Source organism: Schistocerca nitens, chromosome 4, assembly GCF_023898315.1.
Source record: "Schistocerca nitens isolate TAMUIC-IGC-003100 chromosome 4, iqSchNite1.1, whole genome shotgun sequence".
Classification (NCBI taxonomy): domain Eukaryota; kingdom Metazoa; phylum Arthropoda; class Insecta; order Orthoptera; family Acrididae; genus Schistocerca; species Schistocerca nitens.
This window is the reverse complement of record NC_064617.1, coordinates 698,202,905-698,274,993: the sequence shown is the minus strand read 5'-3', so window position 1 is coordinate 698,274,993 and position 72,089 is coordinate 698,202,905. Positions and strand designations below refer to the sequence as shown.

General features: G+C 42.6%; 1 protein-coding gene and 2 non-coding genes across 3 annotated transcripts; all 3 read left to right on the top strand.

The window, feature by feature from the left end:
• The first annotated feature begins 14,126 nt into the window (after positions 1 to 14,126).
• Trnat-ugu (transfer RNA threonine (anticodon UGU)) lies at positions 14,127 to 14,201 on the top strand. The gene has a single exon. It is a non-coding gene; the product is annotated as a tRNA-Thr (tRNA).
• A 407-nt stretch (positions 14,202 to 14,608) lies between these two features.
• Positions 14,609 to 14,683, top strand: Trnat-ugu (transfer RNA threonine (anticodon UGU)). Its single transcript has one exon. It is a non-coding gene; the product is annotated as a tRNA-Thr (tRNA).
• An 8,835-nt stretch (positions 14,684 to 23,518) lies between these two features.
• Positions 23,519 to 69,678, top strand: LOC126252509 (UDP-glycosyltransferase UGT5-like). Its single transcript, XM_049953404.1, has 7 exons — positions 23,519 to 23,653; positions 39,768 to 39,971; positions 47,874 to 48,055; positions 48,157 to 48,616; positions 62,424 to 62,646; positions 62,730 to 62,949; positions 69,186 to 69,678. Exons 2-7 carry the CDS (start codon positions 39,789 to 39,791, stop codon positions 69,460 to 69,462), a joined length of 1,545 nt encoding a protein of 514 aa, XP_049809361.1. The 5' UTR covers positions 23,519 to 23,653; positions 39,768 to 39,788; the 3' UTR covers positions 69,463 to 69,678.
• Positions 69,679 to 72,089: the final 2,411 nt, after the last annotated feature.

Below are 72,089 nucleotides of genomic sequence, written 5' to 3'. Positions count from 1 at the left end.
TTATCAAGGGAGACAGAATAACTTTAGACGCAACAGACCAGCGCGCAGTTACGATTCAGGGAGAAGTTCTAAACCACGTGACCAACAAGAAAGAACTATATAATCTACCGACATAACGACAGACGATATGATCTTAACAACAGACCTGAATTGCATCAAAACTGGCGAGATTCAAACAGAGCAGGGCACTCTCGATAAGGTGAATTTGTAGAAGTTAGGTCTCCTAATCCCAATAACGACGCGCGCCAACAAAGAGACAGACAGTGACTCGCACGGCAGGCAGCCACGTGCGCCGGCTGGCTCAGAGAAAAATAACATAGACGCTAACCTTGAGAAAAATTCCAGTATTTTTTACCGACGTATACCGCATGATAATTGCGTTCAAGTTGAAACTCTGAGTATTGTGAAGAGTAAAGGATTGCACCACATTTCACATGTAAAACCGTTTATTGAGAGATAATCTGCTTTTTAACTTAGTCTTTGCCATAAAATCTTTCACTTTACATTACTAGTATGCTTTGCCAGACTTAGAATCTGTTAATGTGCAACAATGTTTGAAGTTAATTATCCAGTCGAGAACCAAGAGAACTTATTTAAACAGAAATTACGAATGCATTGTTATTGTGAACAGACGACACAGTGTTATTGTGTGTGTACATTCTTGCTTGTTAGTTGCACGATTACATAACGACAATAAGGCTTACATACTTAGAACATATACTGGTACTGCTAATGAGATTTAAATGCAACATTTTGGTTTACTTGAAAATACATTCTGGATTTAAGGTACTTTCTGTGAGATACCAGATGACACAGTGGTTAGTTTATGTGACAGCTACACAATTTTATCATGATGCTACTAATGAGTGACAATTTGCAGTGTTGCTTTTGCGGTGTTTCTTTTTTATATCTGCACAGTTTTTCAGCATTATTCTGGAAAGTAAAAGTTGTTTTAGTAGTCACTTTTGTGGTATAGCTACAATGAGACAGCCTTTTCCGTAGCACAACAATAGGTTACAGCACAGTACTTTCTTCATCACGGCAATAAGCGTAATAACTAAGATATCTATATGCAAATCATTTCACTTGTGTTTATCATGAGGTAAGTACATTGACTTTTGCAGAACTTAGCTTTTGGAGGACGATAACTACGATACTTCCACAGAGATTATCTTACAGCAAGACGCACATCTAGCGCTGCAGGACACGCATTTAAGTGATTCATTTTTATTAAAACATTTATTTTTCAAGATTTTTTAATTACAAAGAAAGTTTTCCATGATGTATTTCATTCCATTGCTGTAATCTGTAACACCTGAGGATAGAATTACATTTATCCTCAGGGGGGTACACGCTTACTTTGTGTACGATGTTTTTGGCAAGCACAAGGAGCCCTAGCTGATATGGTATTTGCTTATACAACTTTACACATCAGTACCATATTTCTCTAACACACAAATTACACAGCTATCTGATCATTTAACTGAGAGACAGACATTTTTTTTACTGCGTCAGTGACACATGTTTACGCAATTACACAGTTGGATAATTTCATACTTATGAAATTGTTTGTTGTCTGTACTTTGTGAACTGTTCACATTTTTTCAGAACCATTGTGATACTATGAGAGCTTTGAATGATATATTTGATATGGGAACATGATTTTTAAAGTACGTTTGAGGTAGATGACACTATTGAAATGAGCAGAGAATGTTTTTTTAGGTTTTGAAATTATTGCAGAGAGCTACGACGTTTTTGAGATTGACTGAGGTGTTATGATGTTATTATTACGATGACGATGTGTATTATGCTGTTGAGGTATGTTTATGATCAATAAGCTGATGCTATATGATGAATTTGATTATGCTACGTATTTATTAAGATGAAATATTGAAGAAGTGTTGACGAATATTTATATGTGTAATAAGGTAAGGAATAATGAGTAGTGGTTAGGGGTCCACATCTGGTGGTCGTGCGGTAGCGTTCTCGCTTCCCACGCCCAGGTTCCCGGGTTCGATTCCCAGTGGGGTCAGGGATTTTCTCTACCTCGTGATGACTGGGTGTTGTGTGACGTCCTTAGGTTAGTTAGGTTTAAGTAGTTCTAAGTTCTAGGGTACTGATGGCCATAGATGTTAAGTCCCATAGTGCTCAGAGCCAGTAGTGGTTAGGGACTCTGGTTTGTGAAAAAATGATGTTGGAAACCAAGAATCGTACTTTAAGAGACATGAAATGTGTGTAAATGCGTGAATGTATCACAATGCCACCGAAAATTTTTTGGACACTGTTATATTTATAGGATTTTGTTTCTACAGCTTTGCAACGCAAATTCTCGACCTGTGAAATTTTTATATGAGACTGTCACTGTAGTGCAAACTGATGTCGTAAATATTTCGGTAAGAAAGTTAAGTGACCACCTTCACGTAATGCATCATGGGCACCCAGCTGCGCGATAGTCGCCTGGGAAAAGTCATTAGTGTGTGCCTTTCAGAGACACAGGTAGAAAATAAAAGGGGCCATTATCTTTGCTATTTTTATTTTTTTTATTTATTTATGCATTTATTTTACCTGGCAAGATTAGGGCCTTCAGGCCCTCTCTTACACCTAACCAGGCATACTCAGATTCAACAAATTTCAGTTTCTACAGAACATTAAGGACATATTACATGTTATACAGTATTAATGTTAAGAAAAAAATAGAGATTATAAACGTAGTACAATGATAATTATAACAATCAAAAATTAATTATAACAATCAAGAATAATAATAATAGTAATAATAATAATAATAATGACTATGTATATGAAAGTATCGCAAATACGATACGCTCATTACTTGAAAACATATGATTACTCGTACTTTGTGCTACTTACTGAAATGTTTATGAACTGATGGGAAATATTCTTACATCTGCACACCTGATTACGACAAGTGTCTTTCTACGAGAGTTGAGAGAATTTCTACTAACTTATGAAATGCCACATTACTATTGAATGATATTTTTATGCTTTACTTTGTACATAGTTGCTTATTTCATTTGATATCTGGTGTCCAGCTGTGTTGCAACAATGGTTTTATTTAATAAAAATAAACGCATTTGCTAATGTGAACACTTTCTGCCAACAGATCTATTAAATAATAATTTTATAATCCGCATTCTTCGAAATAGGAGCTCTTGGAATGGAAAGAACAATAAGAAGCGATTAATAACAGTAACTACATACATAATTTTCTTTTCAACTTCTTGGTAATTTTTTTGGTAGAGTAAGTTATCGTGATGCATCACTCTAGTGTTAAGATGTGATGTAGGTATTAAACATGGCCATTTTTACTGTAATATTTTTTCTGCTTGAGCTTTGTCATGTTTAGATATAAGTTATTACATTTGCTGCTGCTGTTTGCTAGCAATAGTGCTACTAAATTTCACTTTGTATTATTCTGTTAAGCTAGTTGTACTACTGATTTATTTTTCTTGTTGCTGCACATTGGCTCGTATTAGTTGTAATGTTGCATTGCTTGGTAATTTAGATTTACTGTAGCTTGCTTTGACAATTTCCATTTTTTTCATTACTTTTTGTATTTTTTTATGCTGCTGCATTGCCTCGTCCCTTAGTTTAGCATCTGAGCTCAGTAGATTTAAGTTAGCTTAAGAAGGGGTAGACTATATAAGAGAATGAGTTGCGATGAATTGAAAGAAATGCATTGAGAAGTTATACGAAAAAGGTACAGAAAGCAGGTATACATAGGACTTTTTGGGAATAATGATGAACGAAGGGAGATCTCCAAGAAAAAAAAGGTTTTGTTTGCAAAATACTGCAGTACCAAATGTTTCACTGAAAATAAACACTGTCCTTTCCACCTATGTTATTCTGCTATGTGTTTGTGTACTCTTGTATATTTGTGTTTTTCCTGTCTTTATGTGTTTAGCTAATAAGATTTATTTTGTAGAATTTTTCAAATACTATGTTATTTTCTTCGTAAAGATGTTTAGACATTATTTATTCTGTTTTGTTTTAATGCTCATGTTGATGTTTCGAAAGTTATTCTGATCTTTTATGTATGTACTTATGTCATAATTCCTGTAACACTGATATATATGTTATTTCGGTTCTTTTGTAAAGCCTGTACTACAAATGTTATCTGTATTGTTATGTTCTTTAATGATGTATTTGCACCTTTGTTATTTTATTCTTGTGTTACAAAATTATAATTGACACCAGTTCATCAAATTAAGTAACTTGTAAGTTACATTTCACTGCACACGTTTCTGTTAGTCATAGTATATGGACAATATGTGAGAAGTAGGGACTGTTAGTGTTTGCATGTGTGTTAATAATTCAGCAAGGGACTGATTAACAGCATTGCTGCTTCTAAGAGCAGTTCCAAAAACTTTGTGATTGCACAAGTGGTGGTTTATGGACTTGCTATATTCTCTGCAAGACTCTTCGATGGTGATTGTGCACCTGCACAGTCGCAACAGATGGCTGCTGACCGTCTCTACAAGGACTATAGTGGGTCTGAATCTTTGATGGCCCACCAATACCATTATTTATACAAGGACTACAGTGGGTCTGCACCTCTGGTGGCCCACCAATACCATACTCTCTACCAGGACTACAGTGGGTCTGCTCTTTGATGACCTACCTACCAATATTCTTCAAGACTTCGACTGACTCTGCTGTGGGTTTGCTCTGTTGTGACCCATTACCTGTCTGCATGTCAAGAGTCAGCACTGTCTTTCCGTTGGAAGGACAACACTACTTCTTCAAGACTGCATGGAAATCCACTACTTCCGTGTGCATTTTCTTTTACTGCTCAGACTTTGAGAAAAAAAAACAGTGCAATTTTACTGTGATGAATGATCAGGACTGTCTTTATGGACTGTGAGAAAATTTTAGCTTTTGACCAACATTGTATCAATAAGTGTGTGCCAGGATAAGCACAGTCATGTATAATTGTTCTAAGGGGATGTTTCACCTTAAACGTCGATCCGCTCTATACAATCTGTAACGAGACTCGTCCGACCAGGAAACATGTTTCCAGTCAACAGCAGTCCAATGTCGGTGCTGAAGGACCCAGGCGAGGCGTAAAACTTTGTATCGTGCAGTTGTCAAGATTACACGAGTGGGCCTTCGGCTGCGAAAGCTGATATCGATGATGTTTTCTTGGACGTTTCGCACGCTGTCACTTGTTGATGGCCCAGCATTGAAACTTGCAGCAATTTCGGAAGGGTTGCACTTCTGTCACGTTCAATGATTCTCTTCAGTTGCCGCTGGTCCCATTCTTGCAGGATCTTTTTCTGGTCTCAGCGATGTCGGAGATTTGCTGTTTTACCGCATTCCTGATATTGTCGGTACACTCGTGAAATGATCGTACGGAAAAATCCCCACTTCATCGCTAGATGCCGTGTCTCATCGCTCGTGTGCCGACTGTAACACCACGTTCAAACTCACCTGACTCTTGATAACCTGCCATTGTAGTAGCAGTAACCGATCTGACAACTGTGCCAAACGTCTCATATAGGCGTTGCCGACCGCAGCGCCGTATTCTGCCTGTTTACATATCTTTATATGTCAATACGCATGCCTATAACACTTTCTTTGGCGCTTCAGTGTATTTGAGCTCCATCAATAATTTTATTGCAATCAAATGTTTACAACAGCGCGTCTAAATAACAGAGAATGATAGCAGCTGTGACGCTTTTTTGAACAAATTGTAAATGTTCTACGTCTGTAATGAGTTGTAATTTCACATTAATAGTTTTCAGGAAACCATCATGTCTTAAACCAGGCGAAGTTGCTTAATGAGTAATATCTACATTGACTGACTGTTCACTCAGTTCTTGTTAGAATATTTTGTACATTATGAATGGAATCACCCAGTACGCTGATATAATATTCTATAATTATTATTTATTCGTCAAACCGGTTTTCGACTATTACCATCATCAGGTACCTTGCGGAAGCTTGTTTGTGAAATAAATAATAGATATTATAGAATATTACACCAGTGTTGTGTGTGTTTTCCCCGTAATGTGTTATACCTAGTTGGTGATGAACACGCCAGTTATTGAAGGAACCTACATATCGAAATTTAATGGCGCACTTCTTCTGTGCATGTATTACTGCAATAGCTCTAGTAAACATTGTTCGCCGGAATCACACAAAAATTATCTTTATGTATTTTCCCATCTTTATCATTCTCTGTTTTAATTTTTTACATACGTTCATAATTACAATATAAGCATTTTAATTTGTTACATTTTAAAATACTGCTGCTACTGTAAATTAGGTCATTATTTAAGTTACAACTGCCACGTATAGGTCTTCAAAACGCCAATGAAATATCGATGTTATGTGTGTTTCACAGCAGGTCCCTCGAAACGTTCGTTCCAGATGTAAGTAATCTCGGCACCTCGAAGTGCTATTTCCACTTTGAGGTCGTTTTTTAGCTGCAGAAGTTACACACGAGGTTGAAATCGGATATTACAGAGTAGGATTAAAAGAAGCGTGACGATTACGCATAACTTATTAAAATCCATGCGATTCATTCAACACATGACTTTACAAATGAATTAATGACAGTAGTATAAAAAAAAGGCGAGAAGTTAGTTGCCACGAAGCATGAGGGATTGTGATGAGAATACAGGGTGTTTATAAATGAATATCGGGATTTTAACGGTTTGTAATATTTATTACACTAAACTTATAGTTACAAATGATATTGCTTGAACAGTCCACGGGTATACTGCCGGTTGATAGCGTCCAACGGGCACCATATTTCGGCGATCAGACATGTCGCCATCGTCAGGTGCGCTGACGAACTGAGCTCCTGAGGGCGGGCGGCCGATTTAAATCCCCTCCCCCCGCGGGCCACTGTCTTAGCCGCCCGCGCCCACGCGCTGGCGGTTGCGAAGACGTGGGCGTCGGAATGTGTCGTAGCGTCGATGTGCTTGCTACGTCCGCCCTGGTCGCCAGTTCGTACTTCTTGCTGACAGTCTTCTTAATTACATTCAATGCCGGGTTCCAAGCCTTGCTGAGATTGTAGCCGCAATCTCGGTTGATAACATCTTCCCTGGTGCGAATTTCGATAGCCTCCCTTAGAACGCTGTCCCAATATTTAGAGGCCTGAGCCAGAATCTTGGTACGCTCATAATCCATCTCGTGTTTCTCGGACAAACAGTGCTCTGCTACCGCCGACTTATTTGGGTATTTCAGTCGAGTGTGCCTTTGATATTCTCAGCAACGATCTTCAATGGTACGTACTGTTTGTCCGATATAAGTCTACCCACACTCACATGGAGTTTGGTATATGCCGGCCTTCCTCAAACCGAGGTCATCTTTCACACTTCCCAGTAATGCCCGTGTTTTATTGGGCGGGCAAAAGACGGTTTTAACTCGGTGTTTCTTTAATATACGGCCGATTTTCCCCGATAGTGCGCCATTGTACGGAATAAAGGCAGTGGCTACTTCTTCTTCCGTGACTTCATCCGTCTCCACAGGTTGTGCTGTGGTGGTGGGACGGAGAGCGCGTCTAATCTGCCATTCCGAGTACCCGTTTTTTCGGAACACGGTTTTGAGGTGTTCCAATTCCTGGGGCAGATTCTCTGCGTCTGAGATACTGCGCGCCCTGTGTACTAGTGTTTTTAGTACTCCATTCCTCTGAGAAGTGTGGTGGCAGCTGTCTGCATGCAGGTACAGGTCAGTGTGCGTTTTCTTCCTGTACACACCGTGGCTCAGGGTACCATCAGCTCTTCTCTTGACCATGACGTCCAGGAATGGTAAACTTCCTTCTGCTTCGGTCTCCATAGTGAATTTGATGTTTGGATGTATGGAGTTCAGGTGTGTAAGGAAATCCAGGTGCTTGTCCCTACCATAGGGCTACATGACGAACGTGTCATCGACATAACGGAAGAAACAAGTAGGTTTCCAATTGGATGACGCCAAGGTTTCCTCCTCCAAGTACTCCATGTACAAATTCGCGACCACCGGCGAGAGTGGGTTGCCCACTGCGACCCCATCCGTTTTCTCATGGTATTCCCCATTAAACAGAAAATACGTTGAGGTGAAGACATGCCTAAAGAGTTCGGTGGTCTTCTCGTCAAATTTCTGCCCAATAAACTCGACTGACTCTCGTAGAGGCACGCTGGTGAATAGTGAAACCACGTCGAAGCTCACTAGGATATCAATGTCTTTCAGTCTGAAGTTGTCGAGACGTTTCACGAAATCCACGGAATTATGGAAATGGTGAGGGCATTTACCTATATAGGGGCTAAGTAATTCAGCCAGATATTTTGCCAGCAAGTAAGCAGGTGCCCTAATGTTGCTGACAATCGGGCGCGTAGGCACCCCCTCTTTGTGGACCTTAGGGAGTCCATAAAGTCTTGATGGTACAGGTCCTTGAGGTGACAATTTCTTGGCGTCCCCCTCTGGTAGATCCGCGTCCTTGAGTAGAGCCCTGGTCTTCTTCTCCACCTTCTTCGTGGGGTCTGCGTTGATGTTCCTATAGGAGTCGTCATCTAGCAGGCGCTGCATCTTCTCAATGTAGTCCTTACGGGAAAGAACAACAGTGGCATTGCCTTTGTTAGCAGGTAAGATAACAACCTCAGAGCACTCTCTTAGGTCCCGAATGGCCGCCCTCTCTCTACTGGTAATGTTAGTCTTCGCAGGTTTAGTTCTGGTCAGAGCCCGGCAGGTTTCCCGACGCACTTCTTCTGCTGCTTCAGGTGGTAATCGCGCTGCAACCTGTTCCACTGCACTGACGATATCCGCGACCGGTGTGAACCCAGGGGTGGGAGCAAAGTTGAGTCCCTTCTCCAGAACCGAAACCGCCTCATGAGAGAGCTCCATGTCAGTGAGATTGATGATCGTCTTGCATGGTGCCTCCAGCGATGGTTTATCCGAGAGACGTGAAAATTTTGAAATCTGACGTCCAGTGGCCTTTTTATGTGCAGAATCGGCTGTCGTCCAGGTAACACCATCCACCCAGTCCCAGGTCCACGAATTAAAATGATTTAGTCAGTTTAAGATGAAGTTGTATTCAAGGCTGCGGCGAGTAAAGTGCACCCTCTCACGTACCAAGGCAAGGCTGGCCCGTCTCTTAATTCTCTTGGCTGCTGCAGAATCGCTGTGATGCGTGACCTTAGCAAAGTTTGGCACAGTCTGCTCGGTACGACATCTCTTCAGGAATGCAGGAGCACTCAGCAAACAGCTTCTTCGGTGGCACAGCTTGTCGAGTTTCTTCATGCTGCGATACATCTCCTCCCCGTAAAGGTATATGATGTGATTCTTCAGTTTCTCCCGGCGTATTTGTTGCTCGAACCGTCCACGGGTATACTGCCGGTTCATAGTGTCCAACGGGCACAATTTTTCGGCGATCAGACATGTCGCCAGGAGCTCAGTTCATCAGCGCACCTGACGATGGCGACATGACTGATCTCCGAAATATTATGCCCGTTGGACACTATGAACCGGCAGTATACCCGTGGACTGTTCGAGCAACAAATACGCCGGGAGAAACTGAAGAATCACATAAATGATATGTCAAATGAAAGATCAACTCAGTTTTACCAAGAACCTTATAAATGTTCAATGTGAGCACCATTTGTCACACGGTACACATCGAGTCTATAGCCGAGTTCTTCCCAAACGTTGATAAGCTGCTTTGCATGGCCTCCACGTTCATCCGACCTAACGCCATGCGATGTTTTCCTTCACCGAGGATCGCGTGGACGTGCTTCCGCTACCAGCAGACCTCCCACAATTAAGAAACCGGATTGAAGCAGCTGTTTCTACAATCACTGAAGACACACTTATCAACATTTGATGTGTTCCGTGTGACAATTGGTGCTCACATTGAATATTTATAAGGTTCTTGGTAAAACTGTTTGAGTTACTCTTTCATTTCACATATCATTTATAACTGCAAGTTTAATGTAATAAATATTATAAAGCGTTAAAACCCCGATATTCATTTATACACACTGTATTACAAACCTGTTGTTGCTCCGTTGCTTATTTGCGATCACTCAAGGAACACATGTAAGAAATAAAACTGAAAAATTTCAAAACTGCACAATTTGTGTCGAGTTCATCAGATCAGTGGTAAAGCACTTCATATCTGCTCAACAAACGTCAATGGGACTTTCGAAAAGAGAGTGTGATAACAGCATGGAGAAAACAGTTTTTTATGGTGGAAATCTTTAGTCCAAATGATCAAAAATCTGTCATCACTCAAGTCGGTAAAACATGTAACACTAGTTCATTTTCATACCTCACCCTATGTACTGGCCAAGCAGCGACGAATTAATTTTATAATAACAGGCTCATAAAGCAAGCGAGCTTGCAGTGACTTCAGATACTTACTCCTTCCTACTAACCCATTCTAATCCCCCACTTTCTTCATACAGGTCAGGGTAATGCCATACAGGTACATTTCTCGGTATTTCCTCCCCACAGCTACCCCAGTTGTGGAAATGAAGATAGCCGAAATGGTTAATGTTGTGCCATGGCAACTATGGCTGTAGGAAATAATTAGTTGAAAGGCATTTAAGTTCAACAACCTTAAGTGTCCAGATGTAGCATTCGTTACTGAAATAGGAATGAGCCAATGAATGCTATTACGAAATATGCCACACACGGATGTACTTAACTTATCGCGTGAAATCAGGCGCTGTATTCTAATCGGTATGAAGCAGATGATGATTGTTAGATTTTATTATCTGCCAAGATAACAGTTCGCAGACAGACGTGTGATGCTCAAGGAAGTTCGTAGAAGCAAGGACGGGCGACGTAGCACATCAACTGCCCTTCGCCTCTTTTATGTACGGCGGAAAATCCGGCGGGTACATTCGGTCTTTTCTCGCTGCTGCGCTTGATCATGTGGATTCGGTGACATGATGAATGTGGGATACTCTCAACGTTTTCGTCACCTTGCTACTTCGGATAAACAGAATTGTCGGCACCTCATGTTTTGCATACGCATTTAACGCTCAATAAGACAGAGTTTAGTTTTCTTGACTTGATAGCTGTTACGAAAAGTGTACTTCAGTTCTGCGATGTTCTGAGACAGTGAGGTTGAATACACTACCAGTACAGACGTCACACAATACACGCATTCCCTCCTGCTATTCTTGCTTCTTTTAACACCGTAAGAGTTTGTGGTGTAAATTCAAGCTGCCGATGATATTACTGTTAACAAAGTGTTCCACGAAAGACAGAACATGCTCATTTAACGTGGTTATGTGAAGTGCACTTTGAATCGTGTGTAGGACACTGGGATGGCACGCTACATTGCCAGCCCCTATACTCGAAAAAAGATCTGCACTAGAACAACGCCGCTTCTCGAATTTGTTCACAATGACAGCTATCAAAAAATGGCTCTGAGCACTATGGGACTCAACTGCTGAGGTCATTAGTCCCCTAGAACTTAGAACTAGTTAAACCTAACTAACCTAAGGACATCACAAACATCCATGCCCGAGGCAGGATTCGAACCTGCGACCGGAGCGGTCTTGCGGTTCCAGACTGCAGCGCCTTTAACCGCACGGCCACTTCGGCCGGCGACAGCTATCAGTAAATATTTTCGTTAGTTACTCATTTTTGTTCCTTGCAGTGTTAAGAGTCTTATTTTCTGTAAGCTTCCATATAAGTTTTGTCTGTTCCCGAGTAATGATCCCCTGATCGGAAAAGCGTGAATCACAGATCAGTTCCATAACGAAACTCACCTCTTATTTCTTGCATTTCAACTGGGAAATAGTGAAATTCTTTACTGCCTTCTGGCATCTGAAAATAAAGGCCCATCAAAAGCGACGTCGTCGCCAAGGGCCCAGTTCCCACGAATGCCACTGTCTTAAGGAGTCGATTTTGTAGTCAAGAATAACGTTGCTTCCCCAACGCTTTCGGTATCTCTAGAGCTCAGCCCAAGACCTGTGGACTCGTTGTGCACTTTGAATCGTGTGTAGGGCACTGGGATGGCACGCTACATCGCCAGCCCCTATACTCTAAAAAAGATCTGCACTAGAATAACGCCGCTTCTCGAATTTGTTCACATTGACCATTTTTAGGACTGAATTCACATTAACCTAAAAGTGATTATTTTTGTAGGGTACAAGGTAGAGTGCACATTGATGACAAAATATGCTTCTCTGATGATGCTTTTTAAGATCTTATCACAAAGGAAATATTTATATTTAGAAGCAAAGGATGGTCAGGAACGCAGTATGAGGACAATGTGAAAAGTTCTCGTCATGATGCAAAATGGTAACAAAAATCAATGATGTTTGGTTTTATTATCTACTAAGAAGTTACGCAACAATACAAGTGAAGTATGAACTTGATCTGTGGAATAGTCTTGATAATGTGGTTTTTAAAGTAGCGCTGTTGTGTATGTTTCATTCAGATGAGTAAATTGATATGCTGTGCCAGTACAACTTCCTTTGCCTGATAACTTTTTACCATTCATTTAGAGTAGCATGGTTTCCTGTTCAAAATCTATTGCTACACACTAAAAGTCACCTGTTACGTCCTTTATGGCAAACTGTCCATCCTATGTAAAATAAACAATAACCTCTTTTGGATTTTCTATCCAACTGCAACTGTAACCCAAGGATTAGTCCTGTCATCGACCATTTATCTCCTGTACGCTATGGTAAACGTCACCTATTTTTTACTCCTTAAATCTTTTGTGTCAGAATTTCAAATGATATATCGAACGACTGATAAATTACAATTTGGGCGCAGCCATTCTACTTCTGGATTTTTTAGTTTAATTACTTGATAAACAAAACTAAAGAAACCCAATGTATAGGCAATATTTATAAGACGAGCCAGCACCAACTTCCACTTCCATTGTCTCTACCTCACCATTTACAACCTTCCTCTTCAGTTAACCAATACACTAAAGCAACTCAGACTAATCTTCGATTACAAACTAAGCTGGAAATCGCACCTGCTGATCACTCAACATAGAATCCACTATAGAATAAAAGTAGTTATGCCCGAACATGGGAACTGCAGCTCCCCAACAAACTTCACACGTGCAAAACCTTAATCAAACCAAACCTTTAGCTACTGCCTCCAAATCCTCAAAAACGCCACTCACTCCACCTTGCTCTCCTCCTCCCCCCCCCCCACCCTCCACACACACACACACACACACACACACACACACACACACACAGACACACACACACAGATCCTGTGTGAACTTAATTTCCCTTCGCTTGTCTACCATACTGCACACCTTCAGATTTCCTATTTGTACTTTCCCTGTCAACCACTGGACCATGCTATGCTTTACCGTTCGTAGCCCCCCAACCTCTCACCTACTAACTTGCCATATCCTACCCTTCCGAAACATTAACCGTCCTCCCCTACCTGACGAAGAAATCAACGCAGTGGTCGACCCATCCTTCCACCTCAAAGAATATAGCGCTCAACATTTTCTTTACTGCTTTTCCAAAAGCTTGGTTAGATGTCCTCCCCAAACCTCCTATCGCACATCTTCCCTTCAGAAACCCCCTCACATACTGCTCACTTTCTCTAACCCAGTCAAGTAAAGTTTAGTGTTCTGTATACATATGCGAAAACTATCCACAATTTTCTGTATTGTAAAATTCAACAAAGCTTTAATTAAAATCTTTAATATACAGTTCAACCAACATGTAGATTTTTTAAATTTTTCTGGGTACTCTGTTTGTATATCTTACAAATGCTCCCAGCGCAAGAGTGGAAATGTAAAATTGTCTGACCACTCTTACAACGACAGGTAAATGACTGAAATAACAGCAAAGGGAAACAAGGCGCTGCAAGCAGAGGCAGTTTGTACATGTATAGTAGCACATGCTACGAGATCCACGATCTAGGAGCTCCGCACTACAACGAGATGTTTTGCAGAAGAATTAACTGTAACCAGATTTGAATTCAAAATAGCAACACAGTTTAGGATTATGTACACTTGATTGTGCAGTATTTTTGGAACATTGAAAGTAACAAATCATTACAATAAAATTGTACTGCGAACTCCCGCTCCCCGTGAGATCCACATTCCCAACATGTCCACACCACTACATTCGTAGTGCGCGGGGAGCGTGCAAGGGATAAGTCCCTGCAGACGCACTATCCTCTGTGCCCGCGGTGGCTCAGATGGATAGAGCGTCTGCCATGTAAGCAGGAGATCCCGGGTTCGAGTCCCGGTCGGGGCACACATTTTCAACATGTCCCCAATGAAGTACATCAACGCCTGTTTGCAGCTAGGGTGTCCATTTAATTATCATCTCATTTCTAGCAAAGCTGCATGGTCATCCACGGTAACTGTTCTTTCGGGAACAGATACTACCGTCATATATAGTTAATATATATATATATATATATATATATATATATATATATATATATATATGGCTTCTCGGCCATTGACCTTCTTGTGCGAACGCACACGCTATGCCCGAACTCGTACGGGACTTGGTAGATTAATCTGCCACGAGTAACGAATATGATGGGCAAACATCTATTAGGCGCACTACGAATGTAGTGGTGTGGACATGTTGGGAATGTGGATCTCACGGGGAGCGTGCAAGGGGTAAGTCCCTGCAGACGCACTATCCTCTGTGCCCGCGGTGGCTCAGATGGATAGAGCGTCTGCCATGTAAGCAGGAGATCCCGGGTTCGAGTCCCGGTCGGGGCACACATTTTCAACATGTCCCCAATGAAGTACATCAACGCCTGTTTGCAGCTAGGGTGTCCATTTAATTATCATCTCAAAGAAACATATGTAAAACACCGATAAGAAGAAGGGACAGAATGATAGGGCATGTCTTAAGACATGAGAGAATAGCCTACGTTGCACTAGAGGGAGCTGTAGATGGTGAAAATTGTATGTAAAACAAGAGTGAAATACATTCGACAAATAATTGGTGAAGTTTGGTGGAAGTGCTACTCTGAGATGAAGAGGTTGGTGCAGGAGATTTAGTGGGGGCCGCAACAGAATAAAGACTGACCCGTTTTCAAGAACGGACGTCGAACCGATGTGCAGAACTATAGACCTATATCTCTAACGTCGAGCCGGCCGAAGTGGCCGTGCGGTTAAAGGCGCTGCAGTCTGGAACCGCAAGACCGCTGCGGTCGCAGGTTCGAATCCTGCCTCGGGCATGGATGTTTGTGATGTCCTTAGGTTAGTTAGGTTTAACTAGTTCTAAGTTCTAGGGGACTAATGACCTCAGCAGTTGAGTCCCATAGTGCTCAGAGCCATTTGCACCTCTAACGTCGATCAGTTGTAGAATTTTGGAACACGTATTATGTTAGAGTATAATGACTTTTCTGGAGACTAGAAATCTACTCTGTAGGAATCCGCATGGGTTTCGAAAAAGACGATCGTGTGAAACACAGCTCGCGCTATTCGTTCGCGAGACTCAGAGGGCCGTAGACACGGGTTCCCAGGTAGATGCCGTGTTTCCTGACTTCCGCAAGGCGTTTGATACGGTTCCCCACATTCGTTTAATGAACAAAGTAAGAGCATATGGACTATCAGACCAATTGTGTGATTGGATTGATGAGTTCCTAGATAACAGAACGCAGCATGTCATTCTCAATGGAGAGAAGTCTTCCGAAGTAAGAGTGATTTCAGGTGTGCAGCAGGCGAGTGTCGTAGGACCGTTGCTATTCACGATATACATAAATGACCTTGTGGATAACATCGGAAGTTCACTGAGGCTTTTTCCGGATGATGCTGTAGTATATGAAGAGGTTGTAACAATGGAAAATTGTGCTGAAATGCCGGAGGATCTGCAACGAATTGACGCATGGTGCAGGGAATGGCAATTGAATCTCAATGTAGACAAGTGTAATGTGCTGCGAATACACAGAAAGAAAGATCCTTTATTATTTAGCTACAATATAGAAGGTCAGCAACTGGAAGCATTTAATTCCATAAATTATCTGGGAGTAGGCATTAGGAGTGATTTAAAATAGAATGATCATATGAAGTTGATCGTTGGTAAACCAGATGCCAGACTGAGATTCATTGGAAGAATCCTAAGGAAATGCAATCCGAAAATAAAGAAAGTAGGTTACAGTACACTTGTTCGCCCACTGTTTGAATATTGCTCACCAGTGTGGGATCCATACCAGATAGGGTTGATAGAAGAGATGGAGAAGATCCAACGGAGAGCAGCGCGCTTCGTTACAGGAGGATCATTTAGTAATAGTGAAAGCGTTACGGAGATGATAGATAAGCTCCAGTGGAAGACTCTGCAGGAGAGACTCTCAGTAGCTCGGTACGGGCTTTTGTTGAAGTTTCGAGACGATACATTCACCGAGGAGTCAAGCAGTATATTGCTCCCTCCTACGTATATCTCGAGATGAGACCATGAGGGATAAAATCAGAGAGATTAGAGCCCACATAGAGGCATACCGACAATCTTTCTTTCCACGAGCAATACGAGACTGGAATAAAAGGGAGAACCGATGTACTCAAAGTACCCTCCGCCACAGACCGTCAGGTGGTTTGCGGAGTATGGATGTAGATGTAGACAAAACAAGAAAAAAGAGTGTACTGGGTAGTTCTCCAGCGCTAAGGTCCTGGCGACATCTTACAGGGTCGCTGATTGCAACAAGGGGTACTCTCTTGGGTCCATTCGCATGTCAACTATAAAATTCTGTCATCACCCTCACTAACGAGGTCGCTGTCCTTCGATACCAAGGAAGTCGTAGCCGTTGCCGCGTTCCGAGCAAGACTTTGTTCTCCAATTACAGTGTACCTCGCTGCTCGCCGATAGCACCATTTTGCGTTTCCACGAACGTAAAGAGATACATTCGCTCGCTCCATCTGGACTTCAGACGCCGTCGCCGTTACACTACCAACTGCAAAGGCGTTTCCGTTTCCTTTATTTGAACAAAAAAATAGAAGTCCTACAAGTTACGAATTCGGCGCACAACCGCTGCTTCCGGCTGGTTGCAGTTATGCAAAAGATGAATAGTGTAAAACGTTTCAAGTCCTTCCGTGTACGGATCAAGCCCATTGTATTGTTATGAGAAATCCAGTCAGTCAAACACCAGACATGTTCCGAGTCTGATGCTTATCTAGAAGAAGTGTAGGGATGAATACTAGACTTAGTTGTCACTGTGCGGGCAGCTTTATTCCACTCCGGGGACCATGGGATCGCTTCACATAACATAACGTGGCGGAGGAGGACCGTCTCAGGCATGTTGCTGTGTACACAGTACCTGCTGCGAGTATGCCTTCCCGTTGTTGGAACGAGCTCTCTTAATCGCTGGCTGCTAAGCTACCCACCCTCTACACCCACAGTCTTTACAAGAGGCTCCAAACAGAGTTCCTATTACCACATATCATCTGCCCCTCCCTACAGAACGACTGCAGGGCCATGACCAAAACCTTCAGATTTTAACATTACATATCATATTGTCCACCTATCTAGAAAACCCCGAACAACCTTCAGAATTGTCTACTCTCCAATCCCGTTCTCTCTTGTCTTGGGATAAATATAAGCACCAGGATCAACAGTGTCAAACGGAGAAGCAACCATAAATTCTTCTTCATCCAGATCAAGACCAAATCCATCGCCATCAGTGGGAGCAACAGCGCATCCACCGACATGTTGCTAATCACTCAACTAGCAACTCCTGTAAAAAGTTCCATTTTTCTGTCAAGTCTCAAACACCTGTGATGTATATATTCAGACTGAATCGACGAATGAAAATTTGTACCAAAGCCGGGTTTCGGACTCGGGTCCCCTGCTCTCTATGCAGGTGTGCTAACAACTACACCAATCTGACACAGTGGCTTTGCACAAACGCGTGGACTACCCTAGCATGCCTCCCTGCTCGATCCAAATTCCCATTCAAACCTCAGCCCATTTGGTATTCACCCCAAACTCGAACAGCATTGAAAAAAAGCACTCCGTCTTCAGGCCACAAGTGGCCCATCGGGACCATCCGATCGCCGTGTTATCCTCAGTTGAGGATGTGGATAGGAGGGGCGTGTGGTTATGATGGTCTTCTTTGACCGGAGCCGCTACTATTCGGTCGAGTAGCTCCTCAATTGGCATCACGAGGCTGAGTGCACCCCGAAAAATGGCAACAGCACATGGCGGCTGGATGGTCACCCATCCAAGTGCCAGCCACGCCCGACAGTGCTTAACTACGGTGATCTCACGGGAACTGCGGCAAGGCCGTTGCCGAACAGCATTGAAGAGGATCTCTCATTGAATTGGAATAGCACCTGAGCATCTAACGAAACTGGCGTCCTGTCTGAAACCTACGCACAAGTGATTTAATCAAATTAATCTATATTGTTCCAGAGACCATTTCAAGTCCACAACATCTTTGATGAATTTAGATTGAGGAGGGAGTGGTGCTAATGTTGTCAGCGCAATTGTGCAAAGTCAATGTGCCAGGGTGCCGTAGAGGTTAGTATATCTGCCTAGTGAGGTCACGCGTTTGAATCCTGGCTTTGGTACAATTTTAATTAGTCGCTTCAGTCTGCATATACAAATCATAAATGGTTGAGACTTGAAAAGGTCTCTGTAGCCATATAGTTTCATTTGATTAAAGTGTCTGTACCTGAGTTTCAGGCAGGACACCGTTTCATTCGATGCAGAGACGTTATTTCAATACAGTTGGAGAGCCTCTACAGTTCTTATAGAGTTTAGGGGGAATGGCAAGTGGTCTCAGTCGTGAGTGGGAATTTGGACTGTGGAGGGAGGCATGCTAGGGTAGTCCACTCGTTTGTTCAAAAGCACTGTCTCAGACTGGTGTAGTTGTCAGCACACATGCGTAGTGAGCCGGAGACCCGAATCCGAAACGCGGCTTTGATACTAATTTTCGTTCGTCGTTTCAGTCTGCATATATACTATTAATAGTGGTATATACCTCGATGAGGACATTCGAGAAATCGTCTGCATCTGGCAACGATATCATCTTAAACACTCACATTTGGCGTCATCAACGACACAAACAGTCTCTGCGTGTACCCGTTCCAAGCTCCTGCAGTAGATAATTAGTGTTAATACACAACACTGAAACTTCAGTAAGGGCAGGTGCTACTTTTGGGAAAGCAAGAAAAACGTGTGTCCGAGCAATCATCTTGTCTCGCGATGGACAATGCAATAAAAATATTTTAGGTATTTTCACAATTCTCTTTCTAGAGCAAAATAAGAATGGTGCAACATTGTCGTGAGTCATACTGCCCCCCACCGCCGAAAGAGAGTTATCACAAGACGAATTTCTTATCTTAGACAGTTCCTTGTGAATTAAGAAATCACGCGGTGACTGCGTGCTTTCAAGACACGTCCTAATCTGTGATATAACGGCGTGATACAGCTTCCAAAGTTGTGTACGTGTGGCCTAATCAGATTATGCGATCAGCAGCGCTAGTACGGAATCTGCGTGTAGCAATAGAGATGAGTGAAACTGAAAGTAGAGAGCTCCGAAATCTTTAACGCGGCGTGGAACGCTTATATAAAAGAGAGGTCGGACATCAAGAGAGGGGAGCGTTTATTGCGACCGGCAAAATATTATGTCTATTGAGATTGAAATTGAGTCTGACTGCGAAGTTAAAGCCAACCGCTGTGGCCGAGCGGTTCTAGGCGCTTCGGTCCAGAACCGTGCTGCTGCTGCGGTCGCACATTCGAATCCTGCCTCGGGCATGGATGTGTATGATGTCCTTACGTTAGTTAGGTTTAAGTAGTTCTAAGTCTATGGGACTCATGATCTCAGATGTTAAGTCCCATAGTGCTCAGAGCCATTTAAACCATTCTGAATTTGTCTGCGAAGTTATCCGAACGCCCGCAACCACCCTAGTGATCTCAACCTAATCACCACATATTTTTAAGATCCACCTGATTCCGCTGTAAAATTGTAAAATCATTCAAAGAAAGTCTTCGCTTAGGAGGGCGGAATTTAATAGAAAAAAGTGCAGGCAGCTACCTTGCATAAGAAGGGTAAGAGAACGGATCAGCAAAGTTACAGAGCAATATCGTTAACGTCGGTTTACTGTAGAATTCTTCACCATGTTCTAGGTTAGAATACAATAAATTTCCTTGAGGCAAAAACGCTTCTATACTCAAATCAAAAAGCATTTATAAAGCATCGCTTGTACGAAACCCAGAGTGCCATTTTCTCACACGAAATTCTACGAAACACGGATGAAGGGACTATATTAAACTTCCAGTATCTATAGTTTTATACGGTTTATGTAATCTCTGTGAAGCGTACAAGTCGGACGTTCCAGATGTGACTTCTGTATAACTATATTAACTTCACACTCAATTTTTGAATTTAAACTTCTAATGTGGAACATTTATACAATATTTTAATTGTACAACATAGGTATGTATGTTGACCAAACCAAACCAACTTTCACATACGTAGCCGTGAAAGATTATTGCACCATTATTGAACTAATCATACAATATAAAGTGTACTTATCCACTGCTACTAGCACAGAGCAACACATTTTTTAACACAATGCTCTGAATACGATAGGATGTTTGACCCAACAACTATAACTGATAGACATACAGGATAAACAAGCACTACAGCTTAAGGTAATCTCAACCTGTGAAAAATGAATAAAAACTCACCATTCCTTAAAGGCACTAAACAAAGTCTGATCGTGGCTCTAAGAAAGATATGACTTACCTGTGCAACAACGGAAACATAGTTCTATTCCGCAGTGCATGCCTACCTTGACTACACTCATCTGTAAAAAAATGAGCTGAAAGAGATCATGCTGCTTTTGATATGACATAAACAAATGTTGCTAGATGCAACGCGAGGGGGCCAAGCTTGATTAAACCATTCACAAATAATCGAATCACACAATCTGCAATACATATTAAGATAACCGTACATTAAAACTTTTGAATACGCAAATGTGGTGTGTGGAATGTGTGTGATGTAGTTGTGTATTAATCATAAACGACTGACACAATGAGAACTAGAAAATATTAGTATATCTACAATGAAATTAACTGTCGTTTACAAGTACTGTAATTTGAATATAAAACATTCAGTACTTTAAAAAGAAAGGGGAAAAGAGTGATGTGATGCTTTCCTGAGTTCATGAAGTGATTAAACTGACAATGTTCAAATAGTCAAAACATAAGATACACTACTGGCCATTAAAATTGCTACACCAAGAAGAAATGCAGATGATTAACGGGTATGCATTGGACAAATATATTACACTAGAACTGACATGTGATTACATTTTCATGCAGTTTGGGTGCATAGATCCTGAGAAATCAGTACCCAGAACAACCACCTCTGGCCGTAATAACGGCCTTGATACGCCTAGGCATTGAGTCAAACAGAGCTTGGATGGCGTGTACAGGTACAGCTGCCCATGCAGCTTCAACACGATACCACAGTTCATCAAGAGTAGTGACTGGCGTATTGTGACGAGCCAGTTGCTCGGCCACCATTGACCAGACGTTTCCAATTGGTGAGAGATCTGGCGAATGTGCTGGCCAGGGCAGCAGTCGAACATTTTCTGTATCCAGAAAGGCCCGTACAGGACCTGCAACATGCCGTCGTGCATTATCCTGCTGAAATGTAAGGTTTCGCTTTCGCAGGGATCGAATGAAGGGTAGAGCCACGGGTCGTAACACATCTGAAGTGTAACGTCCACTGTTCAAAGTGCCGTCAATGCGAACAAGAGGTGACCGAGACGTGTAACCAATGGTACCCCATACCTTCTCGCCGGGTGATACGCCAGTATGGCGATGACAAATACACGCTTAGAATGTGCGTTCACCTCGATGTCGCCAAACACGGATGCGACCATCATGATGCTGTGAACAGAACCTGGATTCATCCGAAAAAATGACGTTTTACCATTCGTGCACGCAGGTTTGTCGTTGAGTACACCATCGCAGGCGCTCCTGTCTGTGATGCAGCGTCAAGGGTAACCGCAGCCATGGCCGCCGAGCTGATTGTCCGTGCTGCTGCAAACATCGTCGAACTGTTCGTGCAGATGGTTGTTGTTTTGCAGACGTCCCCATCTGTTGACTTAGGGATCTAGATGTGGCGGCACGATCCGTTACAGCCATGCGGATAAGGTGCCTGTCATATCGACTGCTAGTGATACGAGGCCGTTGGGATCCAGCACGGCGTTCCGTATTACCCTCCTGAACCCACCTATTCCATATTCTGCTAACAGTCATTGGATCTCGACCAATGCGAGCAGCAATGTCGCGATACGATAAACCGCAATCGCGATAGGCTACAATCCGACCTTTATCAAAGTCGGAAACGTGATGGTAGGCATTTCTCCTCCTTACCCAAGGCATCACAACAACGTTTCACCAGGCAACGCCGGTCAACTGCTGTCTGTCTATGAGAAATCGGTTGGAAACTTTCCTCATCTCAGCACGTTGTAGGTGTCGCCACCGGCGTCAACCTTGTGTGAATGTTCTGAAAAGCTAATCATTTGCATATCACGGCATCTTCTTCCTGTCGGTTAAATTTCACGTCTGTAGCGCGTCATCTTCGGGTGTAGCAATTTTAATGGCCAGTAGTGTATTAAATGGCGGTACACCTTGTTGACATTCCAATTGACACACCGGCCCAGTTCTAACCTTCTCTATTCTGAGAACTTTTCTAAAAATATAAATGTGTACAATAAAATTATTCCGCAGTTCAACAGGGCCTGAATATGTGGCAAGAACATGAACTTTGGTATTCAAAGAGGTTCTTCTACGCATGTACTCTGGAAATATGCTCTCTGTGACAAATATTACGAACAAAACCGCCACCTCTCATAATACAGAAACAGACCTCAGTACGCCTAAGAATGTCTTTATCTTACTGAAAACCCCATCGTGATCTCTTTCTGTCAGTTTGCGAACTGTTCCGCTGTATCTCGGGACAAAAACATATTTACATCCATCTTCACACATTTCTTGACTGACGAAAGCACGACCTCTGTAAACCAGGAGTCAGCAGTCTGTAGCGAAGGCTCCTGATTACCAAAAGCAGAAGTGTAACGAGAGAGTTGTCGAGTTAAGCTTTTACGAAAACAGTAACGATACCAGCCAATGAAAGCTTCACCACAGCTTTACCCTTAACGGCACACTGTAAGCAAACTACTAGATCACTTTCTTAGCTGTCACTGTTTTAACAACAGCAAACGGCAAATTTTAAAATAATCTTAATTTCTCATTTCAGTTATGACATCCAGCGTTGTAGTAATTACGTCGTTAACTCTGAGTTAAAACTTCCGGGATGAGAGGCCGTGGTCTAAACATGGGTCATGTAACCCTACACTGAAAGCTGTAAATATTCGCCGTGTCATGGTGACGATTCCCAAACCAGGCGAAGATAAATGTCTTAGCGTAAACTAGCCTGAGCTGACAATTCCACCAGCCAGTGATAGCAAGGTGCTTCTTCCCGATGATACAGCGATTTTGACGCCGCCGAGTACGTCATCTGGCAAAGACATTCGGTGCGAGATAAATGGCTGAACGTGTGCACGCTGCAGCCAGTTGCTCCAGAGGTTGTTTCGACGCCCATATTGGCACCATCGGTGCAAGTGCAACATCGTTCTCTTCAGCTCCTGAAATCGCCTTCATATAAGTAGCTGCAGTGCTCTTTATTTCATCAGATCGCGCGCTGCTTGTTTCCATGCGTTTATTCCGTAAGTTATCAGAGATTTGATCGTTGCTTTGAGCTCCTCTGTGCTGCGTGCATCCAGAGGCTACAGAAACATCACCCGGTTCACTAAATTTCTCAGACACTATATCAATGTGTAGACGAGGCAGGTTTGACAGAGTTTCATTGAAAACGAGGTTCTCAGGAGTGTATTCATGCCATCCACCTCTCCATACATACAGTCACCCAGTGCTCACCTACGAAAGAAGTACTGAGCATTTCTAGACTGAAGGAAATTTCTGGAGATTTACCATTGCTCAGATGACACTATAAGACCACAATTTTTTTCAATACGAGTGGAAGCGATGTCGATGTGCTACGTTACTCTCAGTAGTTTGCCTCATTGTTGTTTGTTATTTGTTCACCCTCCGATTTGTTATTAATTCTTGTCGACGCTAAAAAATATTTGCTCTCTTACTTACGCTTAGGCCATTACGTCATCGTTTCTAATAATAGTTTATTTTGTGTCGTGACATACGTATCTAATAGCTCTTTCCTCCGCTCCTCTTCCTTGCTTATTAACACAATAAAGAACTGCATACTACATGTCAAAGTGACGGTTCAGGTCGGACATGGATGTGTGTGATGTCCTTAGGTTAGTTAGGTTTAAGTAGTTCTAAGTTCTAGGGGAATGATGACCTCAGACGTTAAGTCCCATAGTGCTTAGAACCATTTTAACCATTTTTTTGACGGTTCAGGAACGCCACCTTTTACCTTTTCTATTCCAGTCACGCATACTTCGCGGAACGATGATTGATTGCACACACCGAGTGAGGTGGCGCAGTGGCTAGCACACTAGACTCGCATTCGGGAGGACGACGGTTCAATCCCACGTCCGGCTATCCTGATTTAGGTTTTCCGTGATTTCCCTAAATCGCTCCAGACAAATACCGGGATGGTTCCTTTGAAAGGGCACGGGCGACTTCCTTCCCCGTCCCTCCCTAATCCGATGAGAAATATGACCTCGCTGTCTGGTCTCCTCCCCCAAACAACCCAACCCAACCCATTGATTGCACAGTTCCGAACATACCCTTATCTCCTGAGTTAATGATTAGTCACCGCGCGATATGTACATTTAACATTACGAAATTTGGTGGCGGAAATCACTACCACACATTAGGGTCTATACAATACTAACGCAAATGAAACATAACGTGTCGCTTTTATTTTATGTCTGGGACTGCCTAGAGTGGAAATTTTATGTGACATATTATGGGAAAACGGCCCTGTCCTTTCTCGTCGTGTATTAGATGAAGTAACCAATACTGTGCCATTATCGAGAGATATAATTCATACTACCGGAACAGGGAAACATTTACTGGGGGCTCACTAACCATAGCTAACACTTGGTTCAAAAATCATCATAGAAGTTTGTACACATGGAAGAAGCCTGGAGATACTAGAAGGTTTCAGGTAGATTGTATATTGGTAAGACAGAGATTTGGGAACCAGGTTTTAAATTGTAAGACATTTCCAGGGGCAGATGTGGACTCTGACCACAATCTATTGGTTATGAACTGTAGATTAAAACTGAAGAAACTGCAAAAAGGTGGGAATTTAAGGAGATGGGCTCTGCATAAACTGACAGAACCAGAGGTTGTAGAGAGTTTCAGAAAGAGCATTAGGGAACGATTGCCAATAAAAATGGGGGAAAGAAATAAAGTAGGATAACAATGGGTAACTTTCAGAGATGAAATAGTGAAGGCAGCAAGGCATCAAGTAGGTAAAAAGACGAGGGCTACTAGAAATCCTTGGATAACAGAAGAGATATTGAATTTAATTGATGAAAGGAGAAAACACAAAAATGCAGTAAATGAAGCAGGCAAGAAGCAATACAAACATCTCAAAAATGAGATCGACAGGAAGTGCAAAATGGCTAAGCAGGGATGGCTAGAGGACAAATGTAAGGATGTAGAGGTATATATCACTAGCGGTAAGGTAGATACTGCCTACAGGAAAATTAAAGAGATCTTTGGAGAAACGAGAACCACTAATATGAATATCAAGAGCTCAGATGGAAACCTAGTTGTAAGCAAAGAAGGGAAAGCAGAAAAGTGGAAGGAGTATACAGAGGGTCTAAACAAGGGCGATGTTCTTGAGGACAATATTATGGAAAGGGAAGAGAATGTAGATGAATATGAAATGGGAGATACTGCGTGAAGAGTTTGACAGAGCACTGAATGACCTAAGTCGAAACAAGGCTCAGGGGATAGACAACATTCCATTAGAACTACTGACAGCCTTGGGAGAGGCAGCCCTGACAAAACTCTACCAATTGGTGATCAAGATATATGAGACAGGCGAAATACCTTCAGACGTCAAGAAGAATATAATAATTCCAAAGAAAGCTGATGTTGACAGATGTGAAAATTACCGAACGATCAGTTTAATAAGCCACGGCTGCAAAATACTAACACCAATTCTTTACAGGCGAATGGAAAAACTGGTAGAAGCCGACCTTGGGGAAGATCCGTTTGGATTCCGTAGAAATGGTGGAACTCGTGAGACAATACTGACCCTACGACTTATCTTAGAAAATAGATTAAGGAAATGCAAACCTACGTTTGTAGCATTTGTAGACTTAGAGAAAGTTTTTACAATGTTGACTGGAATACTCTCTATCAAATTCTAAAGGTGGCAGGGGTAAAATACAGGGAGCGAAAGGCTATTTACAATTTGTATGGAAACCAGATGGCAGTTATAAGAGTCAAGGGGCATGAAAGGGAAGCAGTGTTTGGGAAGGGAGTGAGACAGGGTTGTAGCTTATCCCCGATGTTACACAATCTGTATATTGAGCAAGCAGTAAAGGAAACAAAAGAAAAATTCGGAGTAGGAATTAAAATCCATAGAAATAAAAATTTGAGGTTCGCCGATGACATTGTAATTCTGTCAGATACAGCAAAGGACTTTGAAGAGCAGTTGAACGGAATGGACAGTGTGTTGAAAGGAGGATATAAGATGAACATCAACAAAAGCAAAACGATGATAATTGAATGTAGTCCAATTAAATCGGGTGATGCTGAGGGAATTAGATTAGGAAATGAGACGCTTAAATTAGTAAAGGAGTTTTGCTATTTGGGGATCAAAATAACTGATGATGGTCGAAGTAGAGAGGATATAAAATGTAGACTGCCAATGGCAAGGAAAGCATCTCTGAAGAAGAGAAATTTGTTAACATCGAGTATAGATTTAAGTGTCAGGAAGTCGTTTCAGAAAGTAATTGTATGGAGTGTAGCCATGTATGGAAGTGAAACATGGACGAAAAATAGTTAGGACAAGAAGAGAATAGAAGCTTTCGAAATCTGGTGCTACAGAAGAAGGCTGAAGATTAGATGGGTAGATCACATAACTAATGAGAAGGTATTGAATAGAATTCATGAGAGAGAAACTTGTGGCACAACTTTGAAAGGGTCCTGTAGCCACCTTTCATTAGTCCGGTAGCCCATTTTCATACCATTTCTCTTTCTTTTCCTTGTTTCTCTATTCTCTTTACTCTCATAGTAGTGTGATTGAATGAATGTGGTTGTGTGTCACGTTGCTAGACGGTGGCGTAGTCTGCTGCAGAAAGTCTGCGATAGTCGTACAGATTCAGCAGCAGTTGTACAGAATAGCCAACTCTCGTAGTGGTCAAGTCGGCAAAGAGGTTTACTCTACTTGTGAGAAATCCACCTGCGTTCGGTTGGTGGCGGAAATGGCATCTTGGGGTTTTCCGGTCCACGCGGAGCGTGGAAGAGGCTGGAGAAGCGGGAGGCAGTCTGCCGCCGGTACGGGAAGCGTCCACAGCTGTGTTCCAGTCGAAGAAGGGTGAGTTAGACTGACCGCATGGCGCGTTGTTACTTGGCGAGGGGAGAGCTGTTAGCTTTTGGTCTCGCTTTTCAAATCTGGAAGATTGCTTTGCCTTGTCGCAGCAAGGAATGCAAAACTTTGGCAGATTTTTCTTTTAGCAAATTTCCGTAGCAGACTTGGATCCGCCGGAAGAGCGCCACACAAAGGTGTCGGTAAGAAGTGAGCACTCGCTTCTGTATGAATGTCTGTTTGCCTTCAGCTGTGCCTGCATAAGCTTTCACCTTTCTAAAGATTTAAAGCTTTGCCTTCTCGTAAATTTTCCTTGCTTTATGTGTCTTTCGTCCGTGGGGAGCCGACCACGTGGTAGAACATTATAGTTGTTGGGCTACCGGCATCACTAACTGTCTGATCGCATGTTTGTTTTAGATAATGTTAACAAGATTGTGTGATGTGATATTGTTGCAACTTGCCCACGATACCTCACGAATAGTTACATATGGCTTACCCTGCTCACGGATTTCGGTAAACCAGAGATCTTCTTATGCGCAGTAAGGATTAGTTATTTTCGGTTGGATGTGCTAACTGGTATATTGTCTTTCTGTGATACGGAATTGACGTGAATTTATGATATAGGTGTGCATTTTCTTACATGTTTTACCTTGTATATGTATTACTGTATACACATTGTGATTTAGTATTCAATTGTGTTACAAGTGTTTGTTGATTCTTGTCCTGTGGCGTGTATCGGTGTAATATAGTAAATCTTGGGTGCTTTGTGGGGACTGTGAGTCCATTAGGAGACTTTGGCATTATTCTTGTCGTATTTTGGAGCACGGAGTAACTACCCTTATGATGGAGACGCGTAGCTGTTCAGGGAGCCGCGATCGGAAAATCCTGCCAGACAATAACCCTGAACAAGGACGAGGTCAAAACGTCGAGTCCGACCATGAACGAAACGCGGAAAACGCAAGTACAAGTGTTGTCCATCCTGAGCCCGCTGTAGTGATTTCGAATCATTCGATAGATGCAAATTCATTACAGACTACGCTACAACAATTACTAGACAGTAATAGGAGACATATCGAGGAAGTGAATAAAAAACAAGCGGAAGAAAATAGGAGACATAGCGAGGAAGTAAATAAAAAACAAGCGGAAGAAAACAGGAGACATATCGAGGAAGTGAATAAAAAATAAGCAGAAGAAAATAGGAGGCATATCGAGGAAGCAAATAAAAGATTGACTAGTGAAATAGTACAGGGTGTTGGGGAGAAACTGGCGATCATTGACCAACGCATCTCCGCCTTAGAAGAGGGGCAGCAAGTCATTAGTAAGCAGGTGATGGAGCTAGAAGAAAGGTTCGCTGGGAATATACGTATACTAGCAGAACAATGCGAGAGTGAACAAGCGGCTCTTGAGTCCCAAGTAGGACAAAATTCCGCCAGGGATCTCCGCGCGTTAGCAGAACAATGCCAGAGTGACCACGCGGCTCTCGTGTCCCGAATAGGGGACACTGCGGCTAAGTGCCCGGTCCACCTTAGCGCGCAGGTAGAAACCCTCAGCCAGGCGATAATAGCTTTCGAGCGAGAGCAAGGGCTTACGACACAACAAGACACGGCCCACCGAGAGATGCGAGAAGAAATAGCCAGGATCTCAGACGCAGTGGCGCGTAAGTCTGACAATAATAGGGAAACGATTATCTCGTCATCAGCGGATGCAGACGAAATACGGTCGATAACGTAATGTCCGCGTGGACAGTGTGAAATAAAAATACAACAAAGAGGGGTTACCGAGGGAATATGTGAGCGCATGGCCCGTTTAGAACTTCACCTAAAAGGGTTAAAGGCCCATGAAGTTGAAAGAAATGAACGAAAGGGCCATTATTCCGACGATGATTCCGGGAACGATGGCGAATTTGATCATCGTCATGATCACGGATCTCGTACCAGGTGGGAACGGCGCGGATCCCCTCAGGAACGTTCGCCAAGGGAAACTCACGAATTTGACTTTAAACATTTTCTGACGGTGAGGAAGTTTGAAGTCTTCCGTAACTCGGCTACAGGGATTCACCCGCGGGCCTGGTTACAGCAGTTCGAGTTCTCCCTTCCTCCTACGTGGCCCAGTGCGCACAAAATAGAGTATATGAGCGGCTACCTCGAAGGTGAGCCAGCGGCGCGGATGAGGTCAATTGCACGCAATTGCTACACTGTTGGGGAGTTTCGACAACAGTTCCTGTCGATCTATTGGTCAGTGGCAGCGCAAAGTCGTGTAAAACACGGACTCATTATGCTACCAGAGTTAAACAGGTCAAAATCTCCAGCCCTGTGCAGATGTTCGAGCACATGCTGCAGGCGAATGAACATCTTGACGATCCTTATGGACCTGAGGAAATTATTCGTATTTGCCTGGGAAAGTTTCCAATGCAGTTGCGGCACGTTATCCTTGCAGGACGATGTGAGGATGACGTAGTGGGGTTTCGCAATTTCCTTTTAGAGCTTGAGTGCGATGCGAATGGCTCCACGCACAATTACGGTCAGAGCGCCTACGAGCAGCGGCCGCGCAAGCGAAGCCGCAGCCGCAGAGACAGGTGGCAATACAGACGTAACGGGTCGCCTGAGAGTTACAGAATGCGCGAGCGTTGGCAGCGTCGCGACTCCTCATGGAACGCGGGCAGAACGAACTATGCCAATGATCATCATTCGTCTAGAGGAAATCAAAGACACCCCCGGGAATTTAGAAGATATGGTAATGTGCAGAGATTTAGGCGCAATTACAGCGGACCTAGGAACGGTAGTCGTGACAGACCCCAGAATAATTATCGAACAAGCAACAACAGGGGTGCCGTAAACAGTACGGGTGGTCCGCCAGTGGGTGTTGAAATTCGTCCCGCAAACCCGCGGCACAATCCGACAAATGCCTCTAATCAAAGGGATCAATGACTGTTAACTGACTCGGTTGGCGTCAGCTTAATGAGGACCAGTGCTATTGATGTGCATTTGAATAAAGGAAGACGATATTAGGGAAGATTTGTTGAGGGAGGGCCACAGTATTGGTGTGCCCGCGGTAAACCCAGTCGCCTCTGTTTCGTAAAATTACAGTGTATATATTCCAATGTTTTGATTCACTCTCGTGTGATTAAAATTAAAGTGTATATTTTCTATGAACCGTAAAGGGTCCCCCCAATATGTGTGTAGTTATTTCTTCTTCTGAGCAGAAAGGAGTAGTGTTGTTCAGCTTCAAAACGTCTGAATGTGAATGATTATGAGGCTCATATGAAGCGTTTCTTGTTACAGTAAGATGGCTTTCGTTTTTTGATTACTAAAAAGGTATCGGGTATGTTGGCGTGGCGAGTCAATGGTCGTAAGGTAATTCTTGATGATAAATTACAGTTGTGGCGTTCTTATTCCCCTTAGGTGAGCATGATTCAGTGAGATTTTTCAAATGTACTGCGATGTTGATGAAGCGACTTGGTGACTTGCAGGTGAAGGATTTGTGTAAGAAGGGAGATTAATAGTGTTTGATTTTCAGAGTTGCCATCTTATAAGACATTTGGAAAGTGTAACTTGCCGTCACATACTACTAGGTGCGGTTGAGGACACCAGGATGTGAAACCCCAGAAGACGTATATGGAAACAGCTTATAAACTCAAGCAGCTTGATATTTAATAGAGAATCAATGCGACTACCTCCAAGCTAAAGTAACATGACGGTAGGTGAGGACCCCTGGGGACATGTGGTGAGTAATTGTGTAATCATTATGAGTATCTTATGACAGCAGTAAGTTGGGTACTCATGGCCCTGGACAATGGATTTCTTTTGACAGTATTTTTTATGTACTTATAGGACGAAGTGTTTATGTGTTTGCTAACAGGATAGGATGATTTTTATTTCCATTTTTATGCCCACTGACCTTTTGCATTAGTCTGATGAATAGATGTTGAAACATTTACCATTCCAGATGTGACTTGAATGAACCTTCTGTGTCTCATTAATCATAACTTTTATTATGCAATGTCCATAGAAAAGAAGTCTCGGAAATTTTTCACAGATCAGCAAACATGTTCTGCAAACCTTGGAGGAGCAGTCAATGAACAACGATATGGGTATTGGTGTTGAAAGGAATATTTTGTTTATATGTGGGAATGGTAGTCGGGCTATATGGTGATGGTGACTAGTACGAGCTGTGTAGATTGTGTGTGAGAGCGTAGTTAGGAGTAGGTAGAGTTTTGTGTCTGTAGCTAGCAGCGGCGCCAAATCCTATCCAAATCCTGACCAAACCTTGTACAAGATCTACCCTGAATGATTGACAGCAGATGTAATGCTGGAACTATATTTTATAAAAAGGATTTTTTGTTTGTTTGAATATTGGTTATTTAATTTTCCTCATTGTTTTTTTTATTAGTAATGTTAAGAAGGCCCTTTTTGTCAAGTTAATTTTGGGCACTATTCCACGTATTGATCAGGAGTGAGAAACTCCGAACATTTTGTGGTAATCTGTACACATGATATTTTGTAACGATCTCTGTGAGCGCAGTTCTTAAGTGGGTGCAAGGCCGCCTAGGGAGCCTCCGCATCAGAAAGCACAGGGCTTGGTCCACCGGCAGGCGTTGCAGAACCCTGCTATCAACGGCGAGGCAGTGGTGGGGCGAGCGGTCACAGCTGTCTCCCCATCAGAGGGGAGGGGATGCTGGTCTTCCCCCAAGCCCAGGCTCACACCGGGGCCCGCGGGCGTGTCACCCAGCGCCAGCTGATGGCCGGCGTTCCACTCCATGCGCTAGTCATCTGACAAGCGAAAGGGAAAGTATGACGCGCACCAGGCGAGGCCGCCGATCCCTGAGCGCCGCTACGGCCGCTGCGGTGAGGTAAAGCCCACTGCCCGAAGGGACACAGGTCCCACCACTGACGCATCAGCTGAGACGGTGCAAAGAGGTGATAAGCGGGTCTCAAGCCTGACACCCGCACGAGTTTACGTCGACCTCGATGCGACGGAGAAGAGCACGTGTCTCGCCATTGACACGACAGGAGACAGGGGCGTGTGTCGTAAAACACATTCCTCCGCAACACACGGACGACGACCGCCAAGCCGCCTTCTCGGTGATGAGGCAGGACCCACAGGCGACGATGTCCTGCAAATCTGCGACGTCGAACCATCCCACAGTATGGACGCAGAGCGTGGAAACGGGAACGAGGCAACGTCGCGGGGTGCTGTCTAGGATGAACAACCTGGGTTACAACGGACGTTACAATCAACGCCGCTGCGAACTCCCCAGTTCAGTGTTGTGGTCCCCTAGTAGCTTATCCTCCAAGTCGCCTTTAGAACAGACGCCCACCCCAGCACCTAAAGAGAATACCCAGTGAAACAACCATGTGACAAAACTAAAAAATGACAGCGTGTCAACGAGTTGGTTTCTGGATGTGTTTTTGTACTCACGTCTTATTTTCCATAGCTGGTTATTTACCAGCTGTCATTCCATTGGTTCATTGGTTTCATTAATGATTTTGTGTCACTGTATTTGTTACGCACATTGAGTTTTGCACTTTCACGTAGAAGTTTTTATATATGTCAGCACCAGCTGACACTCCTTTGGCTCTTGGTAATGATTTTGCATCATTGTATTTGTTTATATATGTATATATTTTGTGTACCTGTTCATCTATGTCTCTATGTTAACTTTTGATAATAGGTTTAAGCAATTTTAAGATAATATCTCATGTTTGTTATCGTAGTAGGTCAGATGACATGATGTTAGCGTACAGCATCACACTTAATTCAATTTGTTTTGTTAGCCTTGCGGACCGCATGAGGTCACAATTATTGACTAAGGTCAGATAAAACTCATTTGGATCTAAGAGATCAATCAATTCTTTTGTGCTGCTGTTTGCCTGTTGCAATTGTTGCTCGTTAGGGTATGTTTCTTTCGAAGACTGTTGGCGAATCTCCTAGCATGGCGAGAAAATTCGCGGCACAGTCTTCTCCGGGACGTTTGGGGTGATGAAAGGGTCCTGTAGCCACCTTTCATTAGTCCGGTAGCCCATTTTCATTACCATTTCTCTTTCTTTTCCTCGTTTCTCTATTCTCTTTACTCTCATAGTAGTGTGATTGAATGAATGTGGTTGTGTGTCGCTAGACGGTGGCGTAGTCTGCTGCAGAAAGTCTGCGATAGTCGTACAAATTCAGCAGCAGTTGTACAGAATAGCCAACTCTCGTAGTGGTCAAGTCGGCAAAGAGGTTTACGCTACTTGTGAGAAATCCACCTGCGTTCGGTTGGTGGCGGAAATGGCATCTTGGGGTTTTCTGGTCCACGCGGAGCGTGGAAGAGGCTGGAGAAGCGGGAGGCAGTCTGCCGCCGGTACGGGAAGCGTACACAGCTGTGCTCCAGTAGCAGAAGGGTGAGTTAGACTGACCGCGTGGCGCGTTGCTACTTGGCGAGGGGAGAGCTGTTAGCTTTTGGTCTCGCTTTTCAAATCTGGAAGATTGCTTTGCCTTGTCGCAGCAAGGAATGCAAAACTTTGGCAGATTTTTCTTTTAGCAAATTTCCGTAGCAGACATGGACCCGCCGGAAGAGCGCCACACAAAGGTGTCGATAAGAAGTGAGCACTCGCTTCTGTATGAATGTCTGTTTGCCTTCAGCTGTGCCTGCATAAGCTTTCACCTTTCTAAAGATTTAAAGCTTTGCCTTCTCGTAAATTTTCCTTGCTTTATGTGTCTTTCGTCCGTGGGGAGCCGACCACGTGGTAGAACATTATAGTTGTTGGGCTACCGGCATAACTAACTGTCCGATCGCATGTTTGTTTTAGATAATGTTAACAAGATTGTGTGATGTGATATTGTTGGAATTTGGCACTAGAAATTTGGCACCTAGAAATTGTGTCTCCACAAACCACGTGTTATCAGGAATCGTGTACATGCCCCACACCCTTATCTTAGGAATAAATGATTTTATCTACAATTTTCTCTTGTGTTCCGAGATTACGTTTTTGCACCTAAGCCACTCACCTCGTAGCTTTCCCGTTAGCACATCCAATGCGTTTCCTTATGCACAGGTCCAGTGATTTGTCTCCTCTTGTATTTTATAACAAATGCTTTAGATTAAGTCATATTTTCAGGTGTGTTGCTGGGAGCTGATCTTATGCAATGTTCATGCATTTTGTATTTTATTTTAAATGTTTGATTATCGTGAACAGTGCACGGGCAATACTGTTAATTACATCGGACCCGCTATGAGCGACCTCACAACATATGCATTTTTGTGAGTCTTTGGTTTGTGATCAAATTAATTTATTTTCCGACTCGACCAAACCTTCGATTAATTGTATGGTTAGAGTCGGTGGCGACCCTAATCTTCTCAAGTTAACTTCACAAGCAATAAGTATTTACATTCCCAATAATAACGTAATAACCCGTAGTAACAGGTTAGTTACAACTTGACTAGAAGAAGGTATCACTTGGTAGGACATATTCTGAGGCATCAAGGGATCACCAATTTACTATTGGAGGGCAGCGTGGAGGATAAAAATCGTAGAGGGATATCAAGAGATGAATACACTAAACAGATTCAGAAGGATGTAGGTTGCAGTAGGTACTGGGAGATGAAGAAGCTTGCACAGGATACAGTAGCATGGAGAGCTACATCAAACCAGTCTCTGGACTGAAGACCAGAACAACAATAACATTTCTGTATGAGACGTATTCACCTGTGAAGTTACTTTAACCTTAGTAACACACTAAAGATGACAGTTTGTTAGATATAAGTAACAACGATCAATTCCAGTGGCTAACAATACAAAAACTGACGAAAACATATAAACTCATTAGCTTCAACTTCTGTTGTAAGTCCACCATAGTGGGATGCCTCTGCCTTCTGTAATAACAATAATAATTCACTAATAAGGGCCGTGCGGTGTAGCCGTGGGGTCTGGGGGGTTTTGTCACGGTTCGCGCGACTCCCCCGTCGGTGGTTCGAGTCATCCCTCGGACATGGGTGTGTGTGTTGTCCTCAGCGTAAGTTAGTTTAAGTTAGAATAAGTATTGCGTAAGCCTAGGGATCGATGACCTCAGCAGTTTGGTCCCATAGTCCTTACCACAAATTTCCAAATTTCACTAACAATAAATGAGTTTTTCCACAGTCTGGTAGAGATGGTAATTGTCACCAGCTGCCTGTTCGGCCTACTGACCATGAGTGGAAACGCGTTCGAGGCTTTCCTACAATTTCGTTCTTGGCAGTTACAGCTCGCTCAAAGAAAGATAAAAAAGAAAAACTAGACGAAAATTTGTTGTTATCCAGTGAAATTTGGCCTAACTTTCACCACATTCTTCGCACTGGGAGACGAGAGCTGGAGCACACGGCGAGCGCGATGCTGCAATCGTAACAGACTTTCTCATTGCTGAAATGTTGATTAAGGCTGAAGGCTTGTGACGTGAAAATAAGAGCAGTTGTAGCTTAAACACTAAACGACCATTTTAGATTCTGAAAACTAACTCAGTACTTGACTTACAACCTACATGTGAATTATTCTGAGTATTATCGTTGTTTAAGGGAACTCAGATGGATTTAGACACAATTGAGAGCCATACCAGGAAATCGGCGGTCGACAACAGAATTGCCAACGTCTCCCATCACGTTGCCAAGTCTCAGCTGCACTAACAGCAGGAAGGATACATTTCTACAGTCGACATGTTTCGTGAGTGTATGCAAACGTCTAGCAGCACAACTTGAAAGATCTCGTGTATAAGATCCTCGCTCCGACGTTAACGGCAATTGACAAATCAATGGTAAATGGCTGTTTTACCGTACAATATAATGCTATGGAAAGTACGTTCTATAGGCAGTAATAAAAACAGATTACTTTCATTTATGAACGTGCAGCATATAGCAATATACGCAGTGAGACGCGCTTAGCTCTACTGACTTACATCGCCATATCCAGCTCGAACATTGTGCGCGGTGACAGCGAAGACTGGTATGGAGGAAAAGCGCATCTAATTAAACATGAGATCCTAAATAAAAATTTTAAATCAGGCATGCAGAATTTCAATACGCAGGTGTCTCCATTCTCTCATATACTGGAAACTTTGACATAATTTCTGTATTCAGGGCACCACATAATGATATAACTAAAGTCCATCTGGGTACTCTCGTAAGTTCCAGTACTAACTCAAAATTAATAACGCAGGACTTCAATGCACATCATCTTTCTTCGGACTAACGTCGAGAAGACAGATTTGGCATATTAATCGCAGAGATCACTGATGAAAGTAACTCGATGATACTCAACAACGGGAGACCAACACTAAATAATAGTCCAAAGCAAGGGAGTAGTGCAGCCGAACTGTGTCGTGTATCTTCATCCATCTTCGAACCATCCTCCGATGTTTAACAGAAAGTCCTGATAGGTGGTGGTGTGGTGGTTAGTGTTTAACGTCCCGTCGACAACGAGGTCATTAGAGACGGAGCGCGAGCTCGGGTGAGGGAAGGATGGGGAAGGAAATCGGCCGTGCCCTTTCAAAGGAACCATCCCGGAATTTGCCTGAAACGATTTAGGGAAATCACGGAAAACCTAAATCAGGATGGTTGGAGACGGGATTGAACCGTCGTCCTCCCGAATGCGAGTCCAGTGTGCTAACCACTGCGCCACCTCGCTCGGTTCCTGATAGGTTGCTTACATACGAGTATAGCGTGTAGGAGTGTATTTATCACAGTCATATTCAGTACCCTTATCAAACCCTCCACAATTACGATACTGATTACTTCCATGTTTAAGTCTCAAATAGTTTAGGCTTGGTAAGACGGATGGTATGAATGGCTTCACCTGGCGCCTTACTCCATGAATAGAAACGTAGCCTGATTTTTTCTTTCTTTTTCCTTTTTTGGAGGGGGGGGGTGGGGGGGTGGGACGACTTCTCTGTTAGCAAACGTACTGGGATAGGCTTTTTGATGTCCTACTGTAATGGGTCTGGTGCAGCGTTTCACTTTTACTACAGGTACGCTGCACTGGTTATGTCCAAACTTTCTTCTACAGACACAGTTAAGTCCCCATCTTGGGTGATACCTCGTCACGCCGTCATGAAAGACCGAACATAAGCCTGTATGTTATTACTCTGAAAAACTGAACTAAAGCGTTTGCCCCTTAAGCAGAGCAACTTTCTGCTTTTAGTCTACTGTAGTTTTTGATGTATTTGGTTCAAATGGCTCTGAGCACTATGAGACTTAACTTCTGTGGTCATCAGTCCCCTAGAACGTAGAACTACTTAAACCTAACTAACCTAAAGACATCACACACATCCATTCCCGAGGCAGAATTCGAACCTGCGGCCGTAGCAGTCGTGCGGTTCCAGACTGAAGCGCCTAGAACCGCTCGGCCACTCCGGCCGGCCCATGGAGACGATTAGCCATTAATTTTGCAGAGAGGAGTTTAGATTTTACGTCTTCCGCACACATGAAGTAAACAAGGAAACCGAACTGTTGTCGCTAGCATAGTACTGCTGTTTCACGTCTGCCAAGGCGTGAGGCGAACTTAGCCTTAGAAGACGTGTTGGAAAACTCCCAGTGATATGTCAGCCAAATCGCTATACCAGCTTAACACGACTGGCGGAGATAGATGACGACTACGCAGCAGAACCGGTCGTCCCTCAACTGCGCCTTACACACCACACATAATTACGAGAAAACTGCCTGTGTTCCTATAACTTCGACAGTACGGCCAACCTTGTAGTGTTCCAACCCACTTCTGCATTAGGATGGCGCGCAACACGTTTCCAGCGGCAATATATTGGTCAATACTGCCTCTTCTACGGAATGTCTCCAGGGCTCTGAGCTTCTACTTGTGAAGCACGTGAGATGTGACGTACACGCAGAGGCCGTCCGAGACGTGCAGGCACTGAAATCACACATTAATGTTGGCTTTTAACCATTCGTCCTGCTCTAGGCTAACATGCGCCGTGTTGCCCACAGAAGTGTACTGCACATTGTAACATCGTCTCTACCTTGGGACGCGTGTATTTGTGAACTTGTATTCGATACCTTCCCTTTGCTCCTCATAGCTACGGCAATCTTCTCTGTGGTTTGGATCCACTGCTCAAACAGATATATTTTATTTTTAACTGGGGCAGCCATAGTTATAACAGTTATGCATGACTGACTGACAGTTCACGCCGTACAACAAATGTTTAAAAAAATGGGAGTTAAAACTGTTAGAATATAAAACAATGAAAAGGCGCTCTATGTGAATTTATTTAAGTCGCTTAGAGACCCATACAATCTGTTCCGCAACTCTTCTGGTGCATATGTCCACAGGAAGTTTTTTAGATTAATGCTTTGATAATTTAAGGTATCTGAGATATAGTACTGAATGCACCGACTTAACCAAGGAAAAAAATGTTACGCATCTAGTTTTCCATGGTTAAGTATGTTCATTCAGTACTTAAAGATATCTAAGATAACTTCAATTCCCCATCATCAAGGCACAAATTTAAAAAAAATTTTGTACAGATATACACCAGAAGATGCAACTTAGAAGTTGCGAAACCGGTTGTATGGGTCTTTAAGCGACTTAAATAAATACACATACATCAAACTATCGGACTTTGCATTCAGTTTTTATTTTAATTGTGCTAACACCAGTTTTTTCAACATCTGTTGTCCTGTGTGAATTGTCAATCAACCATTGTTCAAAATCACTGTCCGTATGAGTACTGACAATGTCATACTTTCTTAGATTGCACCGTAAGTGAATGACTACCTATTCTAAACGCACTGGATTTCTGGCAGTCGAGATGATCTCAATCCTTGACCACTGTGTCACTAAGCCTGATCCCACCCATCACGTCCTACAAGAGCATCACTACATTGAGTATCACTACATCGCTTGCGAGCTTGGTAGCGGATTCATTTCACATCTGAGTGCTCGCGTGCTTCTCTGAACAAAAAAATGCTTCAAATGGCTCTGAGCACTATGGGATTTAACTTCTGAGGTCATGAGTCCCCTAGAACTTAGAACTACTTAAACCTAACTAAACTAAGGACATCACACACATCCATGCCCGAGGCAGGATTCGCACCTGCGACCGTAGCGGTCGCGCGGTTCCAGACTGTAGCACCTAGAACCGCTCGGCCACCCCGGCTGGCCCTTCTCTGAACCTATGTGTCAAATAATGTAAATAATTTTACAGTTTTCTGAAGGTGCATATACTTAAGCTAAATTACAATACGCCTTCTGTCGATATCATCACACTTTACCTCTCCTGTGATCATTAATACAGTATTTTGTTGTCGTATGCATCTATGTAGCATTACACTGGAACTGTGCTGGTGTTTGCAGGTATAAGTGGACATACCGACAATGACGAACTTCGCAACTCTGTTCTTGCTGTTGACTATGGCAGCCCGAATGGCAAACTCGGCCAGGATTCTGGGCATCATCCCCATGCCCTCCATCAGCCACCAGCTCCCTTTCCGACTGATAGCTCTCGAGCTCGTCAAGAGAGGCCACCAGGTCACACTAATGACTACTGATCCCCTAAGGGTAAGTACCTGGTTGACTAATCGGAAGAAAAGCGTAGCTTAAGAAAACCATAAGATTTAGAGTAGCTTCTTGTTTTTGGCATGGAATTATGACATTTTGCTAGTTACCTCAATTAATGCCATAATATGTTCATCAAAATTTATGTTATTAACAAGACTTTTCCAAATTGACTTTAGTGCAGGTAGCTTCCTCAGTGTAAATGCTATTACCAATGAATTTGAAAGGTGGCTACACTGAGCCACAGCGCCAGAGATCGCGCTAGAGAGTATTGTTCCGCCGCCTCCACTGGGAGTGATTATTGAGATGTCGTAGTGGGCAGTGCTTGTCGAGGACTCGTAGTAGTCAGTTCCTGTCGAGAGTTCGTGTTGAGATGTGCTAGAGGGCAGTGCTTGTCGAGATGTTGTAATAAGGAGTGCTTGTTCCATGTTTTATGCAGTTGTTTGATGGGAAAGACAGCAGATGGTTCGAATGGAAATACTGTAATGATCAGAGTGCTTTTCGTCAATATATATGAAGGTAAAATATTGCGAGTTTTTTTTCATTATTTCCATGTTTTAACTAATGCGTCATTACAGGTTCAGTCAACAAAGCATCTGGCTTGTGTTCTTGGATTAGAGTGTAATTCTGGTTTTCTTGAGTAATTATGGTATTTCTATTTCCTTTAATTAATTCAGTATAAATGATATTTAAAATTTCTTGTGTTATTGAAGAAGAACCGTGCCAGATGCGTACGTTGAGTCATACTTCCACACAGAACAGTTACACTTATGCTTTGGTTTCGTAGGTTTTATAGTTGCTGGGGACTTAATTAATTAATTGTGTTAATGAAAATTTCCATTTCATTCTTTGTTGTTGTTCTATGCAGTCAGATTGCGTAATAATACTAGTCAGGGCCAACCGTTACGAGACTTCGTAACCGAACAGACAGCTACTAAATCAAAAAAAATAAATAAATAAAAATTATTTGCATTTTATTTTAATTAAGCCCCCATGCACGCGCCACGTGCATGGGGGCTTAATTAAAATAAAATGCAAATAATTTTTATTTTTTTTTTATTTAGTAGCTGTCTGTTCGGTTACGAAGTCTCGTAACGGTTGGCCCTGACTAGTATTATTACGCAATCTGACTGCATAGAACAACAACAAAGAATGAAATGGAAATTTTCATTAACACAATTAATTAATTAAGTCCCCAGCAACTATAAAACCTACGAAACCAAAGCACAAGTGTAACTGTTCTGTGTGGAAGTATGACTCAACGTACGCATCTGGCACGGTTCTTCTTCAATAACACAAGAAATTTTAAATATCATTTATACCGAATTAATTAAAGGAAATAGAAATACCATAATTACTCAAGAAAACCAGAATTACACTCTAATCCAAGAACACAAGCCAGATGCTTTGGCCGGCCGAAGTGGCCGTGCGGTTAAAGGCGCTGCAGTCTGGAACCGCAAGACCGCTACGGTCGCAGGTTCGAATCCTGCCTCGGGCATGGATGTTTGTGATGTCCTTAGGTTAGTTAGGTTTAACTAGTTCTAAGTTCTAGGGGACTAATGACCTCAGCAGTTGAGTCCCATAGTGCTCAGAGCCATTTGAACCAGATGCTTTGTTGACTGAACCTGTAATGACGCATTATTTAAAACATGGAAATAATGAAAAAAAACTCGCAATATTTTACCTTCATATATATTGACGAAAAGCACTCTGATCATTACAGTATTTCCATTCGAACCATCTGCTGTCTTTCCCATCAAACAACTGCCTAAAACATGGAACAAGCACTCCTTATTACAAGATCTCGACAAGCACTGCCCTCTAGCACATCTCAACACGAACTCTCGACAGGAACTGACTACTACGAGTCCTCGACAAGCACTGCCCACTACGACATCTCAATAATCACTCCCAGTGGAGGCGGCGGAACAATACTCTCTAGCGCAATCTCTGGCGCTGTGGCTCAGTGTAGCCACCTTTCAGATTCCAGGTTCGTATCCTGGCAGGGTCGCCACGTGCATGGGGGCTTAATTAAAATAAAATGCAAATAATTTTTTTTTTTTATTTAGTAGCTGTCTGTTCGGTTATGAAGTCTCGTAACGGTTGGCCCTGGCTAGTATTATTACACAATCTGACTGCATAGAACAATAACAAAGAATGAAATGGAAATTTTCATTAACACAATTAATTAATTAAGTCCCCAGCAACTATAAAACCTACGAAACCAAAGCACAAGTGTAACTGTTCTGTGTGTGGAAGTATGACTCAACGTACGCATCTGGCACGGTTCTTCTTCAATAACACAAGAAATTTTAAATATCATTTATACTGAATTAATTAAAGGAAATAGAAGTACCATAATTACTCAAGAAAACCAGAATTACACTCTAATCCAAGAACACAAGCCAGATGCTTTGTTGACTGAACCTGTAATGACGCATTATTTAAAACATGGAAATAATGAAAAAAACTCGCACTATTTTACCTTCATATATATTGACGAAAAGCACTCTGATCATTACAGTATTTCCATTCGAACCATCTGCTGTCTTTCCCATCAAACAACTGCATAAAACATGGAACAAGCACTCCTTATTACAACATCTCGACAAGCACTGCCCTCTAGCACATCTCAACACGAACTCTCGACAGGAACTGACTACTACGAGTCCTCGACAAGCACTGCCCACTACGACATCTCAATAATCACTCCCAGTGGAGGCGGCGGAACAATACTCTCTAGCGCGATCTCTGGCGCTGTGGCTCAGTGTAGCCACCTTTCAAATTATGTAAAAAACTGAAAAACACGAATTTTAGTCCTCACCGACTTGATATGCAACTATGCCCACTGACTGCTACTTCATCTTCCTCGTAGGGCCTTATTGGAAGACTGTGGAGACTTCTCGTAGAACATCACTGCCTTAGCTGTTAGTCTCATTTTATTTTTATTTTTTTATTTTCCATGTCCCTTCGGATCCAGGAAAGTTGGTCCGAACCTCTCAGTCGTAGTTTACAGAATGGTGATTAGCAAAGTTATAGACAAAAGAAACTGAACAATTTATAAACCCCGAGTAAGAAACATATTACATATAAAAGTTCTCAACTCCAGTACACAACAGGAGTAGTAGGACACGAGGAAGCCTTTCAACTTAGATTTGGACTTGGGGTCACTTAAGTTTTTCAGATTCACAGGAAACCTACTGAAAATGGAAACTGCTGAATAGTGTACATCTCTCTGTAGAATCCTTACCGAAGTTACCAATTGCAAATCGTTCTTCCATTTAGTGCTACAGAATGAATGTTGCGGTTTCTCCTGAATGAGTAATATCGTCAAATTTATCAATATGTCAACACTGCCTTTTCAAAATGAGTCCGTTACTTTTCTTTAAAGAAGTTCCACAGCTGGCTTCCCGACTCTGATATGGTCCCACTTACTGTCTTCCCACCGAGGACAAACAGCCGATATTTGCTGGGATCGAAATCAGGCCCTCACATATGGAAGCGAACTTCACTTAACATTATACACGGCCAGGGGAAAAAAATTGGTACACCCTTTTAGAGGTTTCCAATTCACTCAAGATTCATTGTCGCAATAGTGCATATGGAGTACGTGATATGACTACATTTACAAGCTTCTGAGGTTTATCGACCCATACTGAAACACCAATATTAGTATGTTGTGTAACTTCCACGGGCGGTAATGCAGGCGCTGACTTTGGCATCCAGTCGATTGTACAGATGGAGAATGCTGTTCTGGGATACGTTGTGCCACTCCTGGCCGACCTGTTCAAATAGTTCTGTAAGAGTTGTTGGTGGACGAGCCGCAAGAGTCACTTCTCGTCCTATCATACCCCATGCGTGCTCGATTGCAGAAGATCCGAGGCTGTACTGGCCAGGGAAGTTCTGCACGTCTTGAAGGGCACGTTGGGTTACACGAACAGTTTGAGGGTAAGCTTTATCCTGTTGGAACCACATATCACGTTCCTGTTGCAAGAATGGAACGTACCGAGCACTGGTTAGCGTCTCTTCCAGAAACACAGTGAACGAGAGTCGTAGGTTATCGCACGCCAGGCCATAAGGCCTCGGAATGGGGACAGTGTGTCTCGGACGAATGCACTCTACGAGACAGTGTTCACCAAATCTACGTCGTACGCGCAAATGATCATCAGTTGCGTGCAGGCACAAACTGCTTTCATCGCTGAGGACCACGGTGCGCCATTCCATCCTCCATGTGACCCCCCGACGGTACCAATCGAGCCCTGCACGTCGATGCTGTGGAGTGAGTGGAAGACGGGCCAGAGGTGTGCGTGCCCATTGCTAATAACCGGTTCGCAACAGTTAGTGCTGACACTTTTAGACTGACAAGCCCTGTTACCTGTGCTGTGTTACCTGTACGAGCTGCCACTGCTGCCCTTACAATACGACGATCCTGGCTCGCTTCTGTGCTGCGTGGACGTCCAGAACTCGTCTACGGATGTGGCAATGCTCACGTGACCACTGATGCCAACATTGCTGCACGCAGCTTGTGTGGTAATTCTCCGAAAGGCCCATCCCGCCACGCAGAGGGCCACAATTTGACCACTTCCAAACTCACTCAGTTGCCTGCAGGAAGCACGAATGCGACTCTGCAACATGGTTGCCTGCTTGTTTCACAATTGCACCACACTAAGCCTTGTGGCCGTGAGCAATCCCTATTAAAGGCTAGACACTAATGGAGTTCTGGTAGCTATGCCACTACAGTATATGTTGGCGGACGACGTTGAAACCATTATTACTACATCTACCATCTCCCAGGTGGCATATACCATCGTCGGATCAAAAACGACGTCGTTTTTCAAGGTATACTAATTTTTTCCGGCAGTGTGCATTAAAACCACCTGAAAGAAAACTTGCCGTTTAAGGAAAATGCTGCTACCTCCTGAGTTACTAAAATATTGAGAAGGAAATTAAAGTTCAGGGAGAAGAAATAAATATTTTGAGGTTTGTTGGTGAGTAATCCTGTCAGAGATGGCAAGTACAGTTGAACACTTTGGACAGTGTCTTGAAAGGAGGATATAAAATGAACATTAGCAAAAGCAAAAGCAAGGTAATCGAATGTAGTCTAACTAAATCAGGCGACGTTGAGGAAATTATGTTCGGAAATGAGTCAATAAAGGTAGTAGATGATTTTTGCTATATGAGCAGTAAAGTAACTGATGATGGCCAAAGTAGAGAGGACATAAAATGTAGACTGGAAATGGCAAGAAATGTGTTTCTGAAGAAGAGAGATTCGTTGACGTCTATTGAAGTGTGAGGAAGTCTTTTCTGAAAGGATTTGTCTGAAGTGTAGTCTCCTACGGAAGTGAAAGATGGACGATAAGAAGTTTCAACAAGCAGAGAATAGAAGCTTTTGAAATTGGTGCTACAGAAGAATGCTGACGATTAGATGGTAACTAATGAGGAGGTACTGGATATAACTGGGATGGAAAGAAATTTATAGCATAGCTTTAATAAAAGAAGGAATCGCTTGATACCACACATTCAGAAACATCTAGGTGTAGTCAGTTTAGTATCGGTGTTGGTGGTGTTGGTGGTAAAAATTGTAGAGGGAGACCAGGATTCGAGTACAATAAACGGATTCAAATATATGTCGGTTGCAGTAGTTATTTGGAGATAAGGAAGCTTGCACAGGATAGACTGAAGAACAGAACCACTTAAGGGGCTACAAACGATCCAGCCTGCCGTGAAAACATTTAGGTAACTAACATACATAAACATACATTTAATTTTATACTTATTTAGCTTTCTTTACCTGAGAATAGTTAAATGAACATTTAAATTAGAAACATTTCTAATTTTGACTCACGGTCTAGGCTCTCAGTACTAACAGTAACAATCCTTTGTTATAATGACTGTACTTGGCTGAATGATATTTGTGTGAAGAAGAGAGGAAAAAGAGAAAAGACTACACCTTTTCTACCATTATCAATCTTGTATTCTATAGGTAAACAGGTAGCTGACCGAATGGGACAGGAATCGGTTGAAGTGATGTACATGTACAGACAAACAAATGATTACAATTTCAGAACAATTGGATGATTTGTTCAAGAGAAATAGCTTCACAATGTAAGTCAATAATGCATTGGACCACCTCTGGCCATCAAGCAACCAGTTTTTCGGCTTGGAGTTGTCGGATGTCCTCCTTAGGGATACCGTGCCAAATTTGTCCAATTGGCGCGCTGGATCGCCAAACTCCCGATATGTTTGGAGGACCATGGCCATAATGCTTCAAACGTTTCAATTGGTGAGAGATCCCATGATCTTGCTGGCCAAGACAAAGTTTGCTAAGTGCGAAGACAAGCAGTGGAAACCATCGCAGTGTGCGGCTTTATCTACTGAAATGTTAGCCCAGGATGGCTTCCCGTAAGGAGCAACAAAATCAGGAGTAGCATATCCTCGACGTACCACTGTGGTGTAGAGGTGCCGGGGATGACAACCAAAGGGGTTCTGCTGGAACCCTCTGCCAGGCACTTAAATGTGATTTGCAGAGTATCCACGTAGATGTAGATGTAGGAAAGAAAATGACAACCCAGCCCATCACTCTTGGTTGTCGCGGCGTATGGAAGATGAGAGACAGGCTGGTGTCAGACCGCGGTCTGGCGCATCTCCAGACACGCCATCGCCGGTAAACGGGGCTCAGTTCGAAGCGGGACTCGTCACTGAAGACAATTCTACTCCTTTCAATGAGATTCCAGACCAGAGCAGACGCAGATAGAGTACCTAAATTTTAGCGCTTGTAGGTACTTAGGAAGCTTTTGTTAAAGTTAATCGCTGTACACTCTAAGATATTCTGAAGGTAGCATGGATAAACTATGGGGAGCGAAACATTATCTACTACTTGCTACAGGAATCAGCTTGTAGTGTTTAAAGTTATGGAAGGAAAGCAGTGGTCGGGAAAAGAGGTGAGACAGGGTTGTAACCTATTCCTGATGTTATTCAATCTGTACATTCATCAGGCTGATAACGAAACCAAGAAGAAATTTCTAAAAGGGATTAAGGTTTAGTGACAGGGAATAAGAACTTTTAGTTTCGTTGATGACGCTCTAATTCCATCAGAGACAGCGAAGGACTTGGAAGGTCAGTTTAATGGCATGGGTATTGTCTTGAGAACAGATTATAACGCACACAGCAATGAAAGAAAAATAAGGATCGTCAAATGCACTCTAATTAAATCAGATGATGGTGAGGGAGTAAGGAAAGATAATGAAACACTGAATGTAATAGTCCAGTTTTGCCACGGAGGAGAAAAATAACTGACTGAGGAAGCAATAACGAGGATGTCAAAGTCATACTTCAACTAGCGAAAAAAAAATTTGTAATGAAGATAAATGTTAACATCGAATGTAAATTTAAGTGAATGTTCTGGTAGTAATTGCTTGGACTGTAGCCTATTGCGTAATGAAAAGTGGAAAATAAGCATTCTGATAGAATGCTGAAGATTAGATGCGTAGATCGGATAACTAAGTAAGAGCTACTGAATATAGTCGAGGAGAAAAGAACTTGACGGTACAACACAGGAAACAGCATGCGATGTCAAGAAATTGGTAATTTTGTAGTGGAGAGAAATGTTGCGGTAAAAACTGAAGCAGGAGACCAAACCATGGATACTGTAAATAGGTTCAAAAGGATGTAGACTGCAATAGTTTAAGAGACTTCCTCAGGTTAGAGTTGAGGAAATAGTTGTACCAAATCAATTTCTAGACCAAAGATCACGTCACACTCAGTGATTTTGAAATGTTGTATTTGTAATGTTACGTATATACTTCCTACATGTATTTTAAACCAAATATAAGTATAATACAATGAGACACATTCCCAGATTATGTCTTTCTGATTTGTCTTCTTTTTTCTGTCTTTTGTCCGTAGGAAAGTATCCAGAATTATACAGAAGTAGACTTGTCAAAGTCATACGACTACGTGAGGTCAGAAATTGACTTTATGTCAATGTCAGACGTAAGTCCAATCGAAGTGATAGACCTATGGGCTTCTATGACGGGAAAAATGTGTGAAATTCAACTGGAGTTCCCGCAGGTGCAGCATTTCATTCGGTAAGTATGAGATTCCCACGGCATTTAATGTATGCCATTTTATAATACCACTATAGAAGTAGATTTCGAAAGACTGTCCACATCTTAATTTTGTTTTGCAGGTCCCAGCCGTCTTTCGACGTTGTTATCCTGGAGAGCTTAATGTTCCAATGTTACTATGGTCTGATTCACCGGACGGGATCCCCGCCAATGATAGGCTTTGTATCTGTGGGCGCGCCCGCTCCTGTACTCTCCTCTTTTGGGAATCCCAACAACCCTGCCTATTCCCCTGATTTCATGGTGGGCTACACCGACCACATGTCCTTCTGGGAAAGACTGTATAGCACCTACGTAACAGCACGCTTTCAATACATATGGAACTCCAGAGTGGTTCCAATGCAAGAGAAGATTCAAACGAAATATTTTGGTCCTGGTCATCCACCAGTGTACGAAACTGAAAGGAATTTCAGCCTCCTCCTCGTAAATAATCATTTCAGTATGAACTATCCTCGACCGTTGCTGCCTAATATCATTGAGCTGACAGGGCTGCATCTAGAGAAACAGCGGAAGCCACTTCCTCTGGTAAGTAGTCCATCCCATGTCCTTTAAACCATTAAAGGAAGTTATTTTACGTTTTATAATATTAAGGTGCAAGATTTCACCACAGAGCAACATTCCAGCGCTTATTTGTTCAACTTACACCGACGAAGTCTGTTCAGGATGATTACAGATTAAACACTCTCTACGAATTTAAAAAAATTGATTGTTATGATGAGTGAAATGAGGTTTCTTTGCGATTTTTCGATTCACAGATCTCTGAAATTAAGTATAAAGTCATTAACTACCTCTCATCTTAGATGATATTTAAGGTATGCATCTTACAAGAAAACATGATAATAGGTAAAGAAACATCCAATTCCTTAACAGCATTCCTTTTTGGTCTGACACCCTTTTCATGATTCAGCAAGCATCACTCGATGTCTCATCAGTCCACTTCCTTCTGTATCTTTCTTCCATCAGCGAGAAATCCTGGTGATGGCTGGTGTCTCTTATGCCTTTGACTGCTCTCTGAACATGTTTATATGCGCTGCTGCTTCTGTCCCTGGGTGCTCTGGAGGCGTTTACGCGCGTCTTTGATCCTTCTATCAGGTGCTCTAGACGTGTATATGCGCAACCTCTTGTCGCCTTCTTTGTGCTCCCGACATGTTAAATCTGTCAACGGCTTGGGTCTTTGTGTGCTCTGGGCACGTTAACGAGCGAAGCACTTAGCGGCCAGGTAGCCGCACATCCGCATTGGCCACTCAGCAGCCTCCCATCGTTCGCCCTGTGTGCGTCGGCTGCTCTTCTCTTATTTGTGTTGCTCCTTTCATCTTCTTTTTTGACTGAGAAAATGGAACCCCGTTGCGGTTCTACAGAGAAATAAATCATGAAGACGGTGACAGGTAATTACATCTGGTACCTGGCATCACAGGGTAAAAGAAATTGAAGCAGACTATCACACACCTCCAAATAAAAACCAGTGCCATAGTGTCACTAGGGAGACTAGCTGGCAAGTTGATATCATTACATGCAGCAATAATGCATTCTAAAGGTTATGAATAAAGGAAAGATCTCGGTGGAAACTGTAATAATTAAAACATTTAGTTACTTAGTGGTTACATCTTGTGACATAACAACAAGCAGATATCGGTTAAAGCTGAATATTCCACTTAGAATATCGTAAATATTAATTCCTCCAAGTCCACAATATACTATTTTGACTAGATATTAAAATCTGTTACAGAACTATATCTTTCCATCGAAAAAATCATAATTACATCTATGTCTTGATAGATAAAAATGTTTCAAGTATTACGGCAATATAAGCACCTCTTCGCATGCTATCATTTGCATAAATGCGAAAGAATGAAATTTTTTCGCCAAACAGTTTTCTTAAAATCAAATGATATGTATTTCACAGTGCTCAGCATGTCCACTGAAGTATGTTGCCGACAAATCATGCTAACTGTTCTGAAGATATAATAACCAATATCTTGAGAACATTGGCACATATCGTTCTGTTCTCAGATTTAAATACGATTTCGATATTCACTGAAGTCAATGACGTAAAACGAACCACACGCAAAGTCACCTCTGCAAAAATCTTAAAAAATCGTGCAATGCCTTACTTCCTTGAAGGGAGCACAGTAACTAAGACGAAGAATCAAGTTCTTTATCCATATAGGATATACTGTAAGATGTGAAAAGATCATTTTTGTTTCTCCAAATGGTTTTCCTAAAATCAGATGATAATTACACTCCTGGAAATGGAAAAAAGAACACATTGACACCGGTGTGTCAGACCCACCATACTTGCTCCGGACACTGCGAGAGGGCTGTACAAGCAATGATCACACGCACGGCACAGCGGACACACCAGGAACCGCGGTGTTGGCCGTCGAATGGCGCTAGCTGCGCAGCATTTGTGCACCGCCGCCGTCAGTGTCAGCCAGTTTGCCGTGGCATACGGAGCTCCATAGCAGTCTTTAACACTGGTAGCATGCCGCGACAGCGTGGACGTGAACCGTATGTGCAGTTGACGGACTTTGAGCGAGGGCGTATAGTGGGCATGCGGGAGGCCGGGTGGACGTACCGCCGAATTGCTCAACACGTGGGGCGTGAGGTCTCCACAGTACATCGATGTTGTCGCCAGTGGTCGGCGGAAGGTGCACGTGCCCGTCGACCTGGGACCGGACCGCAGCGACGCACGGATGCACGCCAAGACCGTAGGATCCTACGCAGTGCCGTAGGGGACCGCACCGCCACTTCCCAGCAAATTAGGGACACTGTTGCTCTTGGGGTATCGGCGAGGACCATTCGCAACCGTCTCCATGAAGCTGGGCTACGGTCCCGCACACCGTTAGGCCGTCTTCCGCTGACGCCTCAACATCGTGCAGCCCGCCTCCAGTGGTGTCGCGACAGGCGTGAATGGAGGGACTAATGGAGACGTGTCGTCTTCAGCGATGAGAGTCGCTTCTGCCTTGGTGCCAATGATGGTCGTATGCGTGTTTGGCGCCGTGCAGGTGAGCGCCACAATCAGGACTGCATACGACCGAGGCACACAGGGCCAACACCCGGCATCATGGTGTGGGGAGCGATCTCCTACACTGGCCGTACACCACTGGTGATCGTCGAGGGGACACTGAATAGTGCACGGTACATCCAAACCGTCATCGAACCCATCGTTCTACCATTCCTAGACCGGCAAGGGAACTTGCTGTTCCAACAGGACAATGCACGTCCGCATGTATCCCGTTCCACCCAACGTGCTCTAGAAGGTGTAAGTCAACTACCCTGGCCAGCAAGATCTCCGGATCTGTCCCCCATTGAGCATGTTTGGGACTGGATGAAGCGTCGTCTCACGCGGTCTGCACGTCCAGCACGAACGCTGGTCCAACTGAGGCGCCAGGTGGAAATGGCATGGCAAGCCGTTCCACAGGACTACATCCAGCATCTCTACGATCGTCTCCATGGGAGAATAGCAGCCTGCATTGCTGCGAAAGGTGGATATACACTGTACTAGTGCCGACATTGTGCATGCTCTGTTGCCTGTGTCTATGTGCCTGTGGTTCTGTCAGTGTGATCATGTGATGTATCTGACCCCAGGAATGTGTCAATAAAGTTTCCCCTTCCTGGGACAATGAATTCACGGTGTTCTTATTTCAATTTCCAGGAGTGTATTTCATTAGAGGTTCACACATCCACTCAACCGAGTCGCTGACAATTCGTGAACGGAATGCTCAAACGTGGAGTGAAAAAGTTTTTGCTGTTATTCCCAACAACTACTGGTCTATTAGAGCGATATCGCCGCGTGACTCATCCTTTCCTTGAGTTTTTACATTTATGGATGTACGTAGGACAGCAGTTTTATGAAAGAGTAACTAGGTAAGAACAACTATGTTACTGAGATGAATCGAAAATAACACTCCACTTTCCTCGAATGCTTCTGACATCCTACTAAAAACTCCAGGACAGATGTAATTGTTAGGTGCGAAACAGTATTAACATACCTACGCGTTTGTTTATGCAATGATTCATTTCTAGTGGAGTTTTAACGTCGAAAGGATAAGTTGTTAGAGTAACTGTATTTACGGTAGACTCTTGGCTATCTGGCACGTTACTATCTGCCCCCCTCCCCTTTCCCTACTAATCGACCGGCTTAACTAATATAATAATACTTCTGCCTGATAAAATGATTATTAATTCAATGTATGTAATGTACTTTCCAAAACTTTGTCAAGCCGCACCCGCTACAATGGTATGTGGCTATTCAAAAGGTTCTAAGTGTCTTTTGTGCTTCTAGCACATCTGAAATCATAATTATAGGGAAAATAGTGTAATGTTAACATTTAAATGAGTTACCGGATGCAATCTTCAACAAAAGATATTTAGAAGCCCTCTTCCTGCGCTCACATACAACAATAAACACACGAGGAGAGTAGCTCTGATGGAAATGCTATACTTTTTGTTTCTTCATTTACTTATCAGACGTCCAAACTGCGCTTTATCACTTAAAATTGATACTTTTGTAATACACAATTATAAATACAACAAATAACAAGTGTAAATTACCGTGTCAGTTGTTTGGATTGTTCATGTCAGCCAATCGCAACACAAGTTCTGTGACATCATGGAAATATCACTATTTCATCACGTGAACTCATAAACGCAGCAGGTTGAGCACACAAAACCCTAAACATTGTAAGTAGCGTGTGGTTATAATTACGCTTTCTCTATTTAACACGTTATGACAGGAAAACTAATTACCGTATGCATACCAAACTTTGTAGCATTAATGTCAAGGACATGGGGAAGAGAAAAAATGCAGAGTCAATTCAGTTGAAACACTTTTAATGAGCTGCTACGGTACATCATACCACTACATGCCGGTACCATTACTGCTACAAAAGGGGCTCAATGTGGCGCCCATCAGTGTCCATAAGAGTCTGAAAGCGCAGCACTGCATTCTGCACAGCAGAACGAAGCATGTCTGTAGCTATGCTGCCTATCTCTCCTGATATGCTGCGCTTCAGATGAGCACATTTGTGAATACCCTGGTGAACTCTGTCATTCAGGTATCCCCACAACCGGAAATCACAGGGAGTGAGATCAGGAGATGAGATCAGGAGACCGTGCCAATCAAGCTTTTGGATACGATCGGCTGATAATTCGATGGTTTCAAAACGTGTGTCGGAGAATAAGGTGAACTTCAGGAGAGATGTGCAGTGGGGCCCCATCTTGTATGAAAACTGTTGAGTTCGATATGTCTCTCTCCTATAGGGAGGGTGTGGCATGCTGGCGAAAGAGTCACTTGCACGTCTTTGGTCCTTGAGCGCCAACCTGTTCAAAAAAGAATGGGCCAATTATGAACATATCCGTGAAGCTACACCGTACGGTGACACGTTCATCATACAGAAGAACTTCATGCACAGTGGCTGGAGGTGAAGATCCCCATTCCGTGTGTTCACCTCACCCGTCAGAGAAAAATGAGCTTCGTCTGTCCATAGGATGGTCCAGGTCCCTGGTCGACTTCAGTCCTTGCGAGAAAGTGGAGAGCGACGTCAACACATCATTGTGCGTCCTGTAGTGCAACCTGCTGTACTATATGGCTCTTGTACGGATACCATTTGACAATGATTCGAAGCACCTTCCTTACAATGGTCCAGCTGTCTGACACAGCACGCGCACTGCCTGACGATCGGGAATTGCGCGCCATAGCAAAAGCGATTTCGTCAACCACCTGTGGTGCAACCCGTCGTCGGCCTCTTCCCAGAGCGATGCTCAGTTCTCCAGTTCATTGGAACTTCTCCATCATGCTCCGCACAGCAGGCGGAGAAAGAGGATCCTTCCGTAATTCTTTCATCCGGCGATATACTCGAAGTGTAGCTGCAGCATCACTGTTGTTCTGATAATAGAGCTTCACCAATAATGCCCTGCAACGTCAACAAGAGCGCTGGGACTGGTCAGGTGTGTGAGACTATGAATCACGATGACTGATCACGACACCTTGTGGCCATCGTTGGGAATGGACGGTGGCGCTGTGGCCCATGGGAATCATGCGCCCCATACTCAGGACATTAATACTACCAAGTTTGGTACTAGTACGGTAATTAGTTTCTGTGTTATACCTCTTAAACAGGGAAGTTTAATTATAACCACCTGGGTAGAAATGAAAATACCAAAAACATTGAGTATGCAGCGAGGCTAACAAAAAAAAATGGTTCAAATGGCTCTGAGCACTATGGGACTTAACATGTATGGTCATCAGTGCCCTAGAACTTAGAACTACTTAAACCTAACTAACCTAATGACATCACACACATCCATGCCCGAGGCAGGATTCGAACCTGCGACCGTAGCAGTCGCGCGTTTCCGGACTGCGCGCCTAGAACCGCTAGACCACCGCGGCCGGCCGAGGCTAACATACATAGTATTAAAGATCTCTCCAAACCGGGTCTTTGATATGATTTGTTATGGTTAACTGTCAGGAAATGTGACGGTGGGAGATAAATATGCTGCCTACAGATTTCATGTTGGAGTTAGCTTTTGATGTTATTTAGTAGTTGATCATGAAACGGGAAGAAGATAAACGTTTGGCTAGAGAGTGATATTGCACCCCCTGCCTCCTGAAATCTTGGTTTTGGTGACAGAATTATGTGACTCGTAGCCCGGGTCTAGGTTAGATACGCTCAATAAATGTCGCAGTCTTTGGTTCAAATGGCTCTGAGCACTATGGGACTCAACTACTGAGGTCATCAGTCCCCAAGAACTTAGAACTACTTAAACCTAACTAACCTAAGGACATCACACACATCCATGCCCGAGGCAGGATTCGAACCGGCGACCGTAGCGGTCGCGCGGTTCCAGACTGTAGCGCCTAGACCCGCTCGGACACACCGGCCGACCTCACAGTCTTTCCCATCATGGAAACCACGAGCTGTGCCTAGACAAGGGGTGTCTCTACTAGCGGCTGCTGTGAAAGATCACAAGAGCACATGAACGCCCTAACTTTCGACACCTTGCAGATTTATTGGTTTTTTCTCTGAATGCTGTTAAACGTATCTTACAGATACCGCCTTGAATTCTACCGCGCTACTGCTCCTCTAGATCCCGTGAAACTTGGCGTCAGGGTCACGAGTACACCTTCGGTCGTGCACGTTTTAAGGAGCATTTGCGCATGACATGCGCGACATACATACGAATTTGTTAAACAATGAGCACGATTCACGATGCGCACTCTAGCCCTTGCCGCTCAACTAGAAGTTTACGTCAGTGCCAGCAGGTGGTAGCACACTGCGGCCATCTTTTATCGCCATTTTCTCGGCATAAATCCTACTAGATGATACCACGCTCCTCAGATACATTAATTCACTCGATGTATAGTGAAATTAGATCGGACGTAGTATATATTAAAGTTGTACTGACAGTAAACCTATTTTGTGGATTTCTGAATGAATTATAGAATATTAAGTTATGAATTTTATCATACATAACATATTTCAAGCGCTGAGACTCGTAAGGACCTAAAGCACATCGATTGTGAGATTGTAGCATTTATTCATGCTTCTGGAATCCGTTGACCTTATGGTGAGTCAGGTTTATCTGTACTGTAGGCGCACATTATATATATGAAAATTCACGAAAAGCTGTATCAGTGGTTTCTCTGTTATTCACTTAAATGTGGGATCGACCGCGGTGTGGTTTAGGCCCTTATGGATCTCAGCTCCTTATTTATATTTTAGGCAACTGACCATCTTGGTAGACATTACTACTTGACTTTAATCAATTCCACAAACTGCAGTTTATCAGTTTATGTTTGGAGTTAGTTGTTTCCTGTGGGGGAATCGGCTTGCAAGTGCAATGTAAACGCTGAGTCGCCCTGATAGCTTCCCTTCTTGCTTTACAAAGTACAGTCTTGAAGTTCACATCGTTTCGCATATTTGCAACGAAATCTAAACCTTCATCTTTCAAGTATCGAAATTCATCTTTAAAAATTTAGGAAACAGGCACTGTCTTTTCTCCGTGGACTCTTTTTCCCGCATTTATGTATTCGTTTCAAAATCTTCACATCTGTGTCGTTACGTGGGCTAGAATGTTGCTGTTTAGCCATAATTATGTGCAAAAGCATCAAAACACGACCATTACGATATTCGTAACTACTGAAAACTCTTAACTGGCCACAACACTACAGTTCAAGTGATGAAGATGTTTAAAGCATGTACTTGATCACTTGATGAAACTCTGTTGTGGGAATTAAGACATGCTCAGTTAGTGCCGCAGGCCGCTTTTAAGTGCTCCCCATTATTTAGTGAAAAGAATGTAATTAAAGGTAATAGCTGCAGTTAGAAAGCTCGAGCTAATACGAAAATTTTTAACATCAGCTCCGTATTAAGTAGCACCCAATGAATAAGATTTAGTTCATTTCATTTCACTATTATTATGAGTGTTGAACAGCGTTGATAGTTCTGTTGGAATAGGTTTTATTTTAAGAAAAACAGAAACACGGTATTTGACCTAACCGTAATTTCAGAAGATTATTCTGTATTTGGAACGTTCAGAATTGACTCTGTATGCCGTCCTCCAAGATATGAGTACGCAGTCTCAGAGAGAGTGGCGTCAATAAGACGATTACCAGACCAGTTTCCAGGTCTAGTGTATGGAATGTGATGGGAAGAGTTGCTCTAGAAGCCAACTATAGTGCAAATTGAGTGAAACTTTCTTACGGATCCCATGAAGAATTTCTGTTGTGTGGTTGCTAACAACTACAATTACCAGCATCAGTAGTAAAGATAACTGGGCAGAAGCCGATCACTGAAGAGGCGGAAGTTTTGGTTGGTTGGTTGATTTGGGGGAAGGGCCCAAACAGCGAGGTCATCGGTCCCATCGGATTAGGGAAGGATGGGGAAGGAAGTCCGCCGTGCCCTTTCAAAGGGACCATCCCGGCATTTGCCTGAAGCGATTTAGGGAAATCAGGCAAAGCCTAAATCAGGATGGCCTAACGCGGGTTTGAAGCGTCGTCCTCCCGAAAGCGAGTCCAGTGGGCACAACTTTTATTGGAATTCTGAAATTACAGAACAGTACGAGATACTGCCGGACTTAATCATTTGATGAACTGGCACGGGATGTCAACATGAAAACATTTCTAAAGAGCGTGTGTTTGATCGAGGCTTTTGCGATTATCCTGCAGTTTACGATTTGAACTGTTTTTGTTCACTGAAAGAGCTTTACAGTCACAGTTCTGGGAACACATTAAACAACTGGTTAAGTAGACACGCTAGAGAGAACGAAGACAAGGAGATCGATAGATTGGGTGTATATCAGCCGCATGCACAGGCTTGTAAAGGAGGCCTCCCAGTTCGTCGCATCTCACAGTGTGTGCCCCAAAGTACAAAGTTAGCGTCATCTCACTTCCATCAACAGCTTCAGTTACTTCTACAGTCTGCCGGCCACCTTAGGGTATGCAGCAAAGGGCTCACTGGGTTCTATTATCATTTCCCTCCTATCCTATTCCAACCGCGCACGGTGCACGGGTAGTGCGATTATCCCTAAAAATGGTTCAAATGGCTCTGGGCACTATGGGACTTAACATATGCGGTCATCAGTCCCATAGAACTTAGAATTACTTAAACCTAACTAACCTAAGGACATCACACACATCCATGCCCGAGACAGGACTCGAACCTGCGACCGTAGCGGTAGCGCGGTTCCAGACAGAAGCGCCTAAAAGCGTTCGGCCACACCGGCCGGCCCTAAAAACTGTATGAACGAAGTTTTCTCTGCCTTTCCACCACTGGCCCTTCTCAAGGTAGATCGATGAGAAAGTAATATGTAACTGTCTCAACTTAAGATTGTGCGTCCTCGGAAATTTCCACTGTAAACCTCTTCATGTTGCACAACACTTCTGTTGTACCATCGGCATTTGCATTTGGGTGGACATCTTCATGACGCCTTAGTGTTAAAAAACGAATCCATGACAAAACGTGCTGCTTTTGATTTGATGTTCTCTATTTTGTCCCCTAATACTACTTGGTAAGCAATCCACACTTATACGAAGATCTTTTAACGTATCTTGGTGGTGGGCGGATTACATTTCTTTAGGATTCTTAGAATGTATCTCAGTCCGGCATCTGCCTTCTCTATAACTAGTACACGTTAAGTCCCTCGAAGTTTATCCTTCGGGATATTTTACAGTTGCAACTCAGTAGTATACGTACAAGTCCGCCAGCCTACAGTTCAAGTTTCTGCAGCTAGTCGGTGCCACAGTAGTAACGCAACAGCAATTGATAGTGGCAAGACATTTGAAAAAAAAAAAAAAAAAAAAGCTGACGGATGGGGAGATTGGTAGAAAATTCAAAATAGGTGAAAGCACAACGCATAAAATAACGGAAAATTTAAACATGGGCGAGACATTTAATAATCAATGATGGCAGATGGTAGGGAATTCAAAAAACACGGGAAATTAAAAAGAACCCGAAGATCCTCCTGTCTCTTCATCCGAACACAGTGAAATATTAAAATGCCTAGGTGTATAATTTCTGTGATATTTACATAAAACTGCGTAAATACACACTCCACAAAGTGTCACATCCCTCTATTACTCTCCAATAATAACCTAGTATCTTAGCCACCATCAAAAGGAAAGAGCCAGTTACAATATAGCCCCATCTTGACTGTGCTCAAAAAGCAACCAAAGTATTTATCAAAAAAATTACATTGCAGTATTTCCACATTTAAAATAGGTCATAAAAACACACATACACTTAAAACAATAGCTGAACTGCAAAAATATTGCCAAAAATATTGTCAACTATGTTTCCATTACTGATTACAAAAAACGTTAATGGACTTTCTTGCCAGTGGCATCTATGAATTTTCTTGGAAGTTATATATCATTTGTTATCTGATATTACAATGAGTACAAAACATATTCACCACAGTTAAAACAAACATTTGTTTATATACTGTAATTAATGAATTAGTAACATATAGCCATCAAACATGAGTTTTATTTTAAATGATATTCCACAAAACTTCAAAAATGGGAACTAAAATCAACTGCTCATTTATGCAACCTGATGCCTGTCTCTGCCAGTATATGGCTGCACTGACAAAATGTCCAAGGTCCGACTGTTGTGTTACAGTGTAAGACACAACAAAATTTCAGATTAATTGCTTACCACATCTATGTTGCTTGTCAAACGCCACAGTATTCGAAAATGTCTACAAAAATGTATCAGCAGCGCAAAACATCATTATTTTTACGTCGAGTAGCACAATGTATAGGTCAAATGTAACGTTCTTATTTTATACACGTATTCGTGAAATCGGTGCCTAAAACATCCCTATGGCTTTCAAACTAAGTGCCTCAGTGTTTTTTCATGCCTAAAAAAACAGACAGTGGACGTTCCAAGTTATGCTGAAAAGATTGACACTAACCTTACCAGGCTTATAACAACAGAAAACATGCTAGGTAAGTCCACTACAACATCGTTGTGAACTCTAGAATGAACTGTGTCAGTGGTATTTCTATGCGTAAAAACATGTGGTTTAACACAAATTTTAGGCCTAAGACATTGATACTAATCTGGCCGCGATAAAATAATAGGCAAACACACAATAAAATAGACATTCTGAATGAAATTATTTAGGCCTAATATTGCTGCAATGTCCTCAAATTAACAACGATATCTAAAGACGTACAGGGAATTCAGTATGATGCTGCATGCTCTAATCACCCAAGGTGTTTCCTGTTTCAGCACCAATTTAGGGTGAGGGAGAAAATAACACATCACCAGAAAACATAATCGAAGATATTGATCGGCAAGTAATAGATATCACTGAACCTAGTTGCTAAAAATTGCTACAATCAGAACCACGGCTCTCCAAAACTGCAATCAGCTACACCAACATCAAATAAAATTACCACAACACACACACGCACACAAATACCATTTTTAGGATGGAAGACATAAGGTATTTTTTAATTATGATGCATCACTTTAAACTCCCATGTTAAGTTACACACAACATGACTAAATATGGTAACAGATACGTAACATTTCGAAAGAATATATCTGTATCATTTTATCCATTTCGGTTGGAGAACGAAGCAGCTGTAGGAAATACTGCAACCAGCCAAAAGTTTTGGAAATTATTTTATTGTACCATTACTAGCTTCGGACCTGAGCCCACTGTCAGACGGTAGCGTTGACTTGTTTACAAGTTTTACATTTGTGTCCTAAAATTGTACAAAGTTTATGTGGTGAATAGTTTACAAAAGGTTTTACTTATAAGTACACTTATAAGTATAACACTATGTAATAACAAAAAATCTGTTATATTTTAGGATGCAAATGTAAAACGTTTTGTCAATTATGCATCACAAAAATTTTGTTATATTTTAGGACACAGATGTCAACGCTGCCATCCAACGATGGGCTCAGGCCCGAAATTAGTAATGCTACAATAAAATCATTTCAAAAAAACTTGTGGCTGGTTGCAGTATTTCCTACAGTGTAATTAAAGATGTCTGTATATGTCAAAAGTAAATTCTTCCATAAGATTATTTATTATTTATTGAGTACAAAAACACACACACGCATGCAGGTTGCTTATCGTAATACACAAATATAATTACGCTTCCTCTACGTAAATTCTAGCAAAATAAAAAGTATTATAATTATGTAAGATTTCGCACACTTTACAAGTACAAATGACCTTCAAAGGAAATATTTCCACATGTAAATTGTCTGTTTTACTTATTATAATACATGCAGCTTGCATGTTTATTGTAATATGAAACGTTGCTATTCAACAGGTCTTAAGAAAAAGAAGCAGTGTATCGAATGGACTAATGCCTATCGCTATTAAAGAAATTACTCCTTAAGGTGAAGCTAATGTGAAAAAACTGGAAATGGTATTGATAGAGTCGTAAAAAAACGAAAAAAACTTGCAGTATTGGCGACAACAGTTGCCACCAAGGGAAACTGTAGACTGTTACTCAAAAAAGAGCCGATCATTAACAACAGTGTGCAGGCAATGTTACAAATTATTTAAAAACAGAACGCAGAAAATAATTGGATACAATGGGGAGGGGGTAGCAGCACATAGGATATCTAAATGCGCTATAAATATTAATTTGGTGGTTGATCTCTGTTGCAGCCAGCGCATAATGATGATCCTTTCACTATGGTGAACAGAGCATGAGTAAGGAGTCAGTCTGATGGTTAGTGAGGAATGGCGGGGGTAACTATTTTTTTGGAGTCGTGTGGGAAAATCCCAATTTTTGGGTAATAAATCATTATAACTGGTTGATAAATAATGGAGATAAATGCGACAGGTCGTCAGTTAACTTGATAATTGGGTAATAAGTTATAACAGTAACATGATAGGTCATTAACAAAAGTGACTGGCGATAAGGAAGCTAGCCCAAGTAGCTGACTTGTAGAGAGCACTGGACGCCTTATCGCAAGGAGGACATTGGCCCAGGACATTGGAGATATGTCACACGGTTGTCTCAGAATGAGGCACATTGACCTTGGAGATGTGGAGAACATTTACCTTTGATCTTAGAGTTAAGAAGTACAAGGTGCCCTTTATCCTCACACCCACACTTGATCACTACTACTCACACCTATGAAGCTATCTTTTAAAACATGGAAAGTTGAATCTAAGAAATATGCCTTATTGGTCATCAGAGAATGTTCATCTTTCTTCCAAGGCTCTTGAAGAAGCAAGAGTAGAAATGTTACCGCAGTTAACTAGTGAATCATTCTCTGATGTCACATTCTTTACATTCCAGTTGGTGTGTCGGTCCAAATACATGTAGCCAAGTGTGCTTAACATCAGTTTTGAATTTAACTTTTCTCCGCTGTCCCGCTCTTGCAAGCAGACTCTCTCAGCTGCCTTAGTTTGGTGCTCCTCATCAGCCTACAGCGACAGGTCCTTATAACAACAGGAGCTTCCGCACAAGACAACGATCGATTTCATGTTCAAAACAGATAAATTCGAAGCACACTTATTTCTCCAAAACTAAGAGTGAAATGCCACTGGCTCCTTTTCTTACGATACCAGCGGCAGAAATTATTAAAATTCCATTTCAAAAATCGAAGTTGATACTGATATCTCTGTAATTCATATAAATATCAGCAGAGACATTACGTCATTTGGTGAGGATCTTTTCCACAATTCATCTGGGTTAAAAAGGAATTATCACATCTTAAATGGTTCCCTAATTTTTTCGTTTTACCGATTGCTATGAACCATTGTCAAAGAATTTATTTCCTGGATAGAATGAAACGTTGTACATCGTAATGTTTAATATGCTTGTAGTAATATTTTTTTCTAACAGGCTGTACAGAGCTTCCTCGATGGTGCAGAAAACGATGTGATTTACTTCAGCCTCGGCAGCAACGTGAGGAGCAGTACGATGCCAGAGCATAAGAGGAGAGCGTTCATTGAAGCTTTCGCGCAGTTACCACAGCGGGTGCTCTGGAAATGGGAGGTGGACAGCCTGCCTGGACAGCCGGAGAACGTCATGATAGCCAAGTGGCTGCCCCAGCAGGACGTCTTGGGTAAGCTTCTGTACAGTGTACCAGTCATTACAAGTAAAGTTTCGTCAGTGTCATTACTTTTACGTCTGTTGTCACTTTTCCAGCACATCCAAACATTCGTCTGTTCATTACCCAGGGAGGACTCCAGAGTATGAATGAAGCAAGTTACTTCGCAGTGCCTCTCATTGGCATTCCTTTCATGGGGGACCAGCAGCACAATGTGGCTAAGATGGTACAGGCAGGTATAGGCTACCGTTTGCTGTTCAGAGATGTCACTACCGATTCCGTTCTGAAAGCCATTCACACAGTTCTTGGCAACGAAAGGTAAGAATACGTGTCAAGATTCTTAAGCCAAAAATTAGTGCTTCGCGTACACACACTAACTAACCTTTATGTTACTGCAGAGGAAAACATTTTTATCTGGACAGATGCTCTTTGTATCTTACTGTGTTTAACTCTAAGGATCACATCCCTTGAGTGAAAACAGGTTGAAGTTAAGATATTCAGCAATCACAATTTTGTGTTAACTGTTGTAGCTTCCTATCTCTTACGCACCGCCACGCGGGATTAGCCGAGCGGTCTTAGGCGCTGCAGTCATGGACTGTGCGGCTGGTCTCGGCGGAGGTTCGAGTCTTCCCTCGGGCATGGGTGTGTGTGTGTTTGTCCTTAGGATAATTTGGGTTAAGTAGTGTGTAAGCTTAGGGACTGATGACCTTAGCAGTTAAGTCCCATAAGACTTCACGCACATTTGAACATTTCTTACGCACCATACATAAATGTGACGGTTTAATTGTTATTTATATCCTTCACAGCACATAACCATTTCTGCAACCAAAATAATGGACTTAATGTGGGAATCTATTAGCTAAGGTGCCCAAATAAAATTTCTGAATAGTGCTATTAACAAGGTAATAGCAATCTTGACGTGCTACGAAATAAGCTCCAAGCATCTGGATTTTAGATATAACGATCAGCTTACAAAAAATTTTTCTTTGTAATGAAAAGCTGCTGTTATTTCAGTAGTATTTTACAAACCTAAAAACTAAGTTTTGTTTATCTCATTAAGAATTAGACGTCTGCGTGTGTAAAAAACATGAGATCCGCATCCACACTACATCCACACTTGCCTCACTCATATCCAATCCAGAAATCTCTTATTCGGTTTCCAGGTTAAGCAGTATATCGAATGGACTAAGGCCTATCACTATTAAAGAAATTACTCCTTAACGTGCAGTTAATGTGGAAAAACTGGAAATGCAATTGATAGATGTACAAAAAACAAAAAAAGGAAAAAACTGCAGTATTGTCGACAACAGTTGCCACGAAGGGAAAGTATAGACTGTTACTCAAAAAAGAGTGGTGGAGACGTAGGGTCTTTGATAACTTACCAAACGTCGTGGATTCCGGCTTTCAACCCTCAGCCAATGCTTAAACTTTTAACAAAAATAACAACCAATAGCGACCGAATTCTCCCGGACTGATAACTAACCCTAGTCTGCCAACGGCCTTGTCAAAGAGGGTGGAGGCGCAGACAGAGTTTGCCGACGGGATGCGAAACCCCCCAAAAAGGCGGACAAATGATCCATGATTAATGGTATGAGGATGCAAAACACAATGGAAACCATTACACTGAAGGCACATAACATGCGTCCACAGGATATGTCGCGTGTAACTGAAAAAATCTCATGATGATCTCTCCATTTGCAAAAGATTTCGGATTAGATACCCAAGTCCGATCTCCGAGAAAGAACTGCCAACGGAAAAGTAACAATGAGAAAAAGATTGAATAACCAACGAAAAGATAACTTACTACGAGTTGGAATGATAGGACACTTAGAATATCTGAAAAGGGGCATGTAAAGGCTTAGTCTGGACGTAGCGGCGGTCAGCGACGTGAAATGGAAATTAGGTAAGGATTTCTTGTCAGAGGAACTTAGTGCAACATCAACAGCAGTAGAAATTGATATAACACAAGTGGGATTCGTTAAGAATAAGAAGGCAAGGCAGGGAATGAGTTACCGTAACAGTTCAGTGATAGGACTGTTCTCAACACAATCGACAGGAAACCAAAGCCAACAACAGCCCCGGTATATGTGCTGAAGTCACAAACAGAAGATGAAGAGACAGAGAAATTGTGTGATGAACGAGTGATTAAGTATGTAAGAGGAGATGATAATCTGATAATCAAGAGGGATAGGAACGCAGCAGTGTGTGAATGAACATAAGGAAGAGTCACGGGCGAATATGCGCTTGATAGTAGGAACATGAGAGGAGAAAGGCAAATCAGTTTTATAATAAATTTTAGCTGGTAATAGCGATAACAGTGTTCAACAATTGCAAGAGCAGGAGGAATACTTGGAAAAGGCTTAAAAATACGGGAATATAAATCAGTCAAAGAATTGTAAGGCATACCCAGGAGTAGATACAGAAAAGGATCACAGTTTAATAATTATAAAGAGTAGGCTTAAGTTTAAAACACTCGTCCGGAATAAGACAAAAGGGATAGAAAACTTTCTTTTGAAATTTCTGAAATCATTAGGGGAAGTGGCAACCAAGCGGCTATTCAAGTTGGTGTGAAGAATGTAAGAAACTGGAGACACACCATCAGACTTTCCGAAAAATATTATACAAACAATCCCGAAGATAGCACGGTAGGAAAGAGGGAGAACTATCGCACGATCATCTTAATAGCTCAAACATCCAAGTTTCTGAGGACAATAATATGCAGAAGAATCGAAAAGAAGGTTGAGGATCTGTTACATGACAATCAGTTTCGCTTTCGAAAACTTAAGGGCTCCAGAAAGCAGTCTTTCGTTGTGACAGATAATGGTACCAAGACTTAAGAAAAATCAAGACAGCTTCATAGGATTTGTGGATCTGAAAAAACGTTTGAAACGTAAAACAGTGTAAGATGCTCGAAATTCTGAGAAAAATGGGAGTAAACTATATGGAAAGACAGGTAATATGCAACATGCGCAAGAGCCAAGAGGGAACAATAACAATGGAAGATCAAGAACGAAGTACACGGATTAAAAAGGCTATAAGACAGGGATGTAGTCTTTCGCCCCTACTGTTCAATCTGTACATCGAAGAAGCAATGACGGAAATAAAAGAAAGGTTCAAGTGTTGAATTAAAATTCAAGGCGAAAGGACCTCATTTCTGAATTTGCTGATGACATTACTGTCCTCAGTGAATGCGAACAAGAATTACAAAATGTTTTGAATGGAATGAACAGTCTAATGAGTATAGAATATGGGTTGAGAGTAATCCGAATAAAGACAAAAGTAATGATGAGTAGCGAAATGAGATCAGCGATAAACTCAACATCACAACTAGGGACCATGAAGTAGATGACGTGTGGAATACTGTCACCTTTCAAACAAAATATCGCATCACGAACGAAGCGCAGAGGATATAAAACGCAGATTATCACAGACAAAGAGGACATTTATGGTCAAGAGAAGTATACCAGTATCAGACAATGGCACTAATCTGAGGAAGCGTTTGTAGCAAGTCACTGTATGGTAGTGAACCACTGACTGTGTAAAAATCGGAAAAGAAGAGAAGGGAAGCATTTGCGATGCGATGCTACAGAAGAATGTTGGAAAATTACGTAATCTGATAACTTAAGAAATGAGGAGATTCTTCGAAGAATCGGTGGGGAAGGAATATATAGGAACCACTAAAAACACTAACGAGAAGGGACAGTATGGCATGGCAGGTGTTTAGGCATCAGGGAACAACTTCCATGGTATTAGAGGGAAGTGTAGAGAGACTGAAATACATTCAACAAATAACTGAGGACATTGCGTGCAAATGCTAATCTGAAATGAAGAGTCTGGCACAAGTAAGGAATTCGTGGTGGGCCACATCAGTCTTGCCAGAAAGCTGATGACAAAAAGAAGCCTTATCTGGAAGGAAAGATACAAGTTCCTTTTTTAAAAAATTGCAGTAGATGGTACTGTCGTTTCCTCTTTTGTGTTTACAGCTTGTCACCAGTCACCGAGCGAGGTGGCGCAGTGGTAAGACACTGGACTCGCATTCGGGAGGACGACGGTTCAATCCCGCGTCCGGCCATCCTGATTTAGGTTTTCCGTGATTTCCCTAAATCACTCCAGGCAAATGCCGGGATGGTTCCTCTGAAAGGGCACGGCCGACTTCCTTCCCCATCCTTCCCTAATCCGATGAGACCGATGACCACGCTGTCTGGTCTCCTTCCCCAAAACCAACCAACCAATCACCAGTCAATACACGACAGTTGCGACACAAGTTTACTCAAGGCTAGTTCAGAATGACTATGCTGATCACAAATCCTGTCAGATTAGATGTTACAATGAAATGAGGAGATGATTAATGGACTGCAGTTTGATAGCATGTGGTAACTGTTCGACCTCTTGACACAATTGAGTAGATGCAGACGCTGCAACTTGAAGAACCAGCTGAAAATATTTCGGACGGTTAAAAAAAATGCGGTTACTTAATACTGAGTAATATTTACGTATAAGACCATGCCGTCTGGTAATTATATGTTACACACACATGAGTAAACACGAGTTGGATTAGCAATGAACCGCAAAACTAAAAAAAAAAAACAACAACAATATTCATTAACCTTGGTCATGACCAATGGAATCACACTTCACTTGATAAACTAAGACAGTTGCCAATGGCTAGCAGAATATAGGAACGTGTTTTAGGAAATTTGGAAATTTGTGGTGTCTTATGGGACCAAACTGCTGAGGTCATCGGTCGCTAAGCTTACACACTACGTAATGTAACTTATACTAACTTACGCTAAGGGCGAGACATACACCCATTCCTGAGGGAGGACTCGATCCTCCTACGGGGAGAGGCGCGCTGACTGTGACAAGCCGCCATAGACCGCGCGGCTACCGGCGCAGCCGTTTTTAGGCTATCAGCAGTTGTCCACAATTACATCTGCAGTATTTGTGACATGCTGGTGTTCAATGCCACATTTTATTTAACATAATATCACTATGTGACTTTCAGTATTACTTGATTCTTCAAGAATATTATAACTTTCAGATCGCCCCAAAACAATACTAAAAGTCACATAATGGTGTTATGTTGAATAAAATGTGGCATGGAACACCAACAATTAAAATAACATGTTGTTCTGATGTCTTGGCATAACTAATCTCTTGGCACCACAATGGTGACTTCAGTGGAAGTCGAAATTCGATTAGTGTATGCTTGGACATCATCACATCTCATATTTTTGATTATATGACATGCTGATATTCCTTGCCACGTTTTATTTGACGCAGCATCACTATGTGACTTTCAGTACTGCAGCAAGCACGTACAACGAATAATGTTAAAGATCCGATGATGACAGTGTAGATCTGTCGAAACTGGTCATAGTAATAAAAAGAATTGTTAGCGATCTTGTCTAACTTGATTCTTCAAGAATAAAATAAATTTCACGTAAATGACAAGTACGAGGTAAAAGGTGCGTTTGAAAAATTCGTTGAAATGCCCCATATGTTAAAAACCGAGCTGGTTAGGATCATACGTCCGCAAATACGCATTCAGAGACATGTCGACAACCAGCCCCTGCCGTGCAAATCACGGATGTGAAGCAGTGATGCACACTGCGACCAAATTGACGGAGCCACCGTGAGAACTCGAAGCATTGCAAAATTAAGTGCAAAGTGAAGCAACGCGTTAACATGCAGTTTTGGTTCAATTTGGGGAACACAGCGATGGAGACTCTTGAGATACCAGTGCAAGTGTCAGCTGTTAAAGCAGTCAGCAAAAGGTGTGTGTTTGAGTGCTTTGATCGCTTTAGAGACGCAATGGAAGTTGTTAAGGTTTACACCCACCTTATTCTCCAGATTTGCCGCCGGCACACATCTTGTTTCCCCGCCTTAAATTAACCCTGAAAGACTTACGCTTCGCAGATGTTGCGAATATCCGACAAACTGTGACCACAGTGCTTCTAGCTATTTCACAAGGAATGTTTGCTGACAGTTTCAACAGCTTTACAACCGATCTCAGAAATGTGTTGTAGCTAATGATGATTAGTTTGAAGACCAGTAACTGTATTTTGTTTCCTTCATTTTCTGAGACCATACACCGAAGTTTTCGGACGAACTTTGTTCTATCAACATTGCTGTTCTAAAATAATATATCGAAACACTTCAGTGAAACAAAAGTTGTATTTTCTTACTAACTTATACCGCAGACGTTAAAACCTACACGCTCACTCATTCAAATAGTCGTCATCTATGTAGTAATATTAACTCAGGAGTTATACTTTACCAGTTTTATGAAGATGCGTCTTTTTGCTAGTTCTAATTCCTTTTCAACGTTATATTCTTATATTTCATTGGTATCTGTTCCTCGTCTCATGATGATAAAACTGTTTGAGAAATAATCAGATCTATTTTTCTTTGTGTCAGTATCATTATAGTTGTTTAAATATTTATTTACTTTCTTTCTTATGCCGTAAAATATTAATTTATTCTGGTTCATTGTGTGTAGGAACTTCGAAGCATTACTTGCTATTGATATCATTGGCTTCCTTATTCCACAGCTACCAGGAGAACATGAAGCGATTCTCAGCGATATTCCGCGAGCACCAGGAGAGGTCCCTGGACACTGCCGTCTGGTGGGTAGAGTACGTGATACGTCACAATGGGGCTTCCCACCTGCGCAGCGCAGCCCTCGACCTGAGCTGGTGGCAGCTGCTACTGCTCGACGTCATCGCATTCGTGGTTGCAGCGGCGTCCATCGTAGTCTACCTGCTTTACAAGGCAGCCTGCTACTGTAGAAATTCAGCACGCGATTTTCTGAAGCAGAAGAAATTGTGATGGATACTGATGACGAAAGTTTCACATTTTGGACTGAAGAAATAATATTCATAGCATCTAGCTAAAACAAAACTGGACATGAAAAATCAGCTGGGGCAATTTATGAGAACTAGCACGTGTTAAATTGTCTTTACATGAGACTCATGTGAAACAAATTATTTCCTGCTGTGCAGGGTGCCGAAATATATATTTATTATTTGTTAAGTAATTTAAGTGACTGTGTATTTCTAACACAATCGTATTTCTTTCCATTCAGATTTTTTCAGCTGATGTTTACGTGCATTGCACTAGTAAGAACGCAAGTGTGAGGGCACATTGAAAAGCAATAACACCAAATTTTTTATGTGAAAATAAAGATTTTCAAATAAAATAAAACGTTGTTAATATTCTACATCTTTGTTCTTCGTGTCTACATATTTATTTCTCAACAGAATCACCTTGGCCACAAACACAGGCCCCTGCGGGTCCAGGTATTAGAATAGGCACGAGGTATTCCTGCCTGTCTTACGAGCCGACTAATAGGAGTTTCACACATTTCGACCTTTATGTGATGGTCCCCTGTAGGGTTTGACATCCATTCTTCAAAATTTTCCTGAAGAGCGAGCCAATTTGGGAAGGGCACCTTACAAGGTGCATCGTGTCCATCGTGCATTGAGATCTTTAGCCCACTTCCTCATCCTCACATTGCACTCCTGTCCATTCTCCATTCCTTGGGCGAGGACACCTTCCTGGGTGTGTTTTCCACCCTGCACTATGCAGTATCGATTTCTGCATCGACGATCACCATGGACTTCTTTGCACCTGATATCCAGCACGGTAGCCAGTCCTTTGTGGTGGGGCCACCACGTACCCTGTTGGTTGTAGCCCGCTGACCACACAGGAATCGCTCTGCCGAGGCCTGCACCATTAACGCCCCACGTATGCGAAGGGGTAGATGCCTATCCCCCTGGGGCATTGGGACTCCCGGCAATGACCATCCTGCCAGGTGGCCTTTCCTGCAGCTGGTTGGCGCCCATGGGGAGGGTCCTTGGTCGAAGTGGGTGGCATCATAGTGGATGACACACGATGAAGTGTAGTCCATCATCTCTTGCTGGTGGTGAAACACCAGCAGTTCTAAGCGATCATGAGGTCAATTCAACGCACAGAAGTCCGACCCCAAATTGCTCCCCCCCTGGCCACACCATGGGAGGAACATTAGGCTAAGGATGGCAGTGGATCTTATTCGCCCCAGTACCTTGTATATTCGAGAGCTGCTGGGGAATATTTCATGATGATGAAGCTTCAGTTTTTTGTTGAGAATTTAGAGGACAAGTTCGGGGAGGTGGAGGACCTGTCCAAAATGAGATCTGGGTCAGTCTTGATCAAAACAGAATCCTCTGCCCAGTCACGGGAGTTACTCACTTGTGACAAGCTGGAGGATGTTTCTGTAACCATCACGCCCCATAAGAGCTTAAATATGGTCCAGGGTATCATATTTCACAGAGACCTTCTGTGATCTTCTGTTGCAATCTGACAATGAACTGAGCGCCAATTTAGAGTGGCGAGGTGTACATTTTGTCAGGTGTGTCCACCAGGGTCCGAAGGATAATCAGATTTCCATCAGTGCCTTCATCTTGGCCTTTGAGGGTGATACATTGCCCGCGAAGGTCAAGGTGATGGTCTACCGGTGTGATGTAAAGCCCTATATCCCTCCCCAGATGCGGTGCTTTAAGTACTGGAAGTTCGGCCATATGTCTTCCTGCTGTACTTCCGGCATCACATGCCAAGACTGTGGACGCCCATCACATCCCAATACTCCATGTGCCCGCCTCCCATCTGTGTCAACTGCAGAGAGCACCATTCGCCTTGCTCACCTGACTGCAGGATTCTCCAGAAAGAAAGGAAAACCATGGAGTACAAGACCCTGGACCGACTGACCTACACTGAGGCTAAGAGAAAATTTGAACACCTGTATCCTGTGCGTATGACATCGTCTTATGCTGTCGCTAATACATTTCTGGCACCATCAGCTCTGCCAACCCAGGTCACCTCTCAGAGCCAGAAGACTACATCTGCCCCTTGATGGTGGGGGGAGGGGGGCATTTCTCTCCCTCTCACTCCCACACCACCTACTTTGGAAGCAACCCCCCCCCCCCAACCATCAGGGACGTCTGTCCCCAATTCTAAGCTGGAGAAGCGTAAGTTTTCTTCAGCTTCTTTCTCTAGGAAGCTGTCCCTTGGGTCACTCCCTTCCCAAGTTTCTGCTTGTGGGAAAGATGGCACCCACCATTGGCTGAAGAGCTCAAAAGCTGCTGGTTGAAGGGCTTCACGCTCATTCTCAGTCCTGGAGACTGAGCCAGTCAAGGAAACCCAAGGAGCAGCGAGAGAAATCCAAAAAGAAGACACCTAAGACCAAGGAAATTGCGGTGGCACCCACACCATCCCTGTTGCTCCTGCACCACCTACTTTGGGAGCAACACTCCCCCAACCACCGGGGACGTCCAACCCCACTTCTTAGCCAGAGAAGTGTAAGTCTTCTTTGGCTTCTCTCGCTAGGAAGGGGTCCCTTGGGTCATTCCCTTCCCATGTTTCTTCTAGTGGGAAAGACGACATCCGCCAGTGGCTGAAGAGCCAAAAAGCAGCTGGTA

Bases quoted from the DNA above. Each gene is read 5' to 3' on its own strand.
- LOC126252509 (XM_049953404.1), top strand. From the start codon at position 39,789: ATGACGAACTTCGCAACTCTGTTCTTGCTGTTGACTATGGCAGCCCGA. The intron at 48,056-48,156 runs GTAAGTATGAGA...TTTGTTTTGCAG, and splicing joins CAGGTGCAGCATTTCATTCG to GTCCCAGCCGTCTTTCGACG. The intron at 62,647-62,729 runs GTAAGCTTCTGT...TCACTTTTCCAG, and splicing joins GCCCCAGCAGGACGTCTTGG to CACATCCAAACATTCGTCTG.